The sequence below is a fragment of the Benincasa hispida genome, chromosome 5, assembly GCF_009727055.1.
Source record: "Benincasa hispida cultivar B227 chromosome 5, ASM972705v1, whole genome shotgun sequence".
NCBI lineage: Eukaryota > Viridiplantae > Streptophyta > Magnoliopsida > Cucurbitales > Cucurbitaceae > Benincasa > Benincasa hispida.
This window is the reverse complement of record NC_052353.1, coordinates 39,228,423-39,300,511: the sequence shown is the minus strand read 5'-3', so window position 1 is coordinate 39,300,511 and position 72,089 is coordinate 39,228,423. Positions and strand designations below refer to the sequence as shown.

The 72,089-nt window shown below is 31.6% G+C and overlaps 1 protein-coding gene across 1 annotated transcript; it reads left to right on the top strand.

The window, feature by feature from the left end:
* The first annotated feature begins 50,047 nt into the window (after positions 1-50,047).
* LOC120077325 (uncharacterized protein At4g06744-like) lies at positions 50,048-52,938 on the top strand. Its single transcript, XM_039031207.1, has 3 exons — positions 50,048-50,161; positions 50,221-51,044; positions 52,116-52,938. The coding sequence occupies exons 1-3, from the start codon at positions 50,048-50,050 to the stop codon at positions 52,708-52,710; spliced, it is 1,533 nt and encodes a 510-aa protein (XP_038887135.1). The 3' UTR covers positions 52,711-52,938.
* The last annotated feature ends 19,151 nt before the right edge of the window (positions 52,939-72,089 follow it).

Genomic DNA, 72,089 nt, shown 5'->3' with positions numbered 1-72,089 from the left:
GTTCCTACTTGTTTTGTATCGGAGTAAACCATCTTAAATTCCATTCTTTTTAGGTTTTACTAATTCATCAATCCATCATGTTAATAGTCCCCTTTCTATTTAAAATATCACTATCGATCAATAATAAACTACAAATTGATAATTGATAAATATCAATTACGATCTATCACCTAGATATATATCACAATTTATTGCAATCCATCACTAATAGATAGTAACATGAAAATATTTTTAACAATCATCATCTTTCTCTGATTGAGTGACATGTAATTTCACAGTACTCGTTTCTCAATTATGAAGTATGGCCAGGCGATCCTACTTATGTCGGCCCCAGTGCTCAAGTGATTATTACACTAATAAATGCTAGATTTATAGTGAGAAGAAAAGAGAAAATATATATTCACTTAAATTTGATATATTCTATGTGTTCAATATCATTCTTTCATTTTTTTTTCATTCAACAGATAAGAAGTGAGAAAATCCAAATCTCCAAAGCTTCAAGATGTGTTAGTAGTATATCTTAACTATTATTTAACCTATACTCAAGATGGTGATATCAATGAAATATATATATCATTGTCAATATCTTGACCAAACAGACTAATTGATGTGAACTACTTGTGTCTACTGTCTTTTAAAATTTTTAGCCATGAGGTGGGTCCCAAAATTATGAGGTGACATTTGTATTTGCAAGATAACCTTGCATATTATAGACTATATATTTGTAAAATATACTTTTGGGCCATAAAAGTTTGTAAGGTGTTGATATCGATTTGATCATTTTGATTTCTATTTTGATATGATGTTAATATCTATTTGATCTCTGTGTGTTTTTGCAAATAAATAACTAAATAAATACAAGGCACATTTCAGTTTTCCATTTACAAACTAATTCTAAATGATTCATTTCTTAACTTTAATCTAACAAAATGTTAGACTATTATTTTTTACCTAGTTTTTTTTGGAGTACAATGTTGATTTTGTTTTATTAATTACTTAATAAATAAACTGAAAATTTAAGTAAAAAACGTTAAAGGGGTTAAATAAAAATTAGAGTTACTTGTTTTTATTTGATACCTTGATTTTGTTTCCCACACACTGAAAACTTCAAATTGAAATAAATTAATATTTTGGTTTTAACTTCAATTATTGAAAAATTATATATATATATATTTTTTCATCAAATTACATTTGAGGAAGAAAATCATAAATTTTGGTTTCACTTTTTATTTGGTCGTTAAGTTGTTCCTAATATCTTAATTCTTTATGTTTAAAAAATGATTCTAAATCTTCAAAGTAGTTAAATTGACCAATGAAAAAATAAAAGCGTTAAATTAAATTAGAACATTCTGTACATATAGCCTAAATAAATATACCTACTTATCTAATGAGCTAAAATATGGCTCAACAATATATTTGATGTATACTTACATTTCCAATATATTTGTAAATACGCCAAGAACTAAACCATGATATATGCGATGTATATTTACATTTTCCCATATATTACTAATATATTCGACATATACTTGAGATCTCAATAAATAGGTGATTGATTTTTAGTTAGGAAAAATAGAAAATGTACGAAATCTCCTAAAATGAACGAAACATTGATTTTTAACAAAAGGGAAGAGTGAGCGTTAAAAAAGATAATCTAATAATAATAATAATTAAAAACTCCAAAAGAAAAAATAATTAGAAGAAAGAGAAAGTATACTTTAAAATATATTATTTTAATTAAACTAAGGACCTCCTTGAAATGACCTAGAAAAAATGTTCATCGGTGGGGTCGCTAGAAGTGGTGGTCAGAGGTTGGCCGACGGCAGTCGTCAGAGTTGCTGGCCAGTAGTCGCCGGTGGATTTGATTAGTGTTTACTATACAAACACGTGAGAAAAATGTGTATGAAGCCAGACTTCCTAAATCCATACTCCAAATAAGAGTTGGGATCTCCGAAAGTGATGCAGTGTTTACTATTCAACTCTGGAAACAAATACCCACTGAGTGATCTTCAAAAGTGATGTAGTTGTCGCCCAATGTCTGCGCCACTAATCCTTCACCTCTTTCTGTGCCACTAGTCTTCGTCGGTAGCTTGCTGGAAACGTAAAACTTAGCATAGTCAATGCTTTGTGGCTTTGCATCTCTCGACTCAACTTCTATTTGTTGTGGCGTTCCCAATTCATCTCTTCCTTCATACCCTTCCCAGTTGCTAGGTCGATCTGATCTTCAGCATCAATTTGAAAATTTAAATTATAGGTGGATAATGGATTTTAGATTTCAACATATATTTGAAATAATGAGCATGAATATTTGGATTATTTTAATTTAAAAACAAAAAATAAAAGATAAAGTATAACCGAGAATTTGTAACTAAGGCTATATTTATCGAACTATAATGAAAATGGGTGTAATTGTAATAAAATTTCATTTCGTTTCCTCTAGGTCTGATAAGATAGAAATGCTGGAAGAACAAGGGTCGTCAATATTCTGGATTGATGTCTAAGATTTACCGGATGTTTGAAAATAGAGAAATAAAGGGGCAAAAAAAAGTTAAAATCGTGTTCCCAAAATGATTTTAGCTAATTAAACAATTTATTTTTCTAAATTTATATGGTATTTATGCATTAATTGAGAGTGATTTTCAAGATTCTTAAGATACAGAAATTGTTTTGAAGTGCTTTTTAACAAAGTAATTCAGGGTTTAAAAAAAAAAGTTTCATTTTGATAAATATTTAGTTTTTAAAAATTGTGTTTGTTTTCTCCTAATTTTTTACCATGAGTTAAATTCTTAGTTAAATTTCAAAAATAAACATACTGTTAAAAATTATATATATATATTTTAGTTTTCTAAACTCGAATTGGCTTTTATAAAATATTGCTAAGAAATGGATCATAAAGCAAAAAATTCTAGAGGTGGAACTAATGTTTATAGGCTTAATTTTTTTTTTTTTTAAAAAAACTTAGGCCTAATTTGATAACCATTTGGATTTTGAAATTAAGACTATAAGTACCTCTTCCTTGCCTCTCGGTTTCTTACTTCGTTCTTCTTTCTACTAATATTCTGAAAAACAAGTCAAGATTTTATTTTATTTTATTATTTTTTTTAAGTATATCTATTTTCTTTAACTAACACAATTTCAAATCAAACTTCAATTTAAAGTACATACAACTTGTAAGGAATATAACCTTGTAATTGATCAATAAACTTCTACTTGCTAACATAACATTTTAAATAAAATAACAAAGACACTAAATATAAAATAACAAATAATTAAAAAAAGAACCATATAGCTATGCGATACTCATTCCTTAAACTAAATTTGCTCACTTGATAAATTCTAAAACAAACATGGTTATTCATGTGGGAGAAAAATGGTAAATAAGAACTGAATAAACTAGCAAACTGATTACATCTCAATTACTAGAAATAATATGCTTAAAGTATAATATTCAAACTCAAATGAAAGTCAAATGGTGTAACAAGACTTAGATACGAAAATAACCAAAAACTTAAAAGAACCTCAAAACGTAGTTGAGACACACTTCTGATAAGCGTTGTTCTAAAGACAATTATTCTCTCTGCACGGGCTGCAAACAAACTATAGTGATTGTTTGAGCATGATACAACAACTAACTCTAGTAGAACGACAACCTTGAACTACTAAGATCTGACATAATTCTTGGATACTTGCTCTTAACTCAACAAAAGAAAGAAAGCAAGAAAGGAGAGAACTCTTCACTTTAGAATGAGATGTTACAAAAGAAGAACTAAGTTGCTATTTATAGACTACCAGCTGAGTAACTCTCCAAAATATAAAATAAAATCAAATAAATACAAAAATTGAAATATTTGTCAATTTTAACTCAATTAAGTTGTTACTTGACACAAATCAAACATAACTCATTCAAATTGAAGAAACTACAAATTTAACTTTCATACATGTTAAATTTGTATCTGAAACATCCTTTTTTAATTTAAAGTTTCAATCCAATTTGAAAGTTTCTAAACAATGAATTTAATCTACACTATTAAATCCAATTTTATGTTTCAATGTTCAATTGTTCCACTTTCTTTCACTATGTTTCAATAAATTATTAATATATGGTTTCCTCAAATTAATTTGAATAATTCAAATCATCTCTCTTAAACATCTTCTAGTGAGTTAATAAGGGGACCTAGTGGACCCGTAGATTAGAAGCTCAAACGGTTTGAGATTAATTGGCTAAACTCATTAACCAAATTAATCAATATTCGTTAATTGTGAGTACACTCCACTAAAGACCCACGGTTGCACTCTTCTCACTATAAATATATTTCTGTGTCCACGGATATAGACAAATAACAACAAGTTAGTTCTTCACGAGTGTTTGTAACTCCAACTGGGTAAAATTACCATTTTACCCTTGGGTTATCTCTGATTCCTTAAGTACTAGTGCTCCTCTAATAAACAACCTGTTTATGGTCTAATCAATAATAATAAAAAAAAACCCCTCTCGAGCCAATGAGAGGGTAGGATCCTTTGTTCAAGTCCCGGAGACACCACTTAAGGGAACACTCATCTACTTACCCTTAAGACTGGAATGAGTGAATTCCATATTATATTATTATGTTCCCAGCTCCCCACTCGGTTTGTCCTCAAAATGGTAGGTATATTGGGTCGATGAACTGGCCATTCTCACCCATACAAATCAAAAGACAATCCCTTGTGAACAAAAGTTCATAATATATTTAGGATTAAGACTAAGTTGCCTAGGTCATCCTATTGAAATAGGAACCCAACTAGTTAACGATGTTACATCTAGTGGTTACTATTTCGCAGTCCGGTCTTATTGGCATAGGATACCACCACTCGCATATCAACTACACGAACGCGTTTTGTATCAAATAAAAAGTGGGTCGTAACCTTATCCCTATACTGTAGACCCTTCATGTTGTATCTTGAACATTGATCCCTGTATGTCTCTACATACAGTTCAAGACTGATAAGGCAACCTTCGATGCTAGTTTATTGGATTTAAGGTTTTTAAGACAAAAATAGATAAACAACACAAACAATAACATTTATTGAATTAATATCTATAACTCTTTATTGATGATGACCAATTAATAATGTTTACTATCTACGAGTTTTAGGGCATAAAACCCAATAGGTTCTCCATGGATAACTTCTTTAACCCATGTTTGAGATAGCATTTGTAGTCTTTCTAGGAATAAGGCAACTTCAAAATCACAACAACTTAGAATAGCTCACTAATGTCTAATCCTTCCCTTCGTAGATCACCAATGATAATTTACAATTCTTCTATCTGATTGACTACCAATTTGGTATTAACCATCTTGTAATCTAAGAATTTCCCACAAGGAATTTCTTAATACCAACATTTTCCAGCTTATACTTCTTGCCTAATGCCTCCCACAATAGTTTTGATGTATTGTAGGCATTGCAATAGAGATTATACAAAGTGGCCTCAAGAGGACTAAATATATAATTGCGACACATGAAGTCCAAATGCATCTATGCTTGCTTCGCAGTTTCCATTTCAGGAGTTATAACTTTTGGTGGGATAATTGGCAATCTTTCTTAAAAAACATGAACAAGATTCAACGTGGTGACGTAGAAGATCATCTTTTGTTGTCATCTCTTTAAGTTGTCTCCTTTAAACTTCTCTGGTTTTTCAGCATAGGGTTTGACAATCAGTGACCCCATCATTGCAAAAGCGGAAACATTGATAGAGGAGCTTGCAGCCATCAATTCAGATTCGTAATCGTCTTTAGATTTTTAGGGGGGAAATGGTATATAAAAACTGAATATACTAGCAAATTGATTACATCTCAATTACCAGAAACAATAAACTCATGTAAAGATTCAAACTCAAATGAAAGTCAGATGGTGTAAAAAAGCTTAGATATAAAAATAATCAAAAACTTGAAAGAACCTCAAAACATTTGGAGACTCAAAACGTAGTTGAGGCACACTTCTGATAAGCGTTGTCCTAAAAACAATTATTTGCTCTGCATGAGTTGCAAGTAGACTACAACGATTGTCTCAACGGGATACAACGACTAACTTTGGTAGAAATTACAAAATTAACTTTAATACATGTTAAATTTTTACCTCAAACATATTTTAATTCGAAGTTTCAATCCAATTGAAAATTTCTAAACAATTAATTTTATCTACACAATTAAATCCAATTTTATGTTCCAATATTCAATTCTTTTGCTTTCTTTCACTATATATATCAACATTCAATTTCATCAAATTGGAATTGTAAAGATTTATGTCTAAAAATTGGAATTCAACTTCAAGAAATTCATGAAAGTCAAATTGGAATTCAATTTCAAGAAAATCATGTTCTTCAGATGTTTAATGCTTCAATCTTTGAGTTTCAGGACTTCAGAGTTTTAAAGCTTCACTTCTTCCGATCTTTAAAAATGAAAGTTAGGAATTCTTATAGAGTTTTTCAAGAAATTTACATGGGCTTGGACCCCATTCGTTTTGGTCTAAAAAATTGCATTGGGCTAAACTTGGGGTTGGGCCCAACCTTTTTCTTTGGCCCAAATTTTTATCGTGAACTTGAATTGGATTAGACTTTGGATCCCACATTTTATATTACTTGACCCAATCCAATTTATAATTTTAGACTTAGTTGTGCTACTACCCAAATTACTCATCGTGGTCCAAGCTAAATCGCGATTGAATTTGATCAAAGCCTATCGAAATGATTAGGTGGCAAAAAAAAAAAAAAAAAGATACGTGGTATTTTTTGGTTTACTATTTATTTGTCTCCAAAATTTAATAAATTGGAGTTTCATTGTGATGACATGACAAATTTTGGTTGCCTAAAATTTTTCATTCAACCAAAACATTAATCAATTTTTTAAGCCTATAAACACCACTTTTACCTCTAAATTTCTTTCTTTGGTGTCTACTAATTTTTCCCATGTTTTCAAAAACCAAGTCAAAACTTGAAAAATTTTAAAAAGTAGTTTTTAAAAACTTGTTTTTGTTTTTGGAATTTGGTTAAGAGTGCAACTCTTCTACTTAAGATTGATAAAAACCATGATAAAAAAATAAAAGGAAATAAGCTTAATTTTCAAAACAAAAAATAAAAAACGAAATAGTTATCAAACGGGATTATTAACTGTTAGCTTTTAATATTTGAAGTTTATTCATGCTCAAACCTAGGTAGCATAAGAATTGACCGTTCAAGATTTTTAAAGTCCCAACACATTTGTTTGCTAAATATAAGAAATTTATTTTTAAAGTAGTGTGGATTATGATATACTAGTTATGGATACGTACTATGCATGTGAATAATTTTGAAATAAAATTTTAAAAACAGCATAAAATTGAATGTAAAAAAATTTATTCAACTTTATTCTTATGACTGTTGTTGTCAAAATTTGGTCAAATAAAAGAGTGTGACCTTCACGAAACAATATCGATAAATTTGTTTGATAGAAGGAAGAATGAGACTCGCAAAATAGAAAAATCCGTACACCGGTTTGGTGCTTGCCGTGTTAGTTTTAGAAGGTCAATCAAATCATATATTTTGATGATAATGAACTCAAGTTGTTGTACAGATAATTTTTTAGTATTTCAAAGTGTTTTCTTGTAGAGTTCGGGAAGATAATTCCAATGCATGTTGAATTATTCAAATTGGAGTTTAAATAAGAAGATATTGTATAGAAGAAGATTGACAGTCAAATTTGATGTGGTTGATAATGTGGGAGTGACGTGACAGATACGAACCAATCGTAAGATGACATATGGAAGGTTGTTGGAAAAAAAAAAAGAAAAAAAGGAAAAAAATGAGATCACTCACAATAAAATGAGATTACAACATGTGTGGCATCCCAAATATTTGAATTAAAAAAATGGGATAAACCTGATTCCCTTCCAAAATCCCACATCTTTTTCCTTTCTAAATTTAATAAAGTCCATTTTCTCTCTCTATTTAATCTCAACCATCCATTCCTTTACCTTAAATCCAATGGTTGACGTTAAATCCTTCAAATTTTGTAATGAATCAACTTTAATCATCCTAGCCACCTTCTTAAAAAAAGTCGGAAAAATTTTCAGCAACTAGTTTTTTCCATTATTCATCTTCTAAGTGCTCAAAAGTTCAAATTTATCTTATTTTCTTCAATTTTTACAAGTATAATAATTTATATTAAGGTGTCATTACACTTTAGGTTGTGAGAAAAATAAATTGGTTAGATCCAAAACCAGTAAGAAGGATCCGAGTTTCTTTAGTCTAGATATGAGAAAAAGGTTGTGTAGATTTTATTCTCATTCGCGGCAGAACTTTTCATAGTAAAAACACTCCAGAATGGTATCTTAAAGAGTGAAGTAGGTAATTGTTCAAACCACTATAAGCTTTGGTGTCTCTATAAAAATCAACAAAAAAACTAAGTGTATAAATAAAAGAAGTTTAAGGAAAATAAGCAATTAGTTGATTATTATAATTATGATATTAGTTATTAATTTGAATTAGTTGTTTGGTATTATTTTCTTAAATGAAAGTTCAAGTTTAGTTGTCACATTTGGATTAATTAAAGTTTCATAAAGTTAAAATTGATAGACAATCATATTCACCCTTTTAGTGTTGTCATTAAATCCTACATGCAACACATGCCCTCTTTTAAGTCATTGAGTGGATCAAGGCGCAACAAGTTAATTGTTTGCAAGTGGATAATGGACTTACTCCTCCATGGTGCTATCATGATATATTTCTAAAAGCAGTTGTCTTAGGTTGTCCCAATAGGTTTTGGAGTCGCTTTAAAATAATCCTTCAACTAATTCTTACTCACATAGAATTTTTTTTAAATAGTATGTGGGTTGGGGTAATCAAACCTCTAATTTCAAAGTCAATAGTAGAAGGTTTTATGCTCAACTACTCATTTTAGCCATTTAAAAACTTTTACATCATAGAATATTTAATATCGATCTATTAGGGCCCATTTGATAACATTCATGTTTCCTGTTTTCGTTTCTCATTTTTCAAGAAACAGACTTGTTTGTTAATTATTACCGTTTCCTGTTTCTAGTTTTCAATTTTTTTTAAATAAATGGGTGGAAATTTGAAAAATATGATAAAAAAGTAGTTTCTTCTGTTTCGTTTATGTTATTTTTATTTTTTATGGAAATGAAAGTATACTGTAGTGGTTATCTGCCTTGATAGCACCTCTTCATGTATATTAAACCCTAAGACGAAATCTTGGTGAAGAAGTTTTTTCTTTTCCATTTTCGTTTCTTTACCGATTGTTTTAAGAGTTATTTTAAAATATAGAAAAATGAATCAAAATAGTACAAATAATAGCAAAATATCACGTATTAACGTAGATAGCAGTCTACCGATCACAGATAGACTGTGATATTTTGCTATTAGTTATAAATATTTTCAGTAGTTTTTTCATTTAAAATAATTTTCCTTGTTTTAATTTATTTATTTTTTATTTCCTTATTTCTTACTTTGCCATATTTATATTTACATTTTTTTTAATTTTTAATTCTACAATAGTATATTTAAACATTATTTAATTTATTTCTTAATTTTGCTATATGCTAATGTGTATATATTGTCTGAAAAATAAATTTAAAATTTTTCAATATATATATATTTAGAAATTATTTGAACTTTTAATTTCATTTAACAATTGTTTAGTTGAAAAAGTTGAACTTCTAACCTCTGGATCGATAGTATAAACTTTATGGCAATTAAGCTATACTTATTTTAACTTATAATTTTGAATTTAAATTTTGCCGATATGTAGAATTTTAATATTTTCTAACGCAATATTTACATAGCAATGTAATTGTCACACCCCATCCTAGATCACCCTCTTAGTCTAGAGAAGGGCGTGACTGCAGCAGTTATCAACCCTTAGGCTGACACTTACTGCCTAAAACTCTTACGGAATAACTCTGATACCAAATACAAATTATATGCAACGGGACGGTTGTAGGCCCACAATTTATTAATTTAGAAACTTAATATGTTTAGAGTATTTACAACATTAGATTTACAAGTCCCAAAACCCACAAACTCTAGTCCCTATATGAACAATAGTAATATGTGTACAATATTAACAGTAATCACCTAGCAAACGGTTACAAGTCTTTTGGTCCTTTAGTGGCAGAGTAGATACTGAGCTGTCTTCAGAGGATTTGATCGCTACCTGGGGGGGAAAAACAAAAACATTTGAAAACAGGGTGAGCTTACGCCCAGTGAGTGACCGAGAAAACATAGTAAATTCTCATGCATAATTTCAGAAAATAGTTTTATCTGAAATATAAACTTTTGCAGCATAAATATTTTCCAAGCGTAATGTATATAAAACTGTTTTAAACATAAAACAGTAAAATCATTTCTCAAATCAAAGTACTGTATATCTGGTAAAATAATCCCAACACCAACTACTAGTCCAGAGAGAACCCTTTTGCTCAATCTCTGACTTTATTCACCTGTGGCCACACTAAGTACCTTCACACATTAGGTACTACTGCTCATATACCTTCTCCTTGTACTTCAGTATCGAGCTACTAGGATACCTTCTCCAACGTACTTTAGTATCCCGTTGGCTTGGTATCTTCTCAAACGTACTTCAGTACCAATAGATACCTTCTCCTTGTACTTCAGTATCTAGTTGGGTGGATGCCTTTTCCTTGTACTTTGGCATCGCATTTTACCAAAACTATTTATAAACCACTTTTCTCTTTAAAGCATGTGCAGTATAACACATATACAACATAGCTTTAAAGATGGTAACGCACGCTGGATAAAATCAATACATATACATATGTAAATAATTTTTCATCAATATGCATGCGTTCAAATCACAATTCAAACTTGCTTGGAAACCACTTTATAAAACTAGTAGGCATGCAAATTATTTTCGCAAATATGCTTTCTATAAAACGTTTGTAATCAAAACAGTTTAAAAACATTTTAGTTCGAAAACATTTTAGCCACTCACCTCGAACTCTTAGGAACTTTTCACTCTAGTAGCTCCTCGGGTCCCTTTTTCACCCCTAGAATCCAGATTCAACTTACTTAGATTACTTATAGTTCCGAACCTTATTTGGAAATACTTCCTTCTAAAAACTTATTCCAAAATGTCTTAAGAATCTTACCCTAAACTTTCAGCTCAGAATTCCTCGTGGTTTGGCCGGAATCTCAAAATCTTCAAGACTGGCCTAGACTGATTCGACAGTTTGACCCTTCTGCATTATTCTCAACCTCCAACCCAGTTCCTTTGAGCCTTTTCTTCTGTCAGCCCTACTCTAAAAACTAGACTTTCAGAGCTTTCAGATGGTTTTGTAATCACTCCAAACGCACGAGTATATTGGAAGATCTCCTCGTCCAAAGTTGACACATTCTTCTAAACCCTCACTGCCATTTACTTTCTTTATGATTTTTGTGTGATTTGAAAATGAAATCCCAACTCCCTATTTATAGGCGTTCAAATTGCTCGTGGGATTGACAACACCTATTTGGCTGCATGGCTAAATGTTTAATCCTCCCTTTATCAACGTAAGCTGACTTCATCTTAGTTCAATGTGTTCTTCCCAAATGCATCCAACACATTTTCTTAGGGTTTAAGAATTTCTCTTAATCGGACACCTAGATTTTAATTAACATTTGCCCTTACGTCTTCAAGCTTTGTTTGTATTTAAATTAGGTTTTTTTCATGCATAATCCACCCCAACGCATCCAAATACATTCCCTAGAAGCTTGCTTGGCCATTCAATGCATAGGCGAGGCGTGGGCGTGACGTTCGAATCGGACAAAGCAAGGCTAACACATAGGCACTCTCGCTCTTTTCGCACACGGCAGTGTCGCTCACTCCACTCTCGGCAGTGCCGCTCTCTCTCATTTTCTTGCTGGTCTCGCTCTTTTCACTCTCGCTCTCTCCAGCAATCTCGCTGGTCAGCTCTCTCCAATCTCGCTCTCCCTCTCGCTCTCTCCAGCTTTGACTTTTCTCTCCACTCTCACTCTCTTCAGCTTTCTCGCTGATCTCGCTCTCTCCAGCTTTTTCGCTGGTCTCGCTCTCTCCCATCTTCTATCCAATCTCGCTCTCTCCCATTTCCTCTCCAATCTCGCTGGTCCCGATCTCAATGATCTCGCTCTCAACGATCTCGCTGATCTCACTCTCAACGACCTCGCTTTTAGCTAATGCGATCATTGTTCTCTCTATATATTTTTTAACCCGTTTACTCACCACTTAATGATATTTTTACACTGATCTTCCAGGATAATTCCAAAATAATATTTTCTATATTTTTCCTTAATTCCTTACTCCGTACTTCACCTAATTTTTCATACTTAGCCGTATTCTTCCCTGATTTTTTCAAACTCAATCTTCATATTATTCCACATTAGTTCCACGTACTTAATTTCTATATTTATTCTCACTTAATATTTTTCCCCAACTTTTTCAATATTATTTTCTCCTTTCAAATCTCCATTCCTTCTTTCACCAATCACACTAACTATTTTCAACAACCTGTTTATTATACAAATTTCATTGCAATTTTACCAATTAAAGCTCAACTTAATTTATTCAAAGAAAATCTACTTTAACACTTAGAAATTTCCTTCCCCTTAACTTAGGATTTAACTTTCACTTAGTTAATTCCTTTTATCACTTGCTTAAGAAAGTAAAATAGAAATCCGAGTTTCATAATAATTAAGTTGAATCTGAGTAGACATTATTTAAGACCAAAATTTCAAGTGAGAAAATATTTCAAATCAAAATTTGATAATATTTGAAGGATAGAAACATTTTTATTATTCTAGTTAATTTCCCTTCGAAATTGGTTTGTTAGATAATGTAAGCTTTTGATAAGTTCTTTTAAATTCATTTTGATACACTTGATGTTCTTTTAAATTATATAATTAAATTGTATTCAAACTTTAAAAAAAGGAAAAAAAAAAAGAAAATGAGAAATAAGAAATAATTATCAAACATTTTTTTTTAAAAAAACCAGAAACAAAAATATAGCTTATCAAGCATAATTCTATTTCTTGTTCTTAAAAAACAAGAAATAAGACATGAGAAATAAAAAATAGAAAAATTATCAAAGGAGTCCTAAATAATCGATAAAATGTTAATTGACACACGTTACACCGTATCTGAATGTGGCTGAGACTTCAATGGAAGCAACTTCTACCCTTTTTTTCAGTATTGAATTCTCTTTTTCATGGAAATGGGATGATATCTAGATTACTTTTGGTTGTCATCTCCTCTATTCCATAGGTAGACTGTAATTTGTTTAAAAGTTGAATAATTTTATGTTACGTAAGAAGAATTGATTAATTTTATGTTAGTTTTTAGAAGGACAAATTGACCATAATCTATTTATAATCTTATTTGTTCTTATTTGTTACACTTCCATTTTTTATTTGTTCATAGTCTATTTATAACTGACCATATTCAAAAGTAGTAAAATTAGGCTACTGCATATTTCAAAAGTTGTAGAATTACCCCCAACCTTTTATAAAGGTTTCAAAAGTAACCTTGGAATAGAAATACTTTAGAATTTTATATAGAAATTGGGACATATTGGCAAAAGATGATTGTACTTGTTGAGATGATTGTGGTAGGACGTATTGATTTAGATGATTGTGGTAGGACATATTAATTTAGATGATTGTGGTAGGACATTGGTTTAAATGAATATATATGTAGGTAGGATATATTCGCACTCGTAGAACTTTATATGAATTGTTGGCTATCTTGCAATTATGGTAGCCAAACAACTAAATTTTAATGTGTTTTGAGTTTTTGTATATGTTTGTAGAGGTTTATAAAGTTTGAATGTTGTGTGGGGTGGGTTGAGATTAGTATCTCTCTTTTAGAGTTCAACATTTTTTTTTTTTTTTTTTTTTTTTTTTTTTTTTTTTTTTTTTTTTTTTTTTTTTTTTTGGTGTTTGTAGAGGTTTAAAGTTGAGAGCATGTAGTCCTGGACCCAAGAGAGACGGACCATTTTGCCATTTTGCAACTTTTTTTAAGGCATTATAGGGAGGTGAGGGAAAGGTGCCACATCAATAGTGGAAGGTTCGAATAGTGGAAGGTTCGTTAAAAGATATGCATGATAGGGAGGTGAGGGAACTAAAAGTCAATGTTGAATAGTCTCAATCGAAAATTAATGAACTTGAAGACGTTAAAAAATAAATGAGAGAGGATCATGTAAGACAAATGGAAAAAATGAAAAAAAAAATTATTGAACATATGAAACGATCATAGAGAGAAGGACCATCGAATTAGGTATGATTACTTCATTATCTAATTGGCTAATATGTCTCTCTTAGATTTCGAGTTTGTCTTTCAACTTTGTTGACATGACCCTTTTTGTATTCACCCACTATGTCTTATAATTCTTCTTATATTTAATCTTGATATATATAATAATGTCCTCTAATGATGTAATTATAGGTAAACTACTGTTTTGGATATGCTCTTTGGAGATGTTGGAGTTGTCGTTAAAGTTGTCATCAAACTTTCTTCTATGTATTCGTCAAGACATTTGTTTTGTAGACCATCTTTGCAAACTTTTCTCTCTTTTGTATAATAAAAAATACTATCGATTTTGTTTGTTTATTTGTTTTATGTGAATACATTTACATAATAATGTTCTAAATATTAGGTTCAAAACTAAAAAAAAGGAAAAAGGGGTAAGAGTTTGACTTCTCGACGACGACATTGAGAGTTCCACTATCTCCCGATGGCTGGTAAGAAGTTTGATTTCTAGAAATTGGGTTTTTGAATCAAACCCCTGACGATAGAAAAATCGTCGGGAGATCAAGGAACTCCTGACGATAAATATACATCCGTCGGGAGTAGATAACTCCCGTCACAGTACACGAGGCGTCGGGAATTATCACAAACTCCCAACGGTATGTATACGACAATACATTTTCTACCTTTTTTCAGCGAATTGAAGTGTCGGAAAAAGGCTATTTTTTTGTAGTATGACTAATGTATATTATTTTATTTCATGAATAACACATACATCAATGATGCTAAATAGGACTCACAATGAATAGTGGTGGTATAGAAAAGTTTTTACAAAATATCTACAACTACAATTTTTGTGAATTTAAGAGAGAATTAAGTGAGAATGAGATAATAACTGATAGTATATATATAATAAGAAGATAATATCTAATTCACACCCTCATGAAAGGTAAAAAAGCTGGTGCTTTTTATATGGGTGGTTATGTAAGATATGTAGTGGAAGATATGTTGATGGCAATATAACATCCAAATGAGATACAATTAGGTGTGAAAGTTGTACTATAAATTTTAACAGAGTTTTGTGACATATTATGAAAAAAGAAAATTCTTAGATTACGTGACATTCCAAGTTATCTACTCTTTATGATGTAGTAGGTCATAGTTCTCTAAAGTTGAGAATTATGGTTGTCAAAGAAGAGAATGGATACAACACTAGTTGGGAATTCTTTGAATGTCTTATCAAGGTGGATTTTGTAGGCTTTTGGCATTAGAAGACTTGAAATTCCACATTGGAAAGGTCTAAAAAAATATGCATATGATGACTCCAAGCACTATAAAAAAGACCTATGACTTCAATTTCAAATCAACTCAAATTGAAACAATTTACATGTGGGTGTAAAAACACTAGTACTCAAATATCTTTTTTAGTATTATCTCTAGTTCGAGAGTGGTAAATGATGAGGAAAATGATATATAAGAACTGAATATACTGGCAAATTGATTATAACTCAAATAAAAACAATACACTCAATTTATAATATTCAAATTCAAACTTAAGCTAGGTGAAGCAACATGACTTACATATGGAAATAATCAAAGACTTGAAAGGACTTCAAAACCTTTAGAGACTTAAAATATAATCGATGCACGTTTCTGATAAGCATTGTCTTGAAGACAATTATTCGCTCTGCATGGGCTGCACGCAGACTATAACGATCGTCTCAGCAGGATACAACTATTAACTCTAGTAGAATTGCAACCTTAAACTACTCGAATGTGGCAGAATGCTTGGATACTTGCTCTTAACTCAACTCAAGAACACAAGAAAGACAGAAAGAAAGGAGAAAACTCTTCAATTTGGAATGAGATACTACAAATAAAAAAGTAAATTGGTATTTTAAGGCTAGTAACTTAGTAACTCCTCAAAATAAAAAATAAAATCAAATAAATATAAAATTGAAACATTTTTCAAATTTAACTCAATTAGGTTGTTACTTGATAAAAATCAAACATAACGCATTCAAATTTAACTCACTTTCATAGATGTTAAATTTGTACATGAAACATCATCTTCATTTAAAGTTTCAATCTAATTTTAAAGTTTCTAAATAATGAATTTAATCTTCACAATTAAATCCATTTCTATGTTTCAATATTCAATTGTTTCATTTTCTTTCACTATATTTATACCCAATAGTAAAAAGGGTGTGAGTAATATAAAACTTTGAGAGTGTTCTTATAATTAGGATCGGCGAGAAAATTTTGTATAATTGTAAAAAAAATCACATTGTTGATTTCTTTTTGATGGGCCATATGGTGATTTTTATTTGGTTTCGGAGTTTTTAAATAATTTTTTGTGTTTCTCTTTTTTGTTGCTTTCTTTAAATTTATCATTTATTTTTTGTTTATTCATGTAATAGAGGTGAGGTTCTTTTTTCGACAAGTTGGTATCAGAGACATGCCCATAACTTAGCCATGTCGGTAGAGACATGCACATAACAACCATATGTTATTTTTTGTTTATTCATGTAATAGAGGTGAGGTTCTTTTTTCGACAAGTTGGTATATATTTGCTTGGTTTACAAATGGAGCTACACCTCCTATTTATAGGCATGAGACGATCCTTGGAATTCAAGTAAAAATATCTCTCTAGATTATTCATGGATTCTAAATATCTAGATGTTTCTTGATTTATTCTTATATAAAGAAATTCTCTAGAATTCCTTAAACCTAAGGTTGTTCTACAATATTTCTAGATCTTTTCTTTGAGATATTTATTCATACAATAACATAGTTCATGAAAAAAAAAACTAATTTACATATTTATGTCATATGGTAGATACTTCAAGAACTTTCTACACTAGTTAATGTTTGTTATGTATATTTTAATCGGTGTATGAATAAAGTGGACAATATGTATCATGCAAATATAGAAATATGTGGAATTTGAACTAGTCCTATGAGATGCTACATTCACATGATATATCTACTCCTTTCATTACATTCTCACAATCTTGTTTATGCACTATTACAATTAATGAACTGTACTATTTAAAGCATTTAAACATACCCATTATATTGTAGGTGATAAAAGTTTGTTATTTCTTATAGTCCATAAAATTTTATTCAGTGTTAGGCCCTATTTGAAATCTAGAAGGCAAATTATGGGAGAATTTTAAGGGTTGTTTGATTGACAATTAAATCTTGTTTTATGTTTTCAAATTTATTGAGTTAAATAAATATGTGTTTGATAAATAATTTATATTATATTTTTTAAAATTATTTTTGGATTTTGTAATCTAAATAGTGCACATTCTGCAAACAACATTTTTTTTATTTAGTCAAAATTATTAATTTTAAAATTTAATATGCATATGTGTTAAATAAAAGTAAAAAGATATTTAGAAATGTATCTCATAGTACAAAACTCAATTCATTTTTTATAAAATTAAATATATATTATATTATGTATTATAAATTATATAATTTTATGAAATAATAATTATACAAAAGTTTTTAACATAAAATATGTTCATATAAAAATTAATAAGAATTTATTGTCAATTAATATTTAGTATGTGGCTAACTACAACAAATTTTATGATTTATAAATTTAATATCAAACATGTAAATAATTATTTAAATTAAAATTCAATTTCTAAATTTTCTACCAAATACATATCTTAGAACATAAAATATAACTCTATTTTTATGGAATCTTTTGTTTTCAAATTTATATTTTAAGATTTTCTACTAAGCAGGCCTCTAAGTAGGTTGGTAAACTAATTATTCGTTAATTTATTAAATTCATTTTTCAATTTACTTTTACCTACCAATTAATAATAATTGTACCTGTTAAAACCTTAAATTTATTGAACACTTCATTGGGAATCCGTTTTAAAATTGTTAATACATAATTTTCATGTACGTAAAGATTAATGGTTTGGATTAACATAATTTTAAATAAAAATATTAAAATATAATTAAAGGCATATTCGTGTTTTTTCCTGAGTAAGAGTTGTTTTTCATATACATATATTTCTCTATTGTTTTCAACCTCTCTTTTTGAAAAATTTAGACAGTTTTTTTCTGATTAATTTTTGTTTGATTTTGAGAGAATAATACTTATAATATGTGATTTTAAGTTGATTTTTAATGAAATGTATTATAAAATCATTAAGCATGTCTAAAGGGATATAGTTATTAGTTTGAGATTCTAATTGATCTAATCTCAAAGTTTAGAGGTATAAATTGATTTTTTTCTATATATTAAATATCAATATAAAACTAATAAAATAAATTTTTTTAATATGGTTAAAGAAATTATATGGTTATTATAACTAAATCACTACCCTCCTAAACTAAGCTTTAGGAATATATATATATATATATTTTAAATGTGTTTCAAGATAACCAAAAATATTTTTTTAATTAATAGTTTTTAGTTAAAATTCAGATTTTTGAATGACCAAAATCACTCCGTTCATGCCTAAAATTACTTTTATTTTAAAAGGAGCTCATTAAATTAAATCACTTTATGGTATGAAAATCACTCCCACCAAATCACATAGTTGGGCTACAGTGATGGTAACAAATCACATAGTTTATGGATAATTGATGAGTAGTTTGTCCAATTTTCACTAAAATAATTATTATATGAAAGTCACTTTACTAGATTTTTTATAACATTATTTTTTTGCTAAAACAAACTCTCAAACATGTCTCTATAGAAAGCATAGTAAGAGATACTTTTGACTAATTAAAAAAATTATTCTTTTCCTAGAAAAAAATACGATTATTTTCAAATAAAGGAAAATCAGTCAATTTATTTATAAATATAACAAAATGTCATTATCTATTAATGATAGACTACAATAGACAATGATAGACATCTATCGCAGTCTATCGACATCTATCAGTGTCAATGATAGATGACTATCGTGGTCTATCACTAATAGACAGTAATATTTTGCTATATTTGAAAATATTTTTAACAGTTTTACCATTTAAAATAATCATCCATAAAAATATTACAAAAGCTAAAAAAACAGCTAAAACCCATTTAAATGCTAAGTGAAGTACATAAATAGCTATTATGAAAAAAGTATTCAACTTAAAAGGACAATTGTTGTAAGGCATCTCAAACACATTGATAATTACAAATGTAGTTTCAAACAATTGAATGTTTTGCCTGATAAAGAAAGTTAATTACAGTACAATTTGCTTCAACCATTCAGCTATGAGTGAATTTTAAAATTAAACTTCTGATTCATTCATTCATATGAATCTATCTACTTTGATAATGAAGTTTTATAACAGAAATACAAACCATGAAAGTGGATTGCTTTGGTTGGTAAAAGCATTAAATGTCAATTTTTGACATTCTGTACCTATCAACTTTTAATATTTCTTACATAATATCTTATCCAATCTCACCCTTGCCACATAAATAGTTTATAAAAATATGTTGGAAAAGGTTATCTTCAGTTAGCCTATAAATACAAATGGTTTAATTGTGCAATGTCCTTGAATTTGTGGGTCTAAATTTCCCCTCAAATTTTAAGAGAGCATTGAAACACTAAATTGAGTTATTAAATTTGAAGTTGTTTAGTACTTTAGAGAGTTAATTAGGAATTAAATAATCTAGTTTAATCTAAATTTAGGAAGTTCATATTTTCGCAAGTGCAAATTTATTCTTTAAACTATATAATTAGAGTTATATTTCAATCACATTCTTTCAATGATAACAATTTTCATTTCGATTTTTTCTACATTATTATTTGGACCATGAGGTTTGGAATTAGGAGGGCTTAGCTCCCATGTTTGGCCGACTAGAATAAATTTTCTATGATTAAGAAACCAAACCAATGAGTTTAGAATATGGTCTTTTTAATGAATGTCATGAGTGGAGAAAAAATTTCCTTCATCTCTTACCTCTTATCAACGATCTCAGTCAATTTCAGCAACAACCTTTGATGCTACAAATGATTATCAACGACCGACAATCGTGATTGTCAATGACCAATTGTTATAACAACAGACAACAACCGATGATCAAGTCCATTGATGACCATATGCAATTACCACCGGCTAGTCATCGATGATGGTTGACAATTGTTGATTGTCGAACACCTATGATCGCTAGTAATCGTTGTCGATTGTCTGCAATTTTTTTTTTCAAAATTTTGTTTCTCTTCCCTTATGCATCTTCTATTTCCCTTTCTTCCTCCCCCTTCTTTTGGATTTCTAATTCATTTCTCCTTCTTCTCCTTCTTCATTTTCATAAAAATAAAAAATAAAAACAAACTCCCTTGTCGTAGAGGAGCTTCAACACTAAAATGTGGCATCAAGTTTGTTAGTCGTGGATCAACAACAGATCTAGAACTTCATGCTAGAGTGGCACAATTTTATATAAAATTAGAAGCTTAGCCTTGTACTTCTAATTTTGTGTTTATACATGGTCCCTAAACTCTAAAATATATGTAATACGTCCCTAAATTTTTTAAATTTGTGTTGGACAGTTTTTTGTGGTTTCAAGTTTATATCTAATATGTCATTTACATGCATACATACATATATGAACATGTTAGAAATTAATTCTTATATCATATATAAAATTTAATTTTCTTCTGATGAGTTCTATGGTACATTTGTTTTTTTTTAAAAATAATGTACTCTCTATTATTTATTAAATTAAAATTTTAAGGTTCAATTAGATATTAAAAAAATTTAATTTTTTATCTAATAAAATAACTAGATTTAAATCGATATAATTATCGTATATATATATATATATATATACATACTTCTTATAACACTTGAAATTAAAATCAACCTCGAGGTTAGAGGTTTCATTCTCCACTCCACACATTTAATTTTATACCTTTGAAAAATAAAATAAAATCAGCCTAGGTGGATTCTTCTTTCTCCTTCTCCCTTAAGAGCTCCAACCATGGAAGTGTAGCATCGACTGTGTTGGTCGTGGGTCACCAGATTATCTTCATCGCCCGCTTCCACCGACCATCACTAGTCACCTACTGTCGATCAATGACGGTTGATTGCTTTTTTTTTTTTTACTCATTTTTCTTCCTCCCTCTTTCCTTTCCTTTTCCCTTCTTCATTTTTCAAAAAAAAAAAAAAAAAAAAAAAAAAAAAAAAGAAAAAGAAAGATGAAGAGATCGACTAAGAATGCTATTAAATGCACACTTAAGATGTAAAAATGATTTCATAAAAAAAAAATTAGCCATTTAAAGCAAAAGAATATTTAAACTACAATTCAAACTTTGCTAATTTGTTACCCAAAGATAATTTTTTATTTAAAAAAGAGATAAATGAGAAATTTAAAGCCAATCTAAATTGGTGATGAATTAGTTATAAAACTAAAATTCAAAACTTGGTTACTTTGTTATAAAAAATTAAATTGGTTAAATAACCAAATATTTGTCTTTACTACATTATTATCACGAAAATTAATAGGGCGAACCAACTAAATTAAGAGCACAAAAAGCATAGCAAATATAAATTTCATTTAAAAATGAATAGATTAAATATTTCATTAAAAATTAATCCATGGTAGACTATACAGTTCACAAAACTACCACTAAGAAAGAAAGGAAAATACAGATTACTTAAATCTAGGCATTAGTAACTTGCATTCTAAATACAAGCTTAAAAAACAAAGACTTCCAAACCATGCCTCCAAACATAAGCATTTGTGATTCTTGGGTTTCAGAAACCAAGACTTTCAAGCGATGTCAAATGCAACTATTTGTGATCCTTAAGCTTTAAAACTTCGGGCATATGATTTTAAAGCTTTACTTTGAAACCTGTATGCCACACTTCTATTAAATGGGTTGAATTTTAACTTTACTTCTTTTTTTTTTTTTTTAATATTTAGAATAAAGTTTAGAATATGTCCAAATTTAATTTTGGCAAATGTTTGATTAATAAAAAGTTTTGTTTGAAATTTGGAATAAAATTATAGAATATAGTTTGTAGAATTTGATTTGGGTTAAAGTTTTAGTTATGCCCTAGCAATTTGATTCCAATTTGAGATGTATCTAACTTACCTTTTGATTTAAATTTAAGGAACTTGTAGGTTATAATTTGAATCAAAATTCAAAATTCATGGGAGAAAAGTCTTCATTAATAACATAAAAAATCCCAACTAGGAAAACAAGATTCCCAACACCTCATAAGAGCTTTCGAATTGGAAGGAAAAAAAAAAAAAAAAAACCTAAATGGATGATAGTATTTGTATTAGTAGAATATACTTATAGATTATTAAAATAGAGAAAATTTGAGGGAAAAAGAAGAGAAGAAGAAGTGGGGATACTACAACAAAAACAAGTGTTTACTTTAAAACATTGTTCTTGATTTTCTTTTCCGGTCTTTGAATCCACCATCAAGGAAGCTGAATCAATGACATATAAAAAATCAGTCATTACTACCTTTTATGACTTTTTATTGCAGTCAACAATAAACATTTATTATATGTCATGATAACATTTTCTATGACAATTTATCATTATCAATAAATAAGCCAAAAGTTGACTTTTTTCGTTAATTAAACATTTATGATGACACTAAATCTTCAAATGAACTTTTACAATGTCACATTTACAGTGTCAATAATGTTTTAATCGTGACACATTTTGGACATCATTGATTTACTTGCATTGACATTTATATATAGTCATTGAATTACGATTGATGACAATATTTCAATGTCAAATGCATAAGTATCATGACATTTATAAAATTTTTTTAAAAAAATACTTATAATTATAATAGATAGTTATTTGTTTATACTTATCATTACAATTTAAACCTACACATCCTCCTATTTTAACACAAATACGCATTAACATAAATATGAGTTTTCATATATAGAAATAAGATTTATAGCATTTATACAAAGAAATTATATACAATAAAATTAGTAATCAAACTTTAGTAAGTTATTATAAAGAAACTAAATACATGTGTTGTGAAAAAAAAAATGTTGACATTATCCCAACAAAAAAGAAAACACATATATAAATAACTGCTTGGTGGACTTTTTAAGTCAATGGATTTTTGTATGACCAAGTAAAAAACAACATTCATTTTAGAATTCAATCCAATACATCAATGTCAACAATAATAACAATATTCATAGAGTATACCTTCTTAATGTTGACAATCGCTCTTAGCATACCCACTACTTTTACATATAAAACAATCAAAACCACACTTCAATCATACAAATAAGTTTCAAATGAAACTTTGAACGCACAATAGCTCATAATATCACAATATAATCATATAGACGTCATATAGATTCGAATCGAAAATAGAAATTGTTTTTTTTCCCTTCCAGGCAATCGAAAAATAAATAAATAGTTAATATATTCAAGATAATTACATAGTTACAAAATACCATTTCAATTCATTCTATTTCATCAGATTCAGGATGTAATATGGTTATAAATCACATTATAAGCTCCAAATCAAACTTTAACCACATAAATAACCTAAAAACTTGACTCACTCCTTAAAACTATAAATCTAACGTACTTTTAACCAGGACACTTAGACATAAAAATCACACACAAAAAAAGTATATCAATGTGTCCAAACTTTTCTAAGCTATAACAACTAAACTATCACTACAAGAAAATCTATTTTTAGTAACGAACGAAACATGTTTCTAAAGCTCAAAAAGTACCATTAAAAGTATTAATAACGCAGAGACACGCGTCGCAAAGAATATTGTTGTATCCATATAGCTAAAGGTTTTAGTGACGCATTTATTGTGCGCTGCTAAAAGACTTTTTTTACTAACATGTATGAATCACTAACTATGCACTTTTAATAACACATTATTTATCACTATTTATTCTTATACAGTGACGTCAGAAATTTGTCACTAAAAGTTGTTTTTGGCAACATATAAGATTGATACTAAATGTTTATTTGTGATATTATAAGTAACTTTTTGCAACATATTTAAGCGTCGGTAAAATTAATATTTTGTGCTATAATAAAAGCTGCTATTTTTAAAACTATAATTTACTTTACGTTATAGAAAACATCGGTAAAGCATTTTATTAAATAAAAAATAATATCTGATTTTAATATATAAACTTGTTATAAAAATTTTAAAATATATAATCCTTTGAACAAATTGTGAATCAACTAATCAATTTATATTTAAATAAAAAATTACAAGTAAAGATACATATATCTAACACTATCATTGAAACAAAATGAAATAATACCAACCTGACCACAAGTTTACATGATAAGTTATATCAACAAACTTCGTTAATTTTCTAATAAGTGAGTTCAAATAATATCAACCTAAGTGATAATTATCAAGTTACATCAAATAAAAGATTAACAAAATTAGTACTGACAGTAGCTATCATAAGTTTGCATAACAAAAGTTTAACAAACGGTATTTGAAGCATGAAACATCATTTTGAAACAAAAGTATAAAATACCAACCCAAACTCTTTCCATCTCCATCAAAATTCAACTTTCAAATCTGATCTAAAGACCATTGAGACATCCAATCTGATAAATAAATAGGTGAAAAATGTAAGCACGTGAGAATAAAAAATTGAACAAAACTCATCAAAGTAACTCAAACATAACAAAACCTTAAGTAATGACCAATCAAAAGTACAACCATGTTCTAAAACAAATATCAATCCATTCCTATATCTTGCAAATTCAAGAAAATTCAATAACATAGAAGCAAAACACATATTCAACGCATGACCATGAACACATTATCAAGAAAACAAATTATGGAAGCTCCTTTCAAAGAGTATAGAAATAAGTACCATCAAAGTAACTCAAACAAACTAAAAACTTAAGCAATGACTAACATATTGTTAAGAGAAAAAAATTTATGGAAGCTCCTTTCAAAAGAGTATAGAAATAAGTACCGTCAAAGTAACTTACACAAACTAAAAGCTTAAGCAATGTCTTCTTAAATCATAATAAAGGTACTGATCAAAGTGAGTACCCTAAATACAATTTTTTTTTTTTTTTTTTTGGGTCAAAAGCACAACCTATTCTAAAACAAACACCAAACCATTCCTATACCTTGACATAAACACATTGTCAAAGAAAACAAATTATGAAAGCTCCTGGATATTGCAAATTCAATACTTTCAAACATTCATATTAAGAACTTAAACGATAAATTACTAATTACTAACAACATTCCATTTCAAATTGATAAGGTGGGATATGCAGTGAGTTTTCTAGTAAAAGCCAAAACCATTAGCTACAAACCATTAAAATCACTTCATATTTAAGAATAAAAGTAGAATGGTGAATAACTTTATATTGCATACACTTCCACTAATTATAACAACTCCAAATACTTTTTCTTTTGAGCCAAATACCAAATAGTTCATTACATCATTAACATTATAATGAAATTGAGATCTTACTAAAAAAGCCTAATGATTCTAAAGGAAAAGAAGAGTTACATTTGTTTTACAGAAAACCATCCTCCAATGAAAACAAATATACTCAAAACATGAAAGAATTACAACATTGCTCAGCAAAATAAAAGTTTTCAGAACTATATTTCACTTTGAAAGTACCCAAGAAAAACAATAGTGAAAAATCCAAGTAACCATCATGGAAGAACATAGTGTTAAAACCAAATCCTAACACAAACGAAGAGAGAAAATTATGTATAAGACTAATAGATCAAGATTTGTGCATTTAATATCAGAAAACTAGGAAGAAAAAGGAGAACTAATAAATATATTTTAAAAAGGAAATGGATTGGAAGATGAAAGTAGATTAATAACTCCTAATGCATAAACTTAATTTTACCAATTTTTCTATTTTTCATGGAAGAATAAAGAGAGATTGAAAAATATCCAACTTCAATTTTAGGGATTTTGTACAAAAATTCTAAATTCTTCATCATTTTTCTTCTACATACAAGAAGCACTTATCAACAAATAAAGAAATTAAAAGACATTAATCTAAAAAAGTAAACTCATATATTCTTGAATTTAGAAGTTAACTTGTTAGATTGTTTAGAAATGGGTGGAAAATTGATTTGCTATAGATATTAACAAAGTATATATTAATCAAAATTTCACACAAACAATCACCTGAAAATGAGTGGGTTCTCTAAAATAAGTGGCTTTGGGTTTGCCTAAGGTGGGAATCATTGAAAAGTTGTATGAGTTTAGAAATAAGGGTTAAATGTGTACTAATTGATAGAAATTTCACACAAAATTACTTTAAAATAAATGAGTTATATGCAAACATGATTCAATTCGCATTCACCGGAGTTCCATTCTATTTGGTGGCATTTTGTTCACGTTTACCAGCGTTCTGTCCAAATCGTGTGTAGTAGGTCGTCCAAACGAGTGCAGTAACGAGATTCCATCTGTTCATGTGCAACATTGAGAGAATGAAGAGTGGAAAAAGGGAGGGAAAGAGTGAAGGTGGAAAATGGAAAGGGAGAAATGGAAAAGTATTAGAAAAGACATTTCAGTAAGGTACCCTACATCATTCCCAATGAGTAGGATATCGTCCACATAAAGTATTAGAAAAGGTACTTTATTCTTGTAGACACTACAACAAATATGACTTATTATAGCTCTTGGACATAGCTTTTTTAAAAATAGGCTATAGAAACTCTAAAAAGAAAAAAAAAGAAAAATTTTAAAAATCAATTTTTGGGGGTGTGTGATCAAAATTTCGTAGTTGTTCGCCCAAACACTCATTTTAGGGCCGCACGCTTTCACCCCTACTTCAAACACACAAACCAGCCATATTTTTTTGTTCTCTATTTCTCTTCTTTCCTTTCTTCGTCTCTCCACACAAAATCCCAATCTTCTTTCTCTCAAATCTCAACCTTTATTTTCTCAAATCACAACTTTCAGCACTTGAAACCCATATCGTTCTCATTCATCTCTTTGGAAGGAGCTCGTATTTGAAGAGATCCTTGAGCAGAAGCGAATTGTCCAATTATTGAAAATATAATTTATAATAAACATACAAAATATGCATTTAAAAATAAATTACAGCACGCTTGATACAAGAAATAAAGGGTTCAAGATACATTACCCTTGAAGAACCTTTCTTCACATAAATCTCTCTCGAACGGACACAACAACTCTTGAAGACCTTCTTCAAGAACTTCTCAAACCAAATAGATTGGACACTACCACAATAAGTCTTTGGTATTCTCGAGGTGAAAACTCAAGAGTGGTGGGCTCTGACTATTTTAGAGGAGGGATAATTTGGGTAGAGGAGATGAAGATTGAGAGAACGCACATAATTTTTCTGCAATCCTCAATCGTTTAGCCAATGTGTAATGTTCAAGCGTAGAGCAAAGAAGAAAAACATTTTTCTTTTATTCCTCTTGCCACAAAAAGAATAAACACCCACTAAGGTAGTTGGAGAGAAAAGAGGGAAGTTATTATTCAAAATAATAAAATAATATAAATAAATATGATAACTAACTTATCATATTATATTTATATTAAATTACATGATATATCAAATATAACATATAACCTATAGTTTTAATATTGTATCATATACAATATAAACTATAGTTTCTTTTATCTATTTTATGGCATTTAATATAAATCATATTTATATTAAATTTAACAACTATGAATCTCATTCATAGAAAATATATTTGAATCTCAAATATCTATTTCCTCCAATTAAACTATAATGTATCAAATACATTATAACCATTATATGATATATAATTGAATCAATTTAATTATATCATATATAATTAAATCCCTCTTATTAATTTGAACAATACAAATTAACCCAAAAACTGATTCTCAACTAAATCATTTTGAGCTACCAAGGTACCTTATAGACTTGTAGCTTGAAGCTCCAACGGTACATGAATAATTAATTAAACTCTTTAATTACATTATCTACCATCCGTTAACTGTCAGACACTCTACTAAAGACCGATAGTTGCACTCTTCCCACTACAGACATATTTCCGTATCCATTGGATATAACCAATCAACAGTAGATTACCCTTCACATCTAACTCCTTAAGTACCACTGATTCTTTTAATGAACAATAGATCATAGTCCTACTATGACTAAACCCCTTTCGGGCCAGGAGAGGATATGGTGCCACATTGTTTAAAACTCACAATCAACCCTTAAGGGAGCAATTTATCGACTTACCCTGCTTCAGGGAAGGAGTGAATTCCATCTTGTGTAATTGTGTTCCCAGCTCCCCAATTAGACGAATCCCCAAAATGGTAGGCTTGTTGAGTCGGTGATCTGGTCACTTTCACCCATACAAATCAAAAGACCACCCTCATAGGTAGGACTTCACAACTCACTCAAGATTCAGGTCATATTATCTATGGTCATCCTAGTGAAATGAAAGTCTCTATTATGAACTGTCTTATATAATGAGACTAAACATTTCGTGGTTCGATCTTATACAAAATTGTTTGTATCCCCGCTCGCATGTCTGATACATGAATGATCGGGATCAGATCATTTGTAGTATTTTACTACAATTGTAACACCTACAAAGCGGGTCATACTCATAGTGTCACCAAAATAAGGTACCCAGCCTTATCCATATACTACAGACCATTTAGGTTATCACTTAAACATGATCCACTTGTATGTCTCCACATACATGTTTAAGTTACAAAGATAACCTCGGATGTTATTTTATTGGTTTATGGTTAATGCAACTAAAATATCATATATTTTATAGAAAAAGTGAATAAAATATCATATATTATTAATCACATAAGAGTTTGTTCATACAATGTTTACAAACTATAAGACCCTACGAAATTTAGGGCATCAATCCCAACATCTTTATTATTCTCAACTTCAAGCGATGCCCTAAAATATGCGCCCGCATTCCACGTCGACGACTGATTTTCTATCATCTCCGAGGGTTGCAACAACTTTGGTAATTGTGATTGTTTTTCTTTTACTCATTCTTAGATCCATTTTTATTTGATTTTGGATTTTCATTTTTGCATTTTTTTCATTGGCAATTGATTACTATTTATGTTTGGTTGCTGTTCGATTATAGTTTCTACACTTGAAGGAGATCAAGCTAGCTAATTAGAATGCAATTATGTATTGGGGTTTGTTTCCTATGATGGCTGATGATTCTATAACTCTAGTCTAAAAATTTTATGCTATAACTTGATCCTCGATCCGAACCAAAACTCGATCCTCGATCCCCATTGTAAAGAACTCATCCCCACTGTGAACAACTCGATCTGGTCCAAAACTCAATCCAGTCCAGAACTCGATCCTCGATCCGATCCAAAACTCGATCGTCCATCCCCACTGTGAATAACTCGATCCAGTCCAGAACTCGATCCAAGTATTGATTCGGTCCTCGATCTGGTCTAGAACTCCCCCACTGTGAAGAACTTGATGCTCACCCAGATCTGCCGCAAAATAAAACCCACTCGATGCTCTCTCACTCGTTGCTTGCCCAATTCAAACAGGTGAGACTTTTAAAGCGGGTAATAACATACAAATGTTCAAATTTAAGTTTAAAACACCTTTTAGTACATTTTGAATTATTGCTTTCTTATTCTTTTGACAACAATTTTCTTTTCTTATCTTTTGTTCTACACCGTTTATCTTCTCGCCTTCAATTGTTTATTGCTTTATTTTTACCATGAGTATTATTTGTAGGTTCATGACTATTGGCAAGATTGGAATCTTTTTGTCAATGAACTTTAAGTAGGAAAGTATTATTTTAGCATGTTTGTCATGCTTATTTTTTACTTTTTTCTTAATGGGTAAACAAGTTACACTTTACTCTATTGTTGATTTCAATCTATTATTAGAATTATAAAACATCTCCATATTTTACATATTGTTCTGAAATTGTTTTTAACATATTTATTCATTGTGCCTTTGTTTCTATTTTACTACTATTTATATGTTTTGAGTTCATGACCATTGCTTTTATTATTATTGCCTAATTAGTGGTATTTATTATTTCAATGATCCATGAAGTTTAATTTCAACTTATCCTTCCTGGCCAATGCTTATATATGTTTGTTACATTGAGAATAGCTAAAATGAATGATAGACTCATGAATTTAAAGGTAATTAAATGTTTAATAATTGTGTTTATGTAACTTTTCAATTATTAATGAACCACATATATTTAGGTTGTTTTGAGAGTCAAAATAACCATTATGTACTTTTTATATAGTTTGGACATTCAATTGTGATTTTGAGAATCAATCTGATGCTAATTCACTTTTATGTAGATAGATGAAGATCAAAGATGGAAGCTCAATTCCATGATTCTATAATTCTCAAAATTTGATGAATTTTGTATTTTGTGAACCTTGTATGGTTGAAAATTACATTTGATGCATTTTTTGTATTATTGGATAATTTTTTTTAGTTTTCAATGTAAATTGATTACTAAATTTCAATAATGAAAGGAAGTCATTGTATTTAATGCATACATTGTGAATTATTTCATATGTCTATTTAACTTAAAACTAGTGTTTGTAATGTAAATGGAAATAATTTCAATGTTGTTTGTTATAACATAAGATTAAAGCTATATATATGATATAATAGCCTTAATAAAAGGTTATCAAATGTCAAATAAAGCATTAAGAAAAGGCTATTATATAATAAAGATAGCATTGAGAGCAAGCTATTATATGTTAAAGATAGCTTTAATGACTAATGCTATTGAATATTTTCATAGTCATGTATACATGCTATATCTCCATGCTCTATTATAGCATCTATTATACCTCTACAAAAAGACTACAAAAGTCCCAGACTTTTAATAACATGGGCTGTCAGGACCTTCGAAAAAGGTTATGAAAGGTCTTTTATAGCCTTTTTCGTTAGCTATTGTATCTATTATTTCTTGTAGTGTGATCTTCTTGTATACACAAGGCTGATCAATATTTTGAAGGTCTGTACCTTTCTAGCACATCTCTCTTTCTCTTATAGATCCATTTGCACCCTATGGGTTTTACCCCTTCAGGTAGATCTACAAGCTCCCATACTAAATTAGAGTACATTGACTTCATTTCAAGGTCCATTACTTTAACACATTGATCCTTATTTACGTCATTCATTACTTGTCGATAGGACAATGGATCCTCAATGCCATCATCAAGTATGATGACCTGAATTTCAGTTAAATTCAAGTAGCAGTCAGGTCGTGATACAACCCTCCATTGCGTCGAGGCATTCTCAACGATTGAGAAAGACGAGATGGATCTGAAGAACTAGCTCCATTATCAACTCTTGTTGAAGGATCAGCTTCATCAACAACTCTTGTTGACTCTTCAGTAGCTTCCTCTAATACTAACTTATTACGTGGTTTGTGATCCCTCATGTGGTCTTCCTCCAATAAAATATTATTGGTCAATACAAACACCTTATTTTCTTGTGGGTCATAGAAAAGACCACCTTTCATTTCTTGTTGGGTTTGGGTAACCAACAAATTGGCACAACCTTGAACGAGGTTCCAATTTCTTAAGATTTGTCACAAACACGCGTGTTGAACAACCCCAAATCCTGAAGTAGCACAAACTAGGTTTATGCTCTTTTCAAAGGAACATTATTCGGGATGTGAGTTGTAGTCTTTATTGTATACCCCTAAAACAAGCTAGGCAACCCAACATAGCTCGTCATCGAATGAACCATGTCTAACAAGGTTCTATTTCTCCTTTCTAATACACTATTTTTGTCCATATACTCTTCGCCTCTATCAGATTGAAGTGTTTTAATAGTTTTACTTAATAGGTTTTCAACCTTAGCCTTAAACTTCTTGAATTTTTCAAGAGCTTCAGACTTATGCCCCATTAAGTATAAGTAACCATACCTTTAATAAATCATCTATAAAATAAATAAAATACTTGTATCCTCCTCGAGCTCTTACATTTATTGGACTACAGAGATTCGAATGTATGAATTCTAAGGGTTCTTTGGCCCTATAACATTTTCCGCTAAAAGATCTTTTGGTCATTTTTCCCTCAAGACACGATTCACATGGTGGTAATGAATCATCTTCTAACTCATTTGAAAGTTCATTCTTTACCAAAGGCATGATACTATTAAGGTTTATGTGACCTAGTCTTAAGTGCCAAAAATAGATGTTGTTACTTTTAGAATAAATATGTTGCCTTTTACTTTGAGTTTCAACAGTTTTAAACATCTCATGATTTAAGATTGTTTTTGCTTTGGTTGGTCTTAATACATACAAGTTATCTTCTTATCTAGCTGAACATATAAGAACGACATTTTTTAAAATGAACACTTCATTACTTTCAAAATTTACAGTGTAGGATTGTTCAAGTAGACAAGAGATAGAAACTAAATTTCTCTTAATTCTTGGTACAATGTACAAATCCTTAAGAAAAACAAGTTTATCTCTAAAAAAGAACTTTGCAATTCCTACTACACTAGTTGAAACGACATCTCCCGTTCCGACTTTGATCGTCATTTCACCTTCTTCTAGTTGCTGAAAGGAATTATTTCCTTGTAAAGAAGAATAAACATGATTAGTTGCTCCCAAATCAAGTAATAAGGCAAACTTATCATGTTATACAAGACACATTTCTAAATCAACTTAATCATATTTATCTTCTTTTTCCTTCTTTTTCTCAGGGAGGTACTTAGGGCAGTTCCTCTTCTAATGTCCATCCATGTCACAATAGAAACACCTGCACTTATCGACCAACTTGGCCTTTCCTTTGCCTTTTACAGCAGCGACGAAAGCCTTCCCCTTATCTCTCTTCTTCTTCTAAATCTTCTACATAGCAGAAGATTGAGGAACCGACTTAGTTCTAAAGGATGAACCCTTATGGAACTTCCTTTTGGAATGGACAATGTTTGCCTCTCCTTCAAATGGTCCTTTATTTTTCATAAGAGATTGGTAATTTTGTAGCTCATTAAGGAGACTGGTAAGGTTATATTGGATTTTGTTCATCATCGCATTGCTGTGAAATGGTAGGAAACTCTTCGAAAAAGATTCCATGATGAATGCAACCTAACTGCGCTCGCTTATGAATGCTACACTTACCTCTGCCACGTTAAATTGGACCATCATGTATAAGACATGTTCCTGAAAAGATGTGCCCTCTTTCATGCGATAGTTGTAAATGTATTTGAGTGCATCATGGTCGAGCTGATAGGACGGTTGTCCAAGCATCTCCTGAAAAGATTTCATAATCTCCTCCTCATGCTTCTTAGAAAGAACTTCAGATAAGCTCACAAAGATGTAGACGTGGGCCTTTTCGTTGGCCTTTATCCACCAGTCATAAGCATCCTTCATAGCTTGGGAAGCATCAAGCGACAGACTCCCAAAAGAAAGATGAGTCTATTGAAGATAATGACAAAGGGTGAATCCTTGTCACTCGTCGAAAGAGAAGATGGTCAAATTCCACCAAAAAAGAGTCATGCTCTTATCGAAGCTATAGAAAAAGGAACAAGACTCATAAAAAGAAAGAGAAAAAGAAGGCATGGAAGCTTAAACCAGCTAAGGAAGAAGACGAAAACTCTCAACTTCAACGGCCGGTGACTTTGTTTGAATTCTTCCCAAGGAACTTCCTCGATAATCGTCCAGAAGAGGTATCAATAGTTATTGTATGCCACGTTGTTAACATAGTGGAAGTCAACAACAATCATATAACTGCTGATGAAGTCGATGACTCAAAAGGAATTGAGGAAAGAACCTCTATCTTTGGTTGTATCAAGCCTTCAAATATTCGATCTTCGGTCTTCCAAAGATTGAGTATGACCACTATAGAAGAAGGAAACCAATGTCCAACGTCTACTTCCACTTGAACTTCAGCCTTCAAAAGGTTAAGTATCTTTACATCAAAGAAAGATCGACCTTCAATATCTGCTTTTGATCATCTCAAGATGACAAGCGATCAACATAAAAGAAAGATGAAACCTTAAAGACAAGACCATTTCATGAAGAAAACAATGACAAAAAGATTTACAGTCATGTCCCTTCACACATGAAGAGAAAGTTGTCTGTTGATATAAGTATAGAATCCAACAAATGAATAGAATGATAAAAGTCATGATGAAGCAAGAGCTTTTGAAGTTTAAATGTAAAGAACTCCTTATCGTAAGAGTATAAATTGCATGGTGCTCCTAGCTCGCATGAGTTTAAAAGGTGAATGATCCAAAAAAATATCTTTTGAACTATATTATGACTTGATCCTTATCAATTATAAAAAGTACGTAGGCAACTTGAAGGAAACTTCAAGTTCAATCTAGTAAAAAAAGAACATTCGAATTACGTTATGACTTGATCTCTATTTATTATAAAGGGTAAGTAGGTAGCCTGAAGAAAAATTTAAGTTCAATCCAGTAAAAAAAAACCAAAAAAAAAAAACATTTGAACTACGTTATAACTTGATCCCTATCAATTATAAAGGGTACGTACGCAGCTTCAAGGAAACTTTAAGTTCAGTCTAGTAAAAAAAAACATTTGAACTACGTTATGACTTGATCCCTATTCATTATAAAAGGTAAGTAGGCAGCTTGAAAGAAACTTTAAGTTCAATCCAGTAAAAAAAAAAAAAAAAAAGCATTCGAACTATATTATGACTTGATCCATTTCTTCAAGGGTACGTAGGCAACATAAATTTAAGTTCAGTTTATAAAATACTTTAAAAAAAAAGAAGTGGCATAATCACCCTACACGTGACATAACAAATTGAAGATGTTCATCCCTACTAAGGGTAACACAACAAATTGAAGACGTGTGTCATCTGCACGATGCTACATAGATTGGATGCGTACAATAAGTTATAGATGTTTTTCAAGATCAAGTTCATAAATTTTTCCAATGCTTTTTTAAATTCAGGTTCGGAGGCTTTGTCAGTGCTCCTCCATCTTCAAGTTCAGAGGCTCCATCGATATTCTTCCATCTTCAAGTTCAGAGGCTTTATTGAGGCTTCTCTATCTTCAAGTTTAGAGGTTTCATCGATGCTCCCCAATCTTCAAGTTAAGAGGCTTATTTGATGCTGTTCCATCTTCAAGTTTAGAGGCTCCGTCAATGCTTCTCCATCTTCAAGTTCAGAGGCTTCGTTGAGGCTTTTCTATCTTCAAGTTCAAAGGCTCCATCGATGCTCTTCCATCTTTAAGTTCAAAGGCTTTATCGAGGCTTCTCCATCTTCAAGTTAAGAGGCTTCGTCGATGTTCCTCCATCTTCAAGTTCAGAGGCTCCGTAAATACTCCTCCATCTTCCAGTTCAGAGGTTTCATTGAGATTTCTCCGTCTTCAGGTTTAAAGGTTTCGTTGATGCCTCCCCATATACAAGTTAAAAGGCTCCATCGATGCTTCTCCATCTTCAAGTTCAGAGGCTTCGTCAAGGCTTCTCCATCTTCAAGTTTAAAGGTTTCATCGATGCTTCTCCTTTTGGGATTGGTGTCCTAAATCTCTCTTGTATTCTTGTAGTTTATAAACTTTGTATAAATAAATTGTTATTATTAAAATAGTTGTTATTTTATAAGCATACACTCAATCCAATAAACAAAGATCCTATGTTATTTTATGTAATTTAAACATGTATGTAGAGACATACAGGTGGATCATGTTTAAATGATAACTTAAACAGTCTGTAGTAGATAGATAAGGCCTGATACCTTATTCTGGTGCCATTACGGATACGACCTGCTTTGTAGATGTTACAAGGGTTGAAAAGTGCTACAAATGATCTAATCTTGATGATTCATGTAGAGACATGTTAGCGAGAGTATCCTATATAAAGAGTTTGTATAAGACTAGACTATGAAATGACTAGTCTCATTATATAATGTTGTTAATAGTAGATACTTACGTTTCCCCAGGATGACCATAGATGATATAACCTGAATCTTGAGTGAGTTGTGAACTCTTACGTATGAAGGCGGTCCTTTGATTTGCATGGGTGAGAGTGGCCAGATCGCCGACTCAATATGCCTACCATTTTGGGGATTCATTTGATTGGGCAACTGAAAACACAAATACACAAGACGAAATTCACTCCTTCCCTAATGTCGGGCTAAGTAGATAAATTGCTCCCTAAAAGGTTGATACTGGGGCTTGAACTATGTGGCCACACCCTCTCTTGGCCCGAAAGGGATTTGGTCATAGTTCGGTTATGACTTATTGTTCATTAGAGGGATCAGTGATGCGTAAGAAGTTAGATGTAACAATAGGGGCAAAATGGTAATTTTTGCCCGATGTACTTACGAGCAATTTATGAAGGGTCATCCCACTGTTGGCTGGTTATATCCAATGTTCACAAAAAAATATCTGTAGTGCGAAGAGTGTAGTTGTCGGTCTTTAGTCGAATGACTGACAGTTAATAGATGTTGAATAATTTAATTAAAGAGGTTTAATTAATTATTCAAGTACTATTGAAGTTTCAATCTACAGGTCCATAAGGTCCCTTTTGTAGCTTAACAAGAATTGTTGAGAATTAATTTTGGATTAATTTGAATTATTCAAATTAATTGAGAGAATTAATTATATATGATATAATTAATTTTAATTAAATATATGTGATATAATTAATATAATGTATTTGATACATTATAATATAAAGTTTATTTTGAGAGGAATTAAGTATTTGAATGTGATTTAAAGATTAATTATATGAATGAGATTCATATAATTAATAAATGTGATTTCTATTAAATACCATGCATTATTGAGTGAAATAAAACTATAGGTTATATTGTATTTGATACAATATGAAAACTATAGGTTATGTGTTATATTTGATATAACATATAGTTATATATACATATAATAAGTTATATATATATATATATAAATTAAATTACATTTATTTTAATATTAATTTAATTTTAAAATTAAAGGGAGAGAATTACAACTCCCCCCGATAATTTCTCTCAATCAAACTTGTGTGGAGAATGGGCAGTTCAGTTTTTGACATCTTCTTTGTCTTCTTCATAGATGTGAGAGTCTCTTTATGATCTCTCTTATTACTCTAAAAAACACAGAGAAGAGAAAATTTTTCTTTTTCTCATCTCAAATTTCTCCTCCCTCACAAAAAAACCGGAACCCATACCTCCTGCCAATTCTCTACCCAAAAGAGAATACAGAAGGCTTTGCTTGGTGGTGTCCTCATCGAAGAGTTCGTGATTGGATGGAAGGAGGATTTATTCAGAAGTTGTTCTTCAATGGTAAGTTTTTTATTCTTCCCTAATTCCCTCTTTTGTGATAAACATGTTGTAAAATTTATGGTTTTACTAAATTATTATTCTATAAATTTTCAAATCTGTGTAAAATCGAAATTGAGACGATCCCGCTTTCGCATTCGAATTTCATGTACCTTTACTCCATCTTCAAGTTGAGAGGCTCCATCGATACTCTTCCATCTTCAAGTTTAGATGTTTGTTTATGCTCCTTCATCTTCAAGTTTAGAGGCTCCGTCGATCTTCCTCCATCTTCAAGTTCAGAGGCTTCGTTGAGGCTTCTCCATCTTCAAGTTTAGAGGTTTCGTTGATGCTTCCCTATCTTCAAGTTCAAAGGCTTGGTCGATGGCATTTTCCATCTTCAAGTGCAGAGGTTTCATCGATGCTCCTCCATCTTCAAGTTTAGAAACTTCGTCGGTGCTATCTTCAAATTCAAAGACTTCGTTGATGCTCCTTCATCTTCGAGTTCAAAGTCTTCGTCAATGCTTCTCCATCTTCCAGTTATAGGTTTCATCGATGCTCCATTTTCATGCTCAAGTTTGGAGGCTTCACAATGCCATTTTCATGTTTAAGTCGTGAAGTCAAGCTTAATGTGGAAGATGAAGTCAAGTCCAATGCGGAGGATTGAAAATCAAGTCCGATGCAATTGGTGGAAAGACAAGTTTGATGTGACTTTACTTCATCAAGTCTGATCTGGATGGCTCTGCCTCATATGTGAGATCACATCCGATCTACATGGTTCCACTTCATATGCAAGATTAAGTCAAGTGTGCATGGCTCCGCTTCATCTGCAAGATCAAGTTCAATCTACCTGGATCCGCCTCATATGCGAGACCAAGTCTGGTCTGCTAGGTTTTACCTTATATGCGAGATCAAGTCTGGTCTGTAATGTTTTACCTCATCTGCAAGATCAAGTTCGATTTGTCTAACTATGCCTCAAACGCGGGATCAAGTCCGGTCCGCCTCTCTGCCTCATAAGTGAGATTAAGTTTAGTCTACCTGACTCTACCTCATATGCAAGATTAAGTCTAGTCTACCCAACTCCACTCCGAAGCTCGATGTCATATCCGCCTAATCTTCAAAACTTGATTGCGTATCTGCCTCATATTTAAAGTTGGATCAAAGAATGATATAATAAGGTTTTTTAAAACCTTTTCGAAGTCATCCCTATGTGAACCAAGCTACGATATAATAGTGGATCAAGAAGTGATATAATAGGGTCGTTTAGACATTCTACGGTCATCCATATATTGATCAAATAGGATTGTTAGACTTTTCTGGGATCACCCGTATGTTGATCAAGAAATGACAATGTAATAGATTTGTTTAGACTTTTCCAGGGTCATCCCGGTGTGGAGCAAATAAGGTTGTTAGATCTTTTCGAGGTCATGCCTATGTTGATCAAGAAGTGACGATGTAATAGAGTTGTTTGGACTTTTTTAGGGTCATCCCTATGTTGATCGATAAGTGATGTAATAGGGTTGTTTAGACCTTCCCGAGGTCATCCTTATGTTGATCAAGAAGAGACGATGTAATAGGGTTACTTAGACCTTTCAAGGGTCATCCCTATATTGATCGACAAGTGATGTAATAAGGTTGTTTAGATCTTTCCGGGGTCATCACTATATTGATCAAACAGGGTTGTTAAACCTTTTCGAGGTCATCCCTGTGTTGATCAAGAAGTGACGATGTAATAGGGTTGTTTAGATCTTTTCAGGGTCATCCCTATGTTGATAAAAAAGTGATGATGTAATAGGGTTGTTTAGACCTTTCCGGGGTCATCCCTATGTTGATCGAAAAGTGATGTAATATGGTTATTTAAACCTTCCCAGGGTCATCCTATGTTGATCAAGAAGTGACGATGTAATAGGGTTGTTTAAACCTTTACGGGGTTATCTCTATGTTGATCGAGAAGTGATGTAATAGGTTGTTTAGATCTTTCTAGGGTCATCCCTATGTTGATCAAGAAGTGATATAATAGGATTGTTTAGACCTTTCCCGGGTCATCCCTATATTGATCAAGAAGTGATGTAGCGTTGTTTAGCTCTTTCTAAGGTCATCCCTATGTTGACCAAGAAATGATGTAATAGTGTTGTTTAGACTTTTTATGGGTCATCCCTATATTGATCAAGAAGTGATGTAATAGGGTTGTTTAGACCTTTTTGGGGTCATCCCTATGTTGATCAAGAAGTGGCGATATAATAAGATTGTCTAGAACTTTTTGGGGTCATCCCTATGTGTGTCAAGGCGACGACCACGTATCGGGGCATTACCTTAAAAAAAATGACTCAACCTTTATAAAAAAAACAAAAGGAGTTGGCGAGATTTAAAAAAAGTTACTTTCTCGAACTCGAATGCAAGTTACTAGTAGATTTAATTCTTGTAAAAAAAAATGGGGGCAAGTTAGTAAAAAAAAAAAAAATCCAAATGATGGAAAATGGAAATAAAAAAAAATTGAAGAAAGAAAAGGAAAAAATTTGAAAAAAAAAAAAAGAAAAAAAGAGTTTTTCTCTTAATTACCTTTGTACAAAGCTGCTTGAGTTAGGAATGAAGGGGTTTGGGGTCTTTTTAGGGAGGATTCACCAGGTTCCATGATGAATTAGGAAATCAAATTAGATAAAGATTTGGTTTGAATTATTAGATTTTATCCTAATTTCAGATTAAATTAAAAAAAAAAATCAAATTAGGATTCTGCTGTTGTCAAAGGTTATTATTTTTTTATGTCGATTTTCTCCTCAAATGTATCTTCAAGCGAGATTTGGACATATTTCAAATTCATCCCCAAATTCAAATCATCCTAATTTAGCCTCCCATTCCTGAAGCCAAATTAAATTAAGAATAAAATCTCAAATCTAACTCAAATTAAAATTTGACTATATTCCAAATTTTATCCAAAATTCAAATTACACACAACGAAAACAGTGGTAAGATTACTTACCTCCAATCACAACTTTAGAAACTAGTAAGCTTAGGCTCTTCCTTGCCCAACGAAACCGAAAATCCATGAGATCAACTTAAATCACCCACAACGAAAACATCAAAAAGCTCAAGATTCTCCTTGAAACTTGAATCTGAACACCCAAAGTTTATGGGTAAATATTGGGCCAAAATTTTAAATGGGTAATCAAGAACGTTCAAGAAACCCAAAAATAAAACTTACACCGAACTCAAAATCTGGCGAAAACCCAAACGGTAGTGATCGATGGGCGAAAATCTGGTGGGCGTCGGCCAGATCTGAGAAGCGGTCGCCGGGACAGAACCCCCTGCACGAAACGAACAGGTCTGCAAAGCAGTCATCGCGGCTGGACCCAAATTGGCGGCTAGAACGAGTGGCACGCGCTGGGCCTAGCGGTAGCGGTAATGGCTCGATCGAGAAGGACGGCCAGACAGGCGCGGCACAATGTTGCTGTGTGAAAAGCGGCATGGATGCGATGACACCTCAGGCGTAGGTGGCTAGGGCGCTTGAGCGACGGCGTGAACGGTCGAAAGTGAATGGCGACTCGGACGCAGTTGGCGAGGGCTGACGGTGTCACGTGCGGCTGAGTCTCGGCTGGAGGAAGAGGGTTTCGGCGGTCATTACTCCTTCACGAAGAAATGAAAATTCTTCTTCTTTTTTTTCTCTTTTTTTTTCCTTTTTAGCACGCTTCTCGAGGGAGAAATTTAATATAATAATATATATATATTATAATATATATAATATATATATATGTATGTAAATATACATATTCTTCTTTATTTATATATACATATTATCTCTTCCCAAAATTTTAATTTCTCAAACTTTTAAAAAAAAATAAATTCAGTTTCCAAAATAATTCCATCTTTCCTTAAACTAAATCCAAATTTCAAAATCTTTTCAAATATTTGCTTTAATGAATTCTCAAATAACTATAACTATATATATTTAAAATTCTTTCATCTTCCTCTTTAAAATCCAAATTTCAAAATTAACTCAATTCTCCCCATAAAATCTCAATTTTGACATCGACTTAAAGTTAAATTAATGCAACATAAAAATCCAAAATTTTCCTTTAAACACCCTATATTTCAGAATTGACAAAATGTCCTCAATTAAAACAAAAATGTTGAATTTAATTTTATAACTGCACAGGATGTTACATTCTTCCCTCCTTAAAGAACTTTCGTCCTTGAAAGATCATTCCTGAAAAAGCTCCGGGTACTGAGCCCTCATCTCATTCTCTCACTCCTAAGTGGCCTCCTTGAACTGATGATTCTTCCACAGGACTTTCACAAGCGCACTCTCCCTGCGGCGCAACGTCTTTACTTCTCTGGCGAGAAATTCTACAGGCTTCTCCTCGTAGCTCAAGTTATCATTCAACTGCAATGGCTCAAAGTCAACTACGTGGGACGAATTTGTCACATACCTTCCTCAAAATAGAAATGTGGAAGACATTATGAACTGAAGACAATGCTGGAGGTAATGCCAATCAGTAAGCTACAGGCCCAATTCACTCTAAGACCTCGAAAGGCCCAATAAACCTCAAACTTAGCTTCCCTTTCCTGCCAAACCTCATAATACCTTTTATAGGTGCTACCCTTAATAACACATTATCATCAATCTCAAATTCCAGGTCCTTCCGTCTCACATTGGCATAGCTTTTCTGTCTACTCTGAGCTGGTTGCATACGAGCTCTGATCTTCTGTTTTGCCTCATTCATGGTCTATACTAGCTCAGGACCTAGCAACCTCCTCTCACCAACCTCACCCCGGCATACTAGAGACTTGCACTCTTTCCATATAGAGCCTCAAATGGCAATGTGTCAATAGCAATCTGATAGCTATTATTATATGCGAATTCCATTAAATGCAAGTGAGAATCCCAACTCCCTAAAAACTCTAGTACACAAGCGCACAACATATCTTCTAATATCTGGTTCAGACGTTCTATTTGACCATCAATCTATGGGTGAAAATTGTACCAAAATCCAATCGAGTACCCAATGCTAACTGGAGACTCTTAAAAAAGAAACTAGATACAAAACGAGGGTCATCGTTTGACATAGCTAAAATTAGTACCAAAAAAAGTGTAACAACCCTTTCCATAAATAACTATGATACTTAAGATGTTGAAAATTAGCAACACTTCTACACGCCCGAGTCGAGAACTGTGAAAACGGTCATGAAGTTAAGAAAATCTTATATACTAAAAATATATATCTGAGTCTACCATGTCACAGGGAAAATATGAGCAGTGAAGAAACTGGTCATACTATATAATGCGTCATCTGAAGATACGTACCAAAACAAATCTAGTCAACTGAAAACTTCTTCTACTCTAGAAGCGCCAACTGTGATGTCTTTCCTAGGGTCTACATGTCTGAGAATAACTCTGTCTAATTAAGTCTCACATTCATGAGAAACTCATCATGAGGCTCTATGCTGTCATGAGCTATAAAAATTGCTTGAGCCAATCCTCGTATTATTCTTTAGCATTAAAACAATCTCATATCATTACTTAGACCCTGTTGTGGATGAGTCTAAAATTCCCTCTAAAAATGAGGTTTTGATGTCCATGGATGCTAAAGTGCCAGTCAATTGATAACACATTTTCATAACCTCGTAATAACCATGATTGATCCCTGAAGTCAATTTTTACGATAAAACCTTCTTGATTCATAAGTAATGGCTTGATTTACTCGTACTCCCTAGAGCTAGTTAACTTATTGCCCATGCAAGAGAAAACATATTATCCTGTACCGCTCCCAACCCACCTATAACAACTTCTTGTTATCAACTCAACTATGTTACAAGTCTATCCTTTATGTCAATGGTGATATTGGAAGATCCAACTTACTTACTTTTGTACATCTACCACTTTTGTCTACCTCGAGCTGGATTAAGTTCCTTTTTCAATCAAATTGATGGTCTTGCTAGTTCATATTTCCAACACTTGCACACAAAGTCAAAATCCCTTAAATCTTACTAATGCCTTTAATGTTTTATGTCTTAACTAATGAAGCCTCAATATACCATATCAATAGTTCTCGAACATCTACTGTTACTAGTAACTCCATTTTAACTTATCCCTTCTCAACCTTCTATTTCGGTAACAGATTCTTGTGTTAAAATAAAGTTCCATACCAATCACGTACATAAGCTATCTTTCCATATAACACATATTGTCCTAAAGTTCCACATGATAATGAGGTATTCTTCTTTTACACCAAAACAAATACCTTGTAACCCCTCTTATCAAGCCTTCAAACCATACTTAACTAGGAGTTTTGAACATATTAAATTTTTTTCTCTTACCAAAAGAGTAAACTTTCTTGGATACTTTTCTCTCATTCACACTTATCTCTGATAAAACCACTAAATTCAAGAAACCTCTTTTTTTTTTTCCACTTTCCATGTGGAACATAATCTCTTTACTAAATTATATTTTACTTAACTCCTCCATAAATCTTATCTCTCTCACTAAGAACTTCCATCTTGTAGAATTCCTCTTTGCTAATTTGCATATGTTTAAACTCCAAAAGACTTTTGTTTCTTCAAATCAGTCTAACTTGGATCTCTTTAACACAATAAGACTCTTGGTTTAGTCTAGGTATACTAAAATAATCCTTCAACCTAAACAAATAACACCTTGCTTAAACTCCTTTTAAGTCCAAGATCATGTCCAACTATTTTAGCTTCCTTTAATGACATCTACCTAGCTAGATATTCCAAAAGAATTCTTTATATCATTACACATACTTTACCTAGTTCATCAAGTCGTAGTATTACCCAAATGATTATGACTTATGAATCCTTTCTAAAATTCCTCTCAAAATGTTGGGTTTTTAATATCTCAAAACCTTTAATAAATCTATAGACCCTTTTTCTTTTCCTCCTTATTCATAAAACAACTTTTAACCTTATACTTGAGCACTGACCTGTGTATTTATATTACCACCAATTGCACTATCCAACACAAAACATAACACTAGTCCTTGATCAATTCTTGTCTCGAAAATTTTATTCTTTGGCTTAAATATTTAAATACCTTCATTCCTAAATTTTCATAACTGTAATAGTTTCATCAACCTTTAATATTGCTGAACTGAGGTATATATTTGTTCGTTTCTAACATAATTTCCATGAGATTAACTAGTGCCAAGTGATCTCATAATTTACTCTATTTTATTTTTTTCTCCTTTTGTAGTGTCGTACCTGATAATCCTCTTATAATAACTTCTAACGAGTCACTGACCTAGCATTAGAACATAACTGGTGCATGTAAGTTAAACAAATATTTTAATGCACAACTAACATAAAACTTCTAATTGATAAGACGTACCTGGCGATGACGAGGAATCTGTTCATGGGCCACAGGGACAATCTAGACTTACATAGTAAGTCAGTCTATAAAACCCAAAACATGGGCTCTGATACCAACTGTAATGACCCGAACCCTTAGGACTTAGGTAAGGCCGTTACTAAAATAAATGCATGCAAAGAATTTAAAACGACGCTCAGTTATTTGAAATAAATGCTAATTAAAACAAGAGAAGTTTAAAAGACATTTACTAAATGCAATTGTTAAAAACAATAATAGGGTACCTATAAATCATAAAGGTTAATAAATACATATGAAAAACAATTCTTAATAATAAGTTTCAAACATCAAAACTAAATATTAAGAGAAATATGAAAAGAACTCTAAATCTCATGATGCAAAAGCATAAAAACTAGTCCTAGTGGCTCGATCATGAATTCCACTGTGCCATCGCTGGTGCATCTCTACCCTTACATGAAACATCAACATAAGAAAGAATGAGTATGAAATACTCAGTAAGTAGCCCCACCACTGGAGTCAGGCTAGGCATCTATGTCCTCTACATACTCGCATATGGCATATAAATACATATAACAGATGAGAAACTGAGTCTTATCCTATTATAGTTAAGTATGTCCACAAAACTGGTGAATCTCGAAGGAAACACAAAACTGGTGAATCTCGGAGGAAACACAAAATTGGTGAATCTCGGAGGAAACACAAAACTGATGAATACTGTAGGAAACACAAAACTGGTGAAACCCAAAGGAAAAACAAACTGGTGAATCTTGAAGGAAAGACAAAACTGGTGAATCCCGAAGGAAACACAAAACTGGTGAATCCCGAAGGAAACACAAACTGCGTGAATCCCGAAGGAAACACAAACTGGTGAATCCCGAAAGAAACACAAACTGGTGAATCCCGAAGAAAACACAAACTGGTGAGCATCTAACTAATCAATGAGGATATTCACACAGTCTTAACGTGCTATAATTCAACATTGTACGGTTCTAAAACATACATAAAAATCCTTGATACCATGGCTTCATCACATACACATAATTCTTAATAACATATTATACATCATCCATGTATAACTTATATCATAAATCCACAACATGCAAGTATGCCTCAACACCAGCAGATCAGACATCGGACATATGAAAACACATACTATCCACATACTAAACGATCAAGCACTTAGGTGTGTATATAAAAACAAATCAGAATTTGTGCCAGAACATACTTTGATTCCGGGTCATACTGTCAATATCAAAACATGCTAACATTTACCATAACATACACTTATCATGCTAGCATACAACTAAAAGCCTGGCCCGTGGCAGTTCAGCGATTAAGATTACTTACCTCCAATCACAACTTTAGAAACTAGTAAAGTAGGCTCTTCCTTGCTCGACGAAAACCGAAAAACCCATGAGATCAACTTAAATCACCGACAATGAAAACATCAAAAAGCTCAAGATTCTCTTGAAACTTGAAATTTGAACACCCAAAGTTTATAGGTAAATATTAGGCCAAAATTTATTAAATGGATAATCAAGAACCGTCAAGAAACCAAAAAAAAAAAAAAACTTACACCAAACTCAAAACTCGGCAAAAACCGCCAAACGGCAGTGATCGTATGGGCGAAAATCGTGGTGGGCGTCGGCCAGATCATGAGAACCGACCGGCCGGCGAACAAAAACCTCCCCTGCGCGTAATGAACAGAGTCTGCAAAGCAGTCATCGCGGTTGACGCAAATTGGCGGCTGAACGAGTGGCACGCGCTGGGCTAGCGGTGGTGGTGTTGGCCTTTCGATCGAGATGACACGGCCGGACAGGCGCGACACAATGTTGCTGTGTGAAAAGCGGCGTGGATGCGATGACACCTCAGGCCAGGTGGCTAGGGTGCTTGAGTGAACGACGTGATACGATCGAAATTTGACGGCCGACTCGGACGCGAGATAGCGCAGGGTTGACGGTGCACGTGCAGCTGAGTCTCGGCTGGGGAACGAGGGTTTGTCCGGCGGTTACTCTTCATGAAGAGAGGAAGATGAAATTCTTCTTCTTTTTTTTCATCTTTTTTTATTCCTTGTTTAGCATCTTCTCGAGGGAGAAATTTATATATATATATATTACTAAGTATTCTTTCCATTTATTTTATATCATACGTAGTTATCTCTTCCAAATTTCAATTTCTCAAATTCAAAAAAAATAAATCTTTCAGTTTCTGTCCGAAAATAAATTCCATCATTTCCTTAAACTATAATCCATAATTTGTTTCCAAAATTCTGTTTTCAAAATATTCCGGCTTTAATGAATTCTCAAATAACTATAACTATACTATATATTAAAAATCTTTCCTCTTCCTCTTTAAATCCAAATTTCTAAATAACTCAATTCTCACCCATAAAATCTTCAAATTTTTGACATCGACTTAAAAGTTAAATAATGCGACGTAAAAGATCTCAACAAATTTTCCTTTAAACACCACTAAATTTCAGAATTGACAAAAAAGTCCTCATTAAACACAAAATGTGTGATTTAATTTTAATAAACTGGCACGGATGTTACAGAACATCGGGTCAGCTGAAGAGAGGATATCATGATAGAAAAAGGTTGATTTCGTACCTATTCTTTAGGCTGACTTAAACTTAAGAACTCCTAAACTAATAACAATTCTAGCAAGTGGCCTTGGGGTAGATATCTCTAATATCCAAAGTGCAACAAAGAAAACTATCGAACTAGGGTTGACAAAATTCCTGCGACGAACTGGCCCGATCGGGACGGGAATGCTCGGTTTGACCGGGGATGGGGTCAAACCGGGGACCATTTAAGGTCCCTCAAATCGGGACAGGCGGGGATGGGGAGGGGAATCCCTGACCCCGCCCCGCCTCAATTAAGCATTTTATTAAATATTTTTTTCTATATTATAATATTAGAATTTTTAAGATATATTTTCTGTCGTCTCCCTCTCCTCTCTTTCCTACGTATATATAATATAGTATATATATAATATAGTATATTAAGTTTTAACTTTTGTTACATTTAGCTTAGTTTTTAATTTATCCCAATCTAAGCCTAACTAATTGTCCAAACCAAATCAAAGATAGATTTTACAAAAAAAAAAAAAAAAATTAAAAAAAATCCTTATGGGAGGAAAATAAAAAGGAAAAACGGGGAATGGGGACCGTTTCCTCAAACGGGGAGACCCCGTCAAGGCGGGGACGGGGACGGGGAATGGGATAAAATCTCCAATCGGGGATAGGGACGGGGAACCCTCCCCCAGCCCGCGCCCGACCACCGTTGCCAAAATCTTATATGCCAATTCTAATAAGAGATAAGGCTTTACCAAAAGGCCATCACTAGCATCTAGCTCACTTATAAATTGAATTTTTTACTTTAGATAAATAATTGATTTTATATTACAAATTTTTTAAAAATACAATTTACTATATAGGTAAAGAAACATGGTAGCGGAAAATAACAAGGTATTTAAGTGGTGTTTTTATGGGTTTTTTTTTTTTTTTTTGGTGAAAATTACTCAACTGCATCTCGTAATTATGGGCAAAGTGAACAATTTTGTAAAGTATATCCATCTTGTTGATAGGGCTGAAAAAAATCGTGATCTTTTTTTCAAAAAAAAAAAAGAAAAACGCGCAGTCGACTGAACAGAGGAATGGAGCAGCCTCTGGGGACACGCAGCTTGAGAGAAAAACCAAAAAAAAGGGGCAGTCAATCGTCGAGAGCAGAGGGAGTCGACGTTCCAGCGGTTTTCGTCCGACTATGACATCAACGGTAGTGGCAGTCGCGACATCTGTGGTTTTGTGTCCGTCGGCTTGGCAGGCTGTTGTCCGGATACGCTTGAAGTTTCCGATTTCGATTCGCATAACTGTGCCGGTCAGTTTTCCGGTGGGTTCTAGTAGTGTTAGGTTCCGGCGTGGGGCCTCGCTAGTTGTCAGCGACAGAAGAGAACACGCGGGTCCTGCACGTGGTTTTCCCCAGTCAGAGTGCGTGAGTGCTATTATGTGGGCTACATCTTTTGCAGTTTTCATAGATGAACGTCTAGTTGCAAATCTCTCGATATCAGTAGATATTGAAATTACAGAGATTGGTGATCATTGTTGATTACCTGTAATGTTAAATCCTCTTTGCTCATAATAAAATTAGTTCAAGCTGGGTATCTACAATTCGAAAAGTTGATTAAATTTGATCTATCGCGCGATCAGTTCCGGTTAGTTCTTGTGGGTGCTGCGGGTTTCGGCGTGGGCTCGCCACAGCCGTTTCAGCTACACGAAAGGCATGCGGGTGGTTGTGCGTGTTCCCGGTCAGAGGCGATAGTGCACGTTATTTGGGTTGTCTTTTGCACGGTTGTTTCTCGGTTGTCAGGAACGATGTCTTAGTGCATATCTCTCGGTATCAGTGGATATTGAAATTACAGATTGGTGATTATTATTGATTATCTGTAATTTGTAAATTCCTTATTGATTATAATAAAATTAATTCAAACTGGTTCTCCGAACCACTATATATCTTGATGTTCGTTCTTTATTTCTTTCGATTTATTCTGCTGATTGCAAAAACTCTCACAAACATAAATATAGTTAACCACACAGGGTTTTGCTACTAAATGAATTATTCAAATGTTTAAACAATGAAAATTTATGATCTGGCCAAATAAATGCCCTCTAAAATTCAAAAGGTAGCTAGTAATTAGAGAATTGAATTTTTTTTTTAAAAAAAAAGGTGAAAATACATGGAAACAAAAGAAAAATACTTACATGGTGACAAATTCTGGAAATTATTTCAAATGGTAAAATTGTTGAAAATATTTATAAAATATAGCAAAATTTTAGAATAAACGTTGATAGACATTGATAGACTTCTATAAGTGATATTGATAAGTCTATCAGTGTCTATCAATGTCTATCATTGATAGTTCTAAAATTTTGTTATATCTTGTAAATATTTTGGTTTATTTTTCTATATTTAAAAACAGCCTGATAAATTATTCTTATTTATTTTTGAAAAATATTTTAATTATTTTTTAATATGAGTGATGGTGAGGGAAGCATAAAGATAGATGCATCTTGGGATATACTAAGTATTACCACAAACAAAATTTGTCCCACGTAGCATTTATTATTCATAAATTTGACTTTTCAACATATAATTTTAATGCTACCACACTCTTGCTCGGTTTCATTTTTTTTTTTTTCCTTTTTTCTATATAATTTCCATGTCATCTGTGTACCGACGATTTGAGAAAATAAATTGTACCACAAATTTGGATGCCAAAGAGAGGGAAACATGGCCAAACCCTCACCTTTTGCCCTATTATTTATCTCTAATCTCTTTCTCTTCTCTTTCTTCTACACGGCGGCGATTGTCGCCGATGAATCGTCGCCTAAAACTGATCCTCAAGTAAAACATGACAAAACACTGTTCTTTTGTCTATTATTGGCATACTCCTCCGCCACCAGAATCTCCACCTCCGCCTCCTCCACTTCCTCCACCTCCACCTCCACCAAACTTCGCGCCTTCGCCTCCACCTCCGAGTCCTCCTCCACCTCCGCGTCCTCCTCCTCCTCTCACCTCCGCTGTCCCTCCTCCCCCTCCTCTTCCAGCACCTCCTCCTCCTACTTGTGCCAACCATCCCCCAACCCCATCGCCACGCCGCCCACCACCGCCACCCACCTCCACCTCCACCTCCACCCCGACCCCCACCCCCACCCACCGCCCCCATCCCCACCCTCACCCCCGCCCCCACCCCACCTCCACCATCGCGAACCAAAATTGCATTAAAGGCCATAAATAATTTCAAACCAAGAATCGAGTTTGACCCAAATAATGTCACAGCGACGTGGAAAGGGTCAGACGTTTGCAAATACAGAGGATTCATATGCGACACAGTTCCTGATTACAAAAGCGAGGCGGTGGCTGGAGTGAGCTTCAACAACTTCGAATTCAGCGGTTCTAAGCTAACTCTAAATGGGTTCATCGACCAGTTACCAGACATCACTTTCTTCCATGCAAACTCCAACAACTTCATCGGCACCGTCCCTGAACTCATCTCCGATCTCAGATTCTTCTACGAGCTCGATCTTAGCAACAACAAATTCACTGGCGATTTTCCAAAGCAAGTCCTCGGCGCCACTAAACTCACGTTCCTAGACATTCGGTTCAATGGCTTCTGTGGTCCGGTCCCAGAGAAGCTGTTTGATATGGACATTATCACTGCTATCTTCCTCAACAACAACAAGTTTAACAACTACATTCCGGCTAACCTTGGCAACACCCCTGCTCGGTATGCCCCTCCAATTTCTTAACTAATAAATTACTTTTTTGTTTATCCAATTTTTTTTTTTTAATATTTTTCATGGGTAATAGGCTGCACATAATTCATGCCATTTTCTTACATAGTGAAATAATTTTTTAAAAAAAGTTTCTCGTGGCAGATTTTTATTGGTGCAGAGTTTGGATTGCACCCAAGTTTTTTTTTTTTTTCTTTTATCTCGACTATCATAATGTGGTTAACAATTTCACACCGATAAAATTTTGTTACGTAAATTTTTTATTTTTCTTACTATATATATATTAACGAGGTTGTACTTAATTTTTATCCACCTTTAAATATGGATTGAAATGGTAAAAATATTTCAAAATCATATCAAGTAATTATTAGGAAATATGCAAATTCATCCGACATTGTAGCATTCCCATGTATAATTTTTGTCTAGTTAGTCCATTTTAAAATTATAAATTTAGTCTATATGGCATCTTTAGATAATCATTTGGTTTTTTATTTTTAGTAAATTCATAACACTATTTCTACTCAAAGTTTCTATGTTTTATTATTTACTTTAATTTACATATTTTATAAAACTCAAGTTAAGTTTTAAAAAATTAATACTACCAATTGATCAATTTTCTTTAACAAAGATGAAAATCATAATTAAAAATGGGGAGAAATCAAACCTAAATTTTTTTTTTAAAAAAAAAGAAAAGAAAAGAAAAGACGTTACCAATACCAAAAGTAAAATTTATGGATCTAATTGAAAATGTAGATATTTTCATTGGACATAATAAATTTTAAAATTTTTAAAATTATGTATACATATATTTTCAATTTATGAAGAGATATATTAAATATAAAATTGAAATTTTAAAACCTATCAAACATGTGATTAAACAACTTGTGTGACGGAATCCAACTTCAAATAATATAATAATTACTTGTTTAGAGACCAAAATAAAACATATCTATCATATTTCAATAACTCAATAACCATGCATTAAACATTTTTTTTAAAAGAAAAAAGGAACTTAAACCTTACAACTTAATTAAGGAAAGTGAATATTTCTTTTCTTCCAAAAGGTACCTCACCTTCGCCAGCAACGAATTCACTGGCCCGATCCCAAAAAGCATTGGAATCGGAAAAACAAAGAAGAACCTAATCGAAGTCCTCTTCTCCGACAACAAGCTTTCCGGCTGTTTACCAATGGAGATCGGTCTTTTAGAGAATGCCGTTCTCTTCGACGCAAGCAAAAACTCCCTCACCGGCCCAATCCCACATTCCTTTGCCTGTTTAGCCAAAATGGAGCTTCTCAATTTCGCCGACAACCACTTCTACGGCGCTGTTCCGGAGGCCGTCTGCAAGTTACCAAACCTCCAAAACTTCACTCTCCGCAACAACTTCTTCACCCAAGTCGGCCCCGTCTGCCGGAACTTGATCTCGAAGAAAGTTCTAGACGTTTCTGGAAACTGCATTTTGGGTCTGCCGGAGCAGAGATCGGAAGAGGAATGTACCCATTTCTTCACCAATGTTGAGTACTGTCAGGATGAGAAGTCAATGAAGTACATTCCTTGTAAAGGGAATTGGTATTTGAATGAAGATCCGGCCGCCGTACTCCGTCGGCCGGCGAGGAAAGTGACGGAGATGAGAACTTACGCGGCTCTTGTCCCGCATTAAATTTCTCATTCAATATGATGTTTATTTTTCTCTTATTTTCTGTGTGTTTTTATTATTATATCTTTGGTCAACAAAATTTATATATATTATTAAGAAGCAATGAAAAATAAAGATAGTAAGTTGAGGATGGTAATTTGTGAAATGTATGTAATAGTAACTTCCATTTGTATTGGGATATAATCAATTTATAATAGTAAAACTCTAGCATATTTGTCAAAATGAGCTTTATTCAGTGTTGTTGGGATGTGCTCCGTCCCTAGAGATTCAATTCCCAATTCCCCAGATGTTGTATTCATAAAAAGAAAAAAACTCGAACATATATACCTTTAGCCGATGTTGTTACCCATTTTTCTTGGCTCTTCCTTTATTTATATATATATATATATATAGTTATATATATATATATAAAAGTTCGAATTTTCACTTTTCATAATTAATTACCCTATAACTTTGTTCTAGCTACTAATGAAATTAATGTTATAAATAGTCCTATTTTAAAAATGTTAAATGTTTGAATTTTTAGATCTAGAAAGCAAAAGAAAAGAAAGAATTAATAAAAATGTTAAAATATCATTTTGCTGCTTATACTTTTTAACTTTATTTTATTTTGATTTCAATTTTAGTCATGTGTTTTCTCTAAATTAATCTGGGGAAACTTGCTAATTTTTCTCAAAAAATGTTTTTGATAAAAAATTAATTTTAGAAGACTAAAATATATTAAGATTTATTAAAAGTAATGGACTAAATTTAAAATTTATTAATAGTACAAAAAATATCATATATTATTTATATTCTTCATGTAAAAACACATAATAAAGTGTCAACATGCCTCTACATACACTACTTTATAACGTGCATTAATCAAGTTTGATAGACTTTTTCACGCCTGCTAACTATTTCTTAACTGTATGTGAATATCAAACAAGTTAGTAATCTTTATCTAACAATATTGTCATCACATAATACTACTAGATTTTTTCTAACAATATGTGGGATTCAACATTCTTTAACTTATTGAGCTATGCTTCGATCGGGACCTATCAATATTTATCACATTTAATATTTTGGAGGGATATTTAAATCATATTCCACACACACACACACACACACAATATATATATATATATATATATATAAAGCTTTCCTCAAGAAATAAATCTCAACTAGTACTTCGTTTATGTCGATGACAAAAATAAGAACTATATGAAAATACCCCATAAACTGATAAAGTGCACATAAAAGATCATGTTAATTTAACAACATATAATAAAGAGCCCCTAAGTCCGAAATTTTCTAGTATCATTCATTTATATTTTATTTTTCTTTTTGAATTAACATTGACCATTCACTACTGTTTGTGCTAAGATTAAAGATTAGGTAGCTGAACATAAATGTTTGTAATGTTTTTAATAAATGATACCAAATATAATGAATGTGGGAGTTGTAAGCAAAAGTAGCTAGTAATTAGATTGGTTGAAATAAATATGCCCTGCTCTGTGTGCCAGCATGGTTCTATATATTATATATATTGCTAAATGTCTTGTCCAAACAACTTTACTTGATGAAAATTAATATGGAAAACCATGCCATGTTACTTAAATGAGGTGTGAGCCCCACAAATTAGGCCAATGATTTCAAAATTACTAGTATTCTCTTCAAAGTTATATAGAAATTATCTTTCACCTTTCACGCCTAGAATAGAAATATTTGAACAAATGGAATGTGACTGTATCCTTTCAATTCCCATGAGTTATGTATATTCTTTCTTTTAAAATATTATCTAACTTAAAAAAGAGACGTGATTATTCGAATAGCCACGAATTAACCTATAAATATGTACCTTCTTGAAATTACATTTTAACATTTCTATAAATATTTTCTTCAATAAAACCTTTCTACCTTTTATAAATTTATTGAAGTCGGGTTTATTCCACAAAGTAGAGTTTGTTGGATCTTGTAAACGATGTCTTGCTTCTATAAGAAAATGTAGTTTGTTCTATCCTATGAGACAATTAGGCTCTTGAAACTCATGTACTAGAGCAAGTAAAATTATCTTAAGAAGATAACGTGAATGAAGATATGTCCATTTAACCAGTGGAGCCGGGACCCCACAAGTATTTGGCCTAAACGAGGTGAGGAATCTTCGATTGTATGGAGAATTCGAATTGGGGAGAGTGTGAAAAATTTTTTCTCCATTGGTTTAACGGGGTCGAGGATTGTATTCCATCCCCAAACTGGTCCCACCCGTTATATCTATATACATATTGCTTATAACTTCTTAGCTAATTTCCTCTATTTTTTTTTTTTAAAAAAAGAGGGAAAAAACATTCTTAGCTAGAACTGTTTTAACATATCAAAAAGGTTGTAAAAATACTCAAAGGCCTGGAATAGCTGCAGCCAAGTTTGAATAGATTCAAAGATTGCAATATTATTGAAATCTAATAATTTCAGTTATGATCCATATATATTTCTGCAATTAATTTGCCTACATGAAAAAAATGAAAGATTAGAAGATATTGAGAGTTCAAATTATTCATAATATTTCAATTCCTTCTCTGAAAAAAATTATATGATATGTATGTGTAGCGAGATGACTAGGGATTATAATAGTTTAGTATATGAATGATGTTAGATGCTTGATGAAATACATGTTATTATATATCTTCTTCTCTAATAATTTTATTTAAGAATTTGTAGATTGTAATATCACTACAGAAAAAAACCTACAATAACTTTAAAAAAATGCTATAATAGGTCTTTGATAAAATTTTAAACAAAGTCATAACATCCCATGCCACTAAAAGTCTGAGACTTTTTATAGCGTCTTAAAAATGCTATAAAAAGTCCAACTTTTTTTTGTAGCATTTAGTTACATGCTATAAAAATTATTCTTTTATAATACTTGGTAAATGCTATGAAATGCTACATTTTTTATAGCATTTTATAAAAACTATAAAGACAAGTTTTAAATAGCTAATTTGATCTTCGTAAAATGAAAGATAGCATTTTAAAAAAGCTACAAAATTATTTTTGTCGAATGTTATTTTTTTTTTCCTTTTCATAGTTTTTATAAATTTTTAATACTTATAATTGCATTTTTATAACTTATTGAATATATATATTCATATTAATATTATAATGTTCTATACTTCGCTATACATAAAAAGTCAAATAAGAAAATATTTGTAATCCACGTAATCAAAATGTATATATTTAAACAAACATTCATACAAGATTCAAATTATCCAACAAAAAGAGATATGGTACAAGTATCAAATATTTGGAGATGAAACAAAACATACTCTATAAATTACAAAATACGTTGATATAAAAAATCTAAATGACTCCAACTTAGTTGTGTTAGTGGTCTAGACATTGCATGCATTATTGAGTCCTTCACCAGTTGCGTCTTCATTTCTGAGTTTGGCCTCCATAAAATGCATCATGTTTTGTTGGCAAGTCTACCTTCTTACCGATTGAAAAGAAAAAAAAAAAAAAATTGGTCTCCTTTAGTAGTGTCTTTTCAGAAAATGAAATATAACAAACAATTAGATTTAACCCCTATGAATAGAAGAAATCAAGAAAAAACGATCTAAGCATTAGCACCCAAGACATTTGTCATTGTGTATGTCGCTCACCATTAAGACACAAATTAAACGTAAATTTAATTAGTGTCTAAAACAACGAAAGAATGTCATGAATAAACCACTTAAAATGTTCTTTAAAATAAACTTAGCCTAATTTTGGCCATGAAAACTATTAAAAAGTACCTAAATGATACATAGATACACAACTCTTCCAAAGTAAAACCAAAACATTCCAAACAAAACTATGAAATGACTAAATTTTCAAGAGCACAACTACACACTTGGAGTCAGTTGGAACCGATTTCATTTACAAGCTAATCCACCCGTTGTTTACATAACAATGCACAATCTTCAGATAAGTTCCTGTTCATTTCATTCAAACTCCACCCAACAAAAAAAGAATATAGTAACCTCTCTGATTTCTAATATGTCAATAGCATAAGAAAAACACATAAGCTTTCAAGTACAAAATAAAACATCATTCATAAGCCAACATAATAATATCCAATGAAATATAAGAGTTCAAATGCACACAAATTGCTTTTACTAGCGACAAGCACAGAAAGGCAGAGAGTTATACCTATATATCCCCAGGTCAGAAGGCATGATTCAATATAACATAACAATTTCAACTGGAGGTGGGAGAGAGGAGGAATGTAGATCACCCGAGACCTTTGAAAAACTTAAATGTCTTAAACTACAATCAATATCACATAAATCTTAAAATGTGCCTAAATGACACTACTCTCAAAACCTCATAAGTATCATATAACTTAGAAAAATGAAATGATCAAATTAGCACAAAGAAATAGGTATCTAGATAAAATTTGTTTTCCATGTTCCTAAGACGAAACACTAGATATATTACCTCACTTGAGTAGCACTCTAGTAGTGATATACAAAAAGATATAATAGTACAACTAGAATTATATACTATGATTGAAAAAAGAAAACCTAATAATTACTAGTTGAGTTAAAAGATATTAATACACAATTGCACTTTCATGATGCAAAGTGAAAAATATGTACTTGTCTTCCTAATGAGCAAACAAAAGTTTCATATATCCCACAATACACACAAAAATTCTCTCCAATTCAATAAAGGAAAAAGGAAAAAAAAATGTGGAATCATTCTCACAAATTATGAACCTTAGTATTGGTACCTATAGCACTACTATCAATCTCACAAATAGTGGTTATGAATGTATATGTGCTTTTCTCCATATTGTTTTGCTCATCCTCCATTCACTTAGATATTTATGACATCCCTCTCTATCCACTATCAACAACCTACTTGCTTCAGTTCAAAATGAATAAGTCGAGAATGAAGAAAAGTGTGACAAATATACCTTTCTTGGAAAGTTCTCGAAAGCAACACCATAAAGCAAGGGAATTCAATTAAATATGAATTACTTAATTAAAAGAACCAACACTAGTAAAAAAATGGGTGAAGATTAGCTTAAAGTCGAATGTAATCAAGAAGATGAAAGCAATGCAACAAAAAGATTATACCACAGAAATAATACAGAAGCAAGGGACATAAATAATAATTGTATATTAACTTGTACAAAAGCAGCAGTGGAACAAGAATTCTGTGGATAGAAGGAAATTGCTGAACAAAAATTAGTCTGAATGATATTGCAAAGTTGACTAGTAACTACTTGTATTGGAAAGTGTTTTTGCATAAGTTAGCTTCAATCTATTTTCATTAATTAGGATAGAAGGGGCATTAATAAAAATTAAAACAAAAAGCTTCATTATAATAACTCCACATTCATCAAGGCATGAAAAAGCACACAAAAAGTATCTTGAAAATGTTTTTAACCTAATGTTATTTTGGTAAAGACATATACTATTACAAGGGTTTAGCAAGCAGAGTAGAAACACATGATTACTAATTCAAGTAAAAAAAAAAAAACAACAAACAAACAAACAAAGAAAACAGAAAGGAAAGGAAAGAAATGACATGGATTCCACCATCTCAATAAATTGAGGATAACAACTCCACTTTCTCAAAATTAATTAATCTTCTAACCTTAAAAAATAGGTACATGCTTAAAAAGATATAAAACGTTCCTCCAACGCTGGCTTCCTTGAATTACCTTCTAAATTTACCATTTTTCTTGATCTTGGGTCCTTGGTTTCTTCCTAATTCCATAGCCAACCCGTAATTGTTCAAAATTAGAGTTTTTCCCCCGAGTTTTTGATCATTTTCGAACAAATTGCTCATAGTGTTTAGTTTCTTGAAATTACTCAATAAACCACGTTAAACTAAACAACACTAGCAATATTAGTTCTAGTCCGTACAAGAGCCGAAGCAGAGCAATTCTAATCATTTTTAGTTGAAGACTCGAGATTTTGATTTAGAGTTGATCTGAGAGCGTTTTTGGATTGATTATGATAGGAAGATTGATCGTGATCGTGCCGTTTTATTGAAGAATAATCCGATATTTGAGGCGAGAGTCAAGATGATCATGATTGGGATTCAAACCTATTGAGGGGAGATCGTTCACTATAGGAAATCTGACTTCTCCCGACGTCACATTTCGTCAGGAAAGTGTGAAAAATTCGTCGAGAGAGGATCTCCCGACGCATAAACGGTTGTTAGGAGTTTGGTCGGGAGAAACCCGTCGGGAGAGGATCTNGACGCATAAACGGTTGTTAGGAGTTTGGTCGGGAGAAACCCGTCGGGAGAGGATCTCCCAAAGCACTTTTAAATGATATCGGGAGTTCCCCCCAACTCCCGATGCCACGTAAGCATCGGGAGTTCCCCTAACTCCTGACGCCACATAGCCATCCAGAGTTCCATCATAACTCCCGACGCTGTTTTAGAGTGCGTCGGGGGATCCTATATGTATCATTTGTAATTTTTTAAAATTTGATCTGAAAACCTGTAAAACATGTTATATGTATCGTTTGTAATATATCCTCTTAGAAAAAAAAATGATGTAATAGGAGCATTTAATCATTTTCACAACATAGTTAAAACTCAATAGGAGTCAGTGTTAAATGTTTACAATCTGATAATGGTGGGGAGTTTAAACCTATTCAACAACTATGTGACAAGCTAGGTATTAAAGTAAGACTCTCACGTCCTTACACATAAGAACAAAATGGGAGAACAGAACGAAAACATCGACAAGTGGTTGAAATTGGACTAACCTTACTAGCTCAAGCAGAGATGCCTATTAAGTATTGGTGGGAGGCCTTCATTATAGCAACTACCTAAATTCTAGTTCGTACAAGAGCCGAAAAAGAGCAATTCTGATTGTTTTTAGTTGAAGACTCAAGATTTTGATTGATAGTTGATCTGAGAGCATTTATAGATGTAAGGAGTAAATCAATTTATTTGGAAAAAGGGAAAGCCAAAATACAGTCTGAAGATGAAGAATATCCTTCAACAAATTGCACCAGGCCCATGTGAAACCGTTGGGAGTGACTGCACTATATTTGTGACATGTGGCCATTATCATTTATTCTTTCTGATTATTTAATTCATTATGTAAATATTGAAAAAACTCATTTTTGGGTCATAAAACCTCTGTATAAAAGGGCATGCTCTGCCATTGGTTAACATATAATAAAAGCACCTATTCGGCAGAAGCTTTTCAAAAAAAGAAAAAAAGCTTTTCGTCTTCTTTTTGTTTTTGTCTTCTTGCTATGAATTGATCGTGATGGGAAAATTGATCGTGATTGTGCAGTTTTGTTGAAGAACAATCCGATATTCGTGGCGAGAGTCAAGAAGATCGTGATTGAGATTCAAACCTATTGAGAGAAGATCGTTCTTCTTTATTAATTTATTTTTCACCATAATGATTGTTTGTTTGTCGAATATTGTTATCAGAATCATGCGTGGTTAAACTCTGTTTCTAGGATGTTTGTGGATTTTTTGGGATGCTACTTTGAATATTGAATTTACAATTGATTGATTTTGCATGGATTTCTAAATTATTTGTGTTTAATGCTTTTGATTAATTGGCCATTAGTTGAATGAACTTAAGTTAATTAGATGTCTCGAGAGAGAAATTAATTCACTAGACCCAATAATTTAGATTGTTATTCGAAATTGCATGAGAGTGAATTTAGAATAATAAGCGGTGCGATTGAAGAGTCTTAATGCTGTAACTATTCAAGCGATAGAAGAGATTCGAGTTGATGAGTAGTTATTAGGATTGTTTGAGCTCGAGGGAGGATTTTCTGATTTTAGAACTTCTAACCTCAATCTATCAATTTCAATCAATTGTATGTCATATTCATTCTATTGCCTAAATGAAACAACACCCTAAAATTGTTTTGCTCTGAATTGTTCTTGTGTGTGTCTGAATTTTTGTTATCCGTAGTTATAGATAAAAAAATCATCTTTTGATTGCCTGGATAAAATTGGCGAAAAATTGTGGTAGCTAAGTTAGGAAAATTTTGTTTACGCTGGTCCCTAACAAAGATATCCTATTTGGGATTTATTCAGATGCTGAGAGGAGATTATTCTACTAATAAATCTCAAAGAACTTACTTTAAAGCAATCTTGGTTACAATGTGGTTGGAAGAGATTAATACTACACAACAATAAAAACTTAAAATATATATAACCAAATTAATCATAAATTATTCATTTCTAAACATTGGTAAGCTTCATTTGAACAAATCAATATCCACTCTACTTGAATTATTATTATTATTTTGTTAAACTGCCTAAAGTCAAACTTGACTTAATCTTTTAACAAAAATTGAAATCCGAAAGTATTAAAGCATAAATAGTTCAATCATGAATCAATAACCAACTCCAAATTAAAAGCCAACTCACTCTAGATCAGGAATCAACTCAAGATTGCTTTAGATACGACACAATACAAGTCAAACGAGAGTAACCATATAGAAATCAACATTAGATTAATTACTAAGAAACCAATTTGCCAACTCCATAAGAGCATATATTAAATTTAGATTGGAAAATGACATAATATGATCATGGCTGAAAGAGGGGACACTTAGACATAGTTGGATATCTTGAGACTATTACTTGATTTTGGGAGAACCCATGAGTACTAACAAGTTCATTAGCATTCTTGGACCATGCTGACTTGCACACTAGTCACATAAAATAAAGATACGGTTTACGTAAACTTTGACATTGAAGTATGGCCACTGAAGAACTATTCCCCAGATAACAAATATTCTAAGTAGGTTCTTCAATGATACATCCAAACTTCAGGAACAAAAAGGTCCAAGGAGATTGAGATAAATCTTGATAGCAGACAAGAACTACTACCTTCATGGTATTATTTTGATGAAACTAGACAACATATATGCCAGGTTGGGAGCATAAAATTACAAGGGGATCCAACCCACCATTTTTTACACCAAAAACGTCTCCCTATATTAATATTAATATTAGCAAGAAGTCGATAATCTAGAAATATTGTTAATTTGTGCGAGCATTTGATCTGCATCTCAAATAGACAATTCTTGAATTACTTTAGGTGGAGGTTGAGTCTAAAAGATTTCTTCTAACTCATGCTTGAATCACATAATAACATATGGAAAGAAATATTACAGAAGCAAAGAGATAAAACATTAATTACCTGACGTCCGGTGTCCATGCAGATCTGCAGTTCCACCCCTTATGCGAGTAGTCCATGAAAATGAGGAGACCATGCTATAGCTTTTACAACGGTTGTGTGTTCATAAAATTTAAGTACTCATTCGGTTGAATGTTGATTCCAAACAAATAACTGAAAGATCAAGAAGGATAGCCCATATAACCTTATAATTTGCTTCTTTAGTTTATAAGTTATATATATTTATATATTTGTTAAGCAACAAACATGAACACCAATTGCACATCATATTCCCTGATTGATATTGAACACATTTTATTTACTCATTTTAATAAATCACAATTGAATTACCGACATTAAATATGGAATTAGTAATGACATTTGATTCTTAGCGGTTTTATGCAATTTTAGGTGAAACCTAGAAAGAAATAAGATTGAGAGTAGTTATCTAGAGGTAAAAAAAAAAAAACTTAAGAGTGAACATAAAAGAAAATTGCCATTTTATCTTCCATATTAATAGAAAAGCTGAAAATTATTTAAAGGAAGATAGCAATGAAATCAAACTCTCAATAAAGAGAAAGCATGTACAATAACCTTTGTCATTGAATCAACCACCAATGGAATGTTGAAAATAAAAAATAAGGAACCAATCTATATCAAACAATTCGAACCTCCTTAAACTGAAGCCCAATCTTTAACCAGAAATGATGTATATGATCTCACAAAAAATAGAAAAAAATAAATAAATAAAAGACTTGAGTACGAAACTTCAGAGTGGAAAATAGCAGAAGGCGAGTTTTCTGGATGTTGGCAAACGGGCATGAGAAGGAGCATCGTTCCCTGCAGGAGATCCTTTACTAAAACCCTAGAAAGCCACCTCTTCCTCGTTTTGCTTTTCTGTCTAAGGCTCTTTTAGAGTGGAATGAATTCCGCTCGCAAAATTGACTTAAACATCTCTGTTGACCCACTCAAATTACGGTGTGTTGATCATTTCTCACTGATCTTCTTAAAACTATCCTTTTTTTCTTAGCATTTTCCCTTTCTGTTTATCTATTCATATTCAAGTGGCACACTTTTGTAATAGAGAGAATAAGAAGATTGAAGTAGTTTGACAGCTAGCAAGGTTAATCATTTCATTTTATATATATAATGACAACCTAAGTAAAGATGATATAAAATTTACAAAGAGAACTTACTTTCTAACAACCAAATAAATCCATTTTTGTGAATTAGAATAAACTTATCGTTGCAATCTAAGTATTGGCCTTCTTAAAACTTTTACGATCTTTTCTCTTTATATCCATCTAAGATCTCTGCACATCTAAAAAATCACAAACAAGAAGAAAATTTATGTAATTAAATACCTTGGCTGCATTAAACATTGTGTTTGAGAAAATTATCTACAACGTTAAATAATCACAATACATGGATCAATTGATCAATTTAACAAATATAATAAATTTTTATTTTGGATGGGAAGAATATATCTTACTATTTATTAACCTATGTGAAATCTTCCTAACTCTCCTAAGAGTTTTTATATATATACCCACTTCCCAACTCACAATCGTGGAATGTGTGAGACAAATAGACTCTCTCCCATGAAAAGACTTGTTATAAGTCAAGCCTAAATGGCTGAGTCATTCCTAACACAAACTAAAGAGAAATGAGATGAGTTGAAAAGAGAGGGGCTAATGCGATAATTTCACTATGATGCCAACGCAAGCAAAAGATTAAACAAAGCAAAAGGTTAAACAACACTATTTTGAAACGTTCGGTCATGGATAAGATAGTGTGAGCTTTTTAAGTATTTTCTATAGGGCAACAAATGGAGTTTTTGAAATTTAAACTTCTAACATCAACAGAATTAATATATGTAAATTACTGTTAAATTGTATTCACTTTGGCAAGTATTGTTTTTTTTTATGATCGTTTCACTACTACAAAATTGGGTTTTAATATCAGTTTAATACTGACATTATAGGGGTACAATGTTGGTTGAAAATCGACATTGAAGATCGTGTTATAAAGGTATTTAATTTCAGTTATCTTTAATATTTTAAACCGACATTATAGCTTACCGAAATTTCAATGCCAATATTCTTCAATGTCGATTGAAAAGCGACATTATTCACGATCTTCAATGTCAGTTTAGAACTAACATTGTACACTATCTTCCATGTCGATTTTTTTCCAATTTTTTCAATAATTGTCCGATATTTTTTTTTAATACCTCATTTTTTAAATGTCCAATCCATTTTTAATGTCGATCGAAGAGTTAAAAACCAACATTAACAACATATATATTTTTGCTTAAGCACGTGCAAATCAATAATGTTTTTTAAACAATAATATTTCTCTTACATGTACATATACAAAATGTTGCTTTTATATATTATGATTTAACCAAACACAATATTAACTAACTTATTAGAAGAATAAAATAAAATTAGATAACAATGGAAATTTGTCCACAAATTGTTGTATCAATTTGACCAAACAATCATAATAGCTACTAACAAAGTCGAGTTCAATACATTTGCCAGAAAGGAAGGAACGTAATAAAGAATTAGAAAATGCATCATAGTTATGCTTCATAGCTGATCCATTTCTCATGCACTTTCAAACTCAGAGATCCTAAGAATACCTGCAACAAGAAAATGAAGATAACACTTTAGGAAGTATCTGGACCAAGAAAACATGAATTGAGGCAAGAAGAAAACAAAATCATGGTATAAATGAAATAAAAACTTACTCGAGTTTTGTAAATGTTCGCAGCTGAGCATCTAAGATATATCCCATAGGCTAACTAATGAATAAGCACTTTCAATCACAAAATACCTATGATTGCTACAAGAAAGTCTTTATCTTTCTTTATGCCTAATTACAAAAGTTTTCACAATAATTGAAGCAAGCAATTGAAAGTAAAACCACTACTTTTTTAATAGAAGAAATCTTGATTGGGTCAATTGCAATGAAATCTAGAAGTAAGAACAGAAAGAACCTAGGGAACATTACCATATTTTAACCTGTAACTAACTTTAATAACTCTTATGCTTTAGAAAAATTTTGGCAGCATGACATCATTATACAACAAAGCCAAAATTTGTTTACTTCGACACCTATTCAAAGAAATGCACTTCCAACAAAATATTCAAACAACAATTTTCTCTCAACAGAACTACTAGAGTTTCCTAAACACTATAATATTCAAACCAACTTCGTACTAATTTGAGCACAAATTGACGAAAACTTATATAAGCACAAATTGAGGAAAAAATCAATTACATGTGTTAATGAAACAAGTTTTTCTGACATTTAAATTTCAAAGATTTAGCAAAACAAAGCATGGAAAAAAACCAATTACATATGTTAATGAACTAACATTTCTTCTCACTTCCAAAGTAAGTGTGATGACCATCATGTACTCCATACTCAAAATCTTCCTGTGAAATGAAATACAAAATTGCTTCCTTTTTTCTTTTTGTGAAATGAAACACAAAATTACTCCATACTCAAGCAATTAGTTCAAAAAAAAGATATTAAAGAATACATTCTTCACCTTAACAAATTCTACAATCTCAAAGTGGGTTCCTAAGCACAAAGTACAAAAAAAATCTATTAAAACCATCACAAGCAACTAGTTCACAAAAAGTATTAGTGAATACATTCTTCACCTTAACAAATTCTATCTCAAAGTGGGTTTCCTAAGCATAAAGTACAAAAATAAATCTATTAAAACCATCTCAAGCACTAGTTCACAAAAAAAGATATTAGAGAATACATTCTTCACTTTCACAAATTCTACAAGCTCAAAGTGGATTTCCTAAGCACAAAGCACAAAAAAAAAATCTATTAAAACCATCTCAAGCAACTAGTTCAGAAAAAGTAAAGATATTAGAGAATACATTATACTCAATGTTGGTGAAGAAGAAGAATGATATTCATGTATATATGTATAAGTGTGCATCAATTACTAAAACGAGAAGGCATTTCATACCTCAAAATCAAAGTAATGGACGATCAGATCCGAAAAATCCACGACTAGATATGGTGAATGCACATCGAAGCGGAAGACACACAGTAGATCTGAATTTGCACAAGTGACGAACAAAGGCCAAACCACAGCAGACACGCGAACGCCGAACGGAGACACGAATGACGAACGATAAGTGGAGACCTGCACGATTAATGACAAACAAAGGTCAAATCGACGAACGAAAACCAGATTTGCACGATGAATAGAGATCGGATCTACACACGGAGCCAGATCAACGAATGAAGGCTAGATCTGCACACGAAGTCGGGTCGACAAACGGAGGTTGGATCTACACACAGAGCTGGATTGACGAATGGAGGTCGTGTTTGCACGACAAACCACAGCAAACTCTTTATCCACAATCGACGGATGAACGAAAAGGATTTGGAGTGTGATAAAGTCAAAGGTAACAAAAGAGTTTGGAGGAGAGAAGTGAGAAATAAGAGAGAAGAAAACTAGGAGAGAAGTGAGAAAGGAGAAAGAAGAAAATTATTAGAGAAATTAAATGAAAAAGTGAGAATACTTTACTAAAAAAATAAATGGTTATCTACAATGTCAGTTTAAAACTGACATTAAAATATATCTTTAATGTTAGTTTAAAATCGACATTAAAGGTCTAGCTTTTTTATAAAAAAAATTTGACATCATACATCTGTTTTAGTTTGTCTAAACGATATAAAAGGTCAAATTTCTTGTAGTGTCTTTTTAAATAATTGTGTATACTTTAACTTGAATGTGGTACTAATGGGAGAATATGTCTTCGATATTTTATGTTGTGACATATGCGAGGGTAGATTAAACAACTAAATTCAAATTTAAATAATTAGTCAAAATATATTGAATAATATAAGTATCAACTATGAAACCAATTGTAGTTTTTACTAAATATTATGTTGAATTTAAACTATTATTAATTTATGAACCTGTTTTATGTTTTTTTTTCAAAGATAATTATTATTTTGTTCTATTAGGGATCAATTTTGAAACAAACTTCAAACCTTCGGACTAAAAATATAATTCTCTTATTCTTTTTAAAAAAGTAGATAAATTAATTTAATTATTCACACAATTATATAAATCATATTACATTTATATTATATTAGTACTTAATCAATTATTTATATTTAACAATGAAAATTACGTTATTAATAACAAGAAAAAATGTCTAATTAGATATTGTTAAATTACAAGTTTAGTCACTGAACTTTCAAAAATAATAGAATTCTTAAGCTTTAATTTTGTGTGCATTAGGTCTCTCAACTTTAAAAAATGTTTAATAAGTCTTTAAATTTTCTATTTTATGTCTAATGGACCTTTGAATGTTTAATTTTGTATCTAATAAATCTTCGACTTATTTAATATTTTTTAAAATTCACAAATCTACACCAATACAAAATTGAAAGTTTAAGGTTCTATTAAATATAAAATTTAAGTCTAAATACAATAAAGGAATAAATTTTTAAAAATTTTGAATGCATGAAGACAAAAAAATTCAAAACAAAAGATAAATAAAACATACAAACTAAGACTAAATTCAATTAAATTAAGGCCTAAAGTCATGATAAATGGAGAATGATTCTGGGTTTTGGGCCTTTTAAAGTTGGATGTTTGTTGAATTATGGGTTTATTATCCATTCAGAATAAGACCCAAAAATTACACATTACATAAATGTTAAAGCCTTCCGATATGTACAAGTCAGCAAATCTGTCTGATAAGAAATAATTAGAATTTTTTTATATAATATGTCAATTACTATAATAACCTTTCCATATTGCAATTTTTATTATTTAAAAAGCAATACTAAAAATATAAGAAATGGAAAGATCCATAAAATAACTTCCATAATGCTGTCGAAATTTTATAAAAGTTGAAGAGCGAAAAATGAATCAAAATTATATGTATGCAATTGATGGGTTTAAAAACAAAACCTGGAAATAAAATAATGTGTAAAAATAATAAATATGAATATAAGAATTATGTCAAATTTTTCCAAAAATAAAAAACAAAAAAATCCATTTATGATGATTTTTTTTATTTATTTTAAAAACAATAAAACAAAACAAAATGGATGGCTTTGTAATTTTCCTACTAAAAATTTTGAATAATGAAATAATGTGTTTTAAATTTTCCAACTGAAACTTTTAAAAAAATAATAAAAAAAAAAATAAAAGGGAAAAAAGTTCCCTTGTCATTGCTTCTCAAACCTGCTTAATTCAAAATAAATTTCGTAATAGAAACATTTGAAACTTTCAAATTGATAATAACTAATTATGGTAGGATATTTTGACAAGATAAAAATAACCAAAAAAAAAAAATTATGACAACCTATGAATAAAAATAAAGTTATTTGAAACATTTTTTTTAAATATACTCTTTGTTGTAAAATTGAGGATTACAACATCGCACAACTGGAACATGGATATGGAGAAAATATAATATTATAATAAATATATATATATAAATAAATAAATAAAATCACAAAAGAAGAATTTCTCCATTCTTTTTGGAGGAAGTGACACACTTGGACACTATACATAGGTGGTTGAATGATGGGCAACATATGTGGTAATGGAAAAATGACATTTAGCATCGAACACTAAGCATAGGCATCTAACAGCTATTTATCATATTTATAATGCTCCCTTTTAGATGCTCATTATATATATATATATGAAATATGTCTTGTTAAAATCTTACTAGGAAAAAACCTAAAGCCTTCAATCAGGTTTGCAGAACCTGATATCGTATTGACTTTTGCTTCTAGCATTGTCAGTTTGAAAAATTATTTTCTACTTGTAAGTATTGTATGTGTAGTTGCACTGTCTGTCAGACATAGATCTTCTTTACCCATTTTTGAGTTACCCCACATATGAAAATGATCCAGGTTTCTTCATTAAAAGAAAATAATTACAATACAAAAAACAACATTTGGAATATACAAAGGTTAACATCTAGTAAGAGAGAAGAAAAAAAACATTAAACTAGATATTTTCAAAGTCAAATGAAATACTTGATGTTTCATCAATTCTGTCGATTTTCTCTTCAGGAGATTCAAATAAGTCCACCACATCTAAATTTGTTATATGGGATGAGTCATATATGTTATTATCCTGGTATGAAAAATTGCTTTCACACTTTTATCTTTTTCCTTCGGAGATACTTGATAGAGATCAACTATATGTTTTGACGTATGACACGTACGTGACCAATGTCCAGTCATTTCGCATAGGAAACATTTATTTTCAACACTTTTTGAACTCTTACCTTGTGGAGTTTTTCCTTTGTGATCATCATTTTATGTGGTTGTTTTGAAATTTGAATGATTAGAATGACCACCATGGAAATAATAATTATTTCTTCCTCTGCTACCTCCACTATGCCCACGACCTCGACCATGATTGTTAACGTTCACAACATTCACTTCAAGGAATGGTGTTGCTTTAGTTGGTCGAGTTTTGTGGTTTTTCATCGATAACTCGTTATTTTGTTCGACCACGATAAGACATGAAATTAGTTCAGAATATTGTTTAAAATCTTTCTCTCGATATTGTTATTGTAGGAGCATATTCAAGACATGAAATGTAGAAAATGTCTTCTCTAACATATCATCATCAATAATTTTCTCTCCGCATAACAACAATCTTGAACTAATGTTAAATAATGCGGAATTTTAATTACTTACTCATTTAAAATCTTGTAGCCTCAAATGCATCCAGTCATAATGAACTTTAGGAAGAATAACTGTTTTTTAATGATAATAACTTTCTTTCAAATTTTTTTCACAAGATACAAGGATCTTTTATTATAAGATACTTCATTTTTAATCTCTCGTGGAGGTGATAACGAAGGAAAATCATGGTTTTTACTTTATCCTGACTGAATGTCGTATTTTCTTCTTTAATTATTTCTCCCAAGTTCATAGTATCCAAGTGGATTTCGGCATCGAGCACCCATGACAAATAATTATTATCACTAATGTCAATGGTTGCGAATTCTAATTTTGTAAGATTTGTCGTGACAACACTATCGCAAAACATTGTATTTATATTACAAATTTAATATGTACTAAATATGTAAAATAACATTTAATTTAATTATAATAAAGAGGAAAAAAACGACATACCTTCAGCGATGGAAGCGACAAGAGTTCGTACTGATAACATGTTGTAAAATTAAGGAACACAACGACACACAACTAAAACACAAATATGGAGAAAAAATAAATATAATAATAATATATAACAAAAGAATAATTTCTCCACCCTTTTTCTCCACCATTTTTTATTAATTACCAATGTATTTGTATCTACAAAATCCACAAATGACCACTAATTTATAGGGATTTTTGATAAGTAGGAAGTGACATACTTGAACACTATGCATAGATGGTTGAATGACATATGGACAATATATGTAGTAATAGAAAGATGCCATTTAGCATTGGCCACTAATATTTAACACCCATTTATAATATTTATAATACTCTTGAATTATTATTATGTAAAACTAGGCTTTTTCTTTACTCTCACTTTTTTACATTTATAAACACATCTAATATTTCAAGAATTTCCCTATTTTACAAATATCTAATGTTTTTTTTAAATAGCACATCACAAGCAAGAGGACATATTTAGAAAATATCACATCTTAAATATGTTTACATTTGTAGATTTGCACAATATCATATTAATTATCCATTTACATTTTATATATGAAAAAGGAATTATCAGATTTATTACAATTGAGCATAGAGAAATTTGAATCATAGACTTTGTGCTCACACACTCGCATGTCAATTGAGCTAAACTTACTTTGACAAAGAAATTATCAGATTTTATTTGCAAACAAGGCTAATTTACCACTCTCTTTAATTTGGCTTCATTTTTTTAGTTCATTTATTGTATAAGAGACGAATTAGCTTGGAAATGATATCACTGATGTATCTATTGAACTATATTTATAGTTTTGTTTGATTTGTAGGCTAATCTATATATGTACTTGAGATTTAAAATTACATTTACAAGATGACTTATGATATTTTTTTTAAAAAAAAAAAGAGAAATTTTTAAATATAGAAAAAATGTCAAACTATTTACAAACATAGAAAAAAGAAACAATGATAGACACTTATAGATTTTTATCAACCTCTATCGATAATAGACTTGAAGTTTCTACAAATGGTACTGGATTGAAGATAGTCTACATTTAGCCCTTGGAATTTCATAATGACTCTCAGACTTTGCAGAAGGGGCCTCCCCATCAGTTGGCATAAAAGTCAACTCTTCCTTTCCAGGAAAGGAGTTGACAGGCACTTTATTTCGGGATTCTTGATCTGAATAAGTCAGGTCAAGGGACTTGGCTTGGTTCACCCTCTCTGGTACATCCTAGGACATTAGAGTGAGATGTCGGCCGTTCCACTCGCGAGTAAAGAATCTTTACCACTACTACCTACTTCTCGCCTAATCCCTCAGGAAAGTTGCCTGACTAAGGTCTCTTCAAAGCCGGACGGAGGAGGTCCTAATGGTTTGGACTTGAGTAGACTGAAAAAAGACATCCAACCTTGGCAAGAACGACGTTCCGCGGAATATATGACCCATGCTCCTTTAGGTTCTTTAAATTCCGTGGGGGGCGTAGCGCTGATAGTATCAATAATAGACTTCTATTAGTTTCTATTACTAATAGACATTGATAGACTTCTATTAGTTTCTATTATTAATAGACATTGATAGACTTCTATCAACCTCTATGAGTGATAGACTTGTATCAGTTTCTATTATCGATAGACACGGGTATACTTTTATCAGTGCCTATCTCTGATAGACATTCATAATTATAATTAGATTTTGCTATTTGTGTAAATATGTTTCTTATTTTTTTATTTTTGAAAATTTCCTAAAAAATAATAATTAAAAGAATTAAAGAAATACTACAGAAAAATGTAAAAATGACAGTAACTATAGGAAATAGGAATTATCAACTATAAAATAATCGGATTAACAAAATCTAAGGCAATATAAAATTTATGGATGAGAACTAAGATAGTTTAAATTTAAAATAAAGTTTATGAATTAGAATATAACTTTTGTGAGTGTAACGGCCAAAATTCACTAATAAGAATCTGGACTTTTGATGACCACAGAAACCATCGAAAAAAGTTAAAAAATCCATTGGGAAAATCTATCCCGGTGATAGTTCAA

What these genes read in the sequence shown, in the direction of transcription:
- LOC120077325 (XM_039031207.1), top strand. Translation starts at nt 50,048, where the DNA reads ATGGCCAAACCCTCACCTTTTGCCCTATTATTTATCTCTAATCTCTTT. An exon ending in CGCCTAAAACTGATCCTCAA is followed by an intron (nt 50,162 to 50,220) that starts GTAAAACATGAC and finishes CTCCGCCACCAG; the next exon opens with AATCTCCACCTCCGCCTCCT. An exon ending in CTTGGCAACACCCCTGCTCG is followed by an intron (nt 51,045 to 52,115) that starts GTATGCCCCTCC and finishes TTCTTCCAAAAG; the next exon opens with GTACCTCACCTTCGCCAGCA.